The 72,089-nt window shown below is 38.3% G+C and overlaps 1 protein-coding gene and 1 non-coding gene across 2 annotated transcripts; one reads left to right on the top strand and one right to left on the bottom strand.

Annotated features, from left to right (window-relative positions):
* Positions 1-20,399: 20,399 nt before the first annotated feature.
* LOC133815118 (uncharacterized) lies at positions 20,400-31,067 on the bottom strand. Its single transcript, XM_062247997.1, has 3 exons — positions 30,918-31,067; positions 30,448-30,739; positions 20,400-21,037 (listed from the first exon to the last, which is right to left on the bottom strand). The coding sequence occupies exons 1-3, from the start codon at positions 31,065-31,067 to the stop codon at positions 20,400-20,402; spliced, it is 1,080 nt and encodes a 359-aa protein (XP_062103981.1).
* Positions 31,068-48,826: 17,759 nt separating this feature from the next.
* On the top strand, positions 48,827-48,932 carry LOC133820291 (small nucleolar RNA R71). Its single transcript, XR_009886711.1, has one exon. It is a non-coding gene; the product is annotated as a small nucleolar RNA R71 (small nucleolar RNA).
* The last annotated feature ends 23,157 nt before the right edge of the window (positions 48,933-72,089 follow it).

Raw genomic sequence — 72,089 nt, 5'->3', positions numbered from 1 at the left:
TTGATAATTTGTACTATTACATATACAATTGTCTACATACTAACGGCCAAAAAGACCAAAGAATGCATATACCGGAATCAATACAAAACAAAACGTAACAAAATTAAACAGAAGAGATAGTGTGACATTCATTCTACGACACCTCTTTCACCATCTGGCCTGGCTTCTGCAACTGGAGTGGGTTCTGTCGCCTTCTGTTCAGAAGCCTCAACAACATCACCTTCTTCTGCAGCTTCCCCGTTGGCATTATAAATCGACCCCAGCGCGTCGCCTTTCAACTTCAGCTTCTCCAGATGAAGCGCCGGATAGGTAATTTGCAGATCCCTGAGTTCATTCAGATACTCGTCAACATTGTACTTTCCTACTTTCACATCGACGCTTTTACAATACATCTCGAGTTTCGCCCATTTCTCCTCTGGGGTCTATTTCTTATTACGCAGTGCCAAATCAAGGTACTTCGCAGTATCCACCTCGGCCATCCTCACAAATTTCCGTTCAGTGATCTCACGATCTCGGATGCGCTATCTCGTGGCTTCCACTGCCGCCTCTTCTGCCCTCTGCAAAAGTAAAGATGTTATGTCATCAACACACGTGCCATATAGACCCACTATCTTGCCAATACATCAATGACTACAGAAATAACACATACCTCACCCATCTCCTTCAACTGCTTCTTGGTTTTGATGACCGCTTCTTCTTTTTCCTTCAGCTTCTTCTCTAATTAGAGTTTCACCTCCAGCTTCTGCTTCCTGGCATCTACTACGCTCATCTCCAGCACCTCTGACTTTCGTTGCAGTTCTTTCTTTTCTTTCTCCAAAACCTCTTTATCTGTCTGCAACGACACTATATCCTCATGAAGGTCGTTTATCATGCTGTCGAGCGTCCCCATACGGGCTTTGTGTTGAACGCATAATTGATTTCTCTCCATCCACTTATTGGTCATTGCCACCAGATCAGCTTTCAGTTTGTTTCGCTCCACCTCGAGTCCGACAATGCCCACTAACTTCTCCTCTGTGGTGGCCACCTTCTTTTTAGCCTCTGCCAACTCTATTTCTAACTTCTTTATGGCTTCCACAAGAAAATTTCGGTTCGCTTTGGCCATCATTCTCCCCGTTCGCTCCTCTTCCAACTTCACCGCCAGTTCTACCAGTTTGGAGCTGTTCTGCACAGCCGCTGCATACTCCCGCCTCGCAGCAGAAGCACATACGTAGCTCTGCCAAACATCAATTACACTCATCAAAAATCACATTACACACTTGTCACGTGATCTATTCTATAATAATAAAAGGTGCTAGTTTTTAGCCGACTTACCATCCAAATGTGGTCCGACACTTATTGCAGCAAGTCACCTTGCCCACTCAGTGATCCAATAGCTTCTGCAGGAAGATGGGGTCTGCTTATGCGTAGCATCTCTTCCATCACCTCCGTAGACGCAGAAGGACCATATTCGGACATGACCCCCGCTCCGTCATTTGCTTCTCCCCCTGCTAATGCAGCAATAGAAGCAACAGGGGCAACCGGCTCCCCACCTTCTGCTAACGATGACACCTTAACGCTGTCAAACGTTAATGTGATTGTTCCCACCCCATAAAGATATGGCTTGGAAGGGCGTACAAGTAAACTATCGTCTTCACCCAAGTCGCTTGGTAGGTACACTGGCGTCTACACGGCAGAAGACGTTAGTTGCTCTAGGAAAGCACTAGGAGACTCGAAAGTACTTGTACCCTTTGGAGATACGATGACAACCTCTCCTGGATGGGACTCAGAAGCCACAGGTGGTGATGCAGATACGGAAACATTAAGAGTATGCACACCCGCTACTTCAGCAGCCCCTGATTCCTGACGTACGGGGAGAGTCTCAGAAGTGACGGTCGTGCCTGACTCAACTGGCTGGGGAGGAGTGTTCACAGACTCAAAACCACCTCCGAAGGCGTCCTCCAGAAGCCGGTTCTTACGAGAAGATGAAGAAGGGTGTCTCCCCTCTGAGCCATGCTTACGACCAGCATCATAACCCCCAGCCAAAGCAGAAGCAAAGGGTAACGCCTCTGACGACTTCATACAGACGCCAAGGGACTTTGCCTCGACTGGTAGGCCACCTTCCGCACCATCTACGGTCGTTGCCTCAAGTGATTTGGCTGGTATGGGTGACACGACCGCAGCATGAGCCGCCCCTTCTGGACCTGCCTTCAAAGAGGACCCAACTACATCCAAAGAAGAAGACGACCCCGGTAAAGATCCAGTGGGGGCAGACCCTCGGGGTTTCTTGCACAACGATAGGGCCTGACCAGTTGGTAACTTCCATGGAGTAAGCTTGGGGATTGCAAGGGGAGAACCCTTATGTAACGCCTTGGATAGCCAAGACCGCTACACTGTGTATTTATAAAGGTGTGAGACTTGCTAATCAAGTCGTTTAATCAAAACGTGTCATTAGCTAAAGTGTTCTAGGGCTAAAAGACATTTTGGCCTCAAAAGATACATTTTATAAGTTATAAACAGTTTACGGAAGGGATCCCCAAAATCAACAATGTTTAAAAGTTGGTTTACAAAATTCAACGGTTAAGAGTAAACATTAGCCATACTAAGGAAAAATACAAGGTTTTGGTCCTCTCGTCCCTGTAATCTCCTCAACCGTGGTGGTTGGGCGGCCTGACATGTACATTCACCCTGCAGAGATCTCCAATCAAGGCTGATCGATCCTGCCCTTGCCTTTACCTGCACCACGCAGCACCCGTGAGCCAAGGCCTAGCAAGAAAACAACATAAACAATATTATCAAACAGACATTCCAATAAGCATGTTCAGATATTCAATCCACAGCATATAAGCACACTTCAAGGTACAAGTAACCTCACCTATACTCAGATTATTCAACAATCTCATTAATCACATTCATAGCCAAGTATAATAATCAATTAACTCAAATACTAGGGCCGACACCTTAGGTCGCACCCTCTGTTTAACCCACTGACTCTGGCCCGCTTAAACCGAGCTCAGTGCATAATAAGCTGTCCTCGGATACCAGTGTCCGAGCCGTGCCAATTGCACAAGTTAACCGTGGCACGCTTAGGCCGTTGGTTTACAATTTACATGGCATAATACCATTCTTTCAATCATATATATCAGGGAGCCCTTAGTCCCATTCAAATATTCGACCGGGTGTAGTTTTCTTACCTTTAGCTTCTAGATGAATCAGTTATGGGTGATACTCCTTGAGCGCGATCCGATCCCCGAGCCCTAGCTTAGCACCTAGTCACAACCATGATGAAAGATACCATTAACAATCTTAAATGAGTTTCCAAACCAAGTTCTAGTCCCCGGATCATTGAACTTCACCAAATATGGTAAAAGATTCAATCCCGAGCACCCTAGGTTAAATTCCCAAGCCTAAAATCTCAAAATCCCAAAATCCCTTAAGCGCCCCGGCATAGGCATGGCCCCCAAACAAAACCATCTAAGGCACAAAAACAGGTAAGGGCCGCATCATTGCTTGGATCATGCCGCGGCCTGCCCTCCTTCCTCAACATGCAACAGCCTCGAAGGGCCGCGACTCACCAAGAACCATGCCGCGGCCCGACCCTTCGAACCCAGAAAAATCCACCATTTTCAATCTCCAAACCTCACCTTAAGCCATCCCAAAGCCCCCAACTCAATACCAATTAATAATAACAACATTAGAATGATTTAAACAACACAACTCCACCAAAAATCCAGCCTAACACTCACCAAAATCCCAATTCCAATTTCTGAGATTTCAAACCCACAAAACTCCAAAACCAGCCATGAAAGCTCTCAAATTCAACTATCAAACTTTAAATTAAACCTTACCTCAGCTGCAGAATCACTTCTCCAAGAGTCCCCTGACCTATCTTCAAAGTTCCAAGCCTCAATTTCCACCTTAAATGCCAAAACCACAGATATTTAAGACTCAGCCATTTCTCTAAATTCCTAACCTCAGAAACGAAAATTCAAAGCTTACCTTGGCTCTATCTCAGACCTTAATCAGTTCCTGAGCTAATCCTCCAGATTATTCCCTTCAATTCTCAAAGATACAACTTAATTCCAGCAGTTCCCTCTCAAGTTCCAGTAGTTTTTCTTCCTTAAGAGAGAGAAGAGAGCAAAGCAGAGAATAAGTCGGTTCTAACTTTGTGTCTACTATTTTCTAAGTCCTCCAAGTATATCCTTAGGTTATTAGACTAATCCCAAAGCTCGGGGTGCCGGAAACATCCCCGAGGCCAAAACGGTAAAATCCCCCAATATTCCCGCCTAGACTCCCTAATCTCAAATATATCTCAATTTATTTATTTTCATCACCCGATAGTCTAACTTGCTACCCGATACCTAAAATACTCCTTGACTTGTCCAAAGTCAATTATAATGCCCCGTTGTGACTTTTCCCACTATCTAGCCCTAGGATCGCCTCGAGTCGCCAGCTGCAGAATTATCCACATAATAATGTGGTTCTCGCATATATCTCATACATATATCACATCATCATATAATTATCATCAATTATCATAAACACACTATTAATCATATAATTACACATTTAAGTCAATAACATTCATTCTAATCCCAATTATGCCCTCTTGGCACACTAATCAAGGCCCTTAAGCCTTATTAGCAAATTTGGGTCGTTACACCTTAGCAGCAGGGGCAGATCCCTTTGGGATCTGAAGCTTTGACAAAATACACTTCCCATCGTCCGAATCTTCGTCAGAGGATTCCTCGCGCGTCTTCCTCTTCCCTAAGGCATCTTTAGGCAGAGGTACTTGGTGAAGAGGCTGGATTTGGAGAGCATCAGAAGGCGTGGAGGATCGCCCATGAATACGGGAAGATTTGCGTGACAAAGCAGACTTATCAAGAGATGACTTTGTAGCAGTAGCTGAGCCAGAACCCTCTTTCTTTTTATTTTCAGGGATCCCTTGGCGCTTGGCGCATGCGGCGAAGGCCTCAGAGCACGCTCTTTCACACTCGGTCTTTGATAAAGACAGAGTCGAAGAAGCAGGGGGAGACTTCTTCAAAAAAGCTCCCAGCTGCTTTGCACAAGTAGCTGTAATTTTGCCTAGGGATATGTCACCCTTCTGTGATTTAACCCGCACGGCACCAGGATCGACTCGATCCATGAAGCAGAGCCGGGTCATAATTTGCATACAGTAGGGGTTCATCACGCCCCTAATACTAATGGCGTTCTCTTTGGTCTCATGTAGAAGCCCCTTCTCTGTCAGCAACCTCTGTCGTTCAGGACTCATGTTAACATGATGCCATGAAAAATCTGATACGAGGAAGTAAAGCAGAATCAGAATAATAGGCAATCATCCAGATATGATTAGCTCACACTAAAAGCAATAAGGAATAAAATAAGAACATAACTCACCTTTTATGAACACCCTGACCAAGGGAAAAATGTCTTGAGGCAAAAATTCAGGATACCACGCTCGACCAACGGCGAAGAAGTATTTATCCCAATTTCTATGGGAATTGTCAAAATCAGTAAAAATCGTCCGATCCTTTTTTGGAGAGAGATAGAAGGTTTTCCAGGGTTTACCCTCTATCGCCTTGTTCGTTGACTTGGTAAAGCATGCATAGATGTCATCTGACTGAATGTCGATGTTCCTAAGACTCCCTATCATCTGAGCACCGACTATGGATTGAATAGCATTTGGCAGAAATTGAGAAATGTGAGCTCCGAAGTTCGAAATTACTTGCACCAACAGAGCAAGAAGAGGGAAACGGAGCCATTCGATGTGTCTCAGACTCATGACAATTTCAGTGGGCTTGACTACATCCTTGAATCGCCATTCCCGACGTTCAACATCCGAAAGCATCCGCACCGTGACGTTGTCAGGAATATTGAACGATTTGCGTATGCACTCATACGCATTCTTGTATCCTTCACGATCCAAAGGTTTGGGAGATGAGCGTGAAGACATGATCGAGATGGTTGAGATGATCGTTGTAAGATTAGACGAATGGGTATCTTTAGGGTTTTTTTCCCTCAGAGCTTTTTTCTAGAAGGTTTAGAATAAAGTTTGAAAAATTTGAATGAGAATTATTTTGAAATAGAACTAGTTAAATGAGAATTAAAATTCCGAATTGAGTGTTTCACTCGGTAATTGTGTTTGCATTAAATTTTAAATGTAGCTTGTCAGGAGATCGAATGATCGTGTACCTATGAATCGCCTCGATCTGTGGAGCATGATGGCTTTAGGCGAAATTTTTGGCATTGAAGAGTCGACCCAAGATTCGAGTAATTTAGCATGCCTCGTCCGTTCGAAGCTTGGGCCAGGGGGCATCTGTTGGGCCCAAAATATTCAGCCCAAAATCCTTTCCTCATTTACCGAACATTCAAAACGGATCGTTTTAACCTGCAGAAAGTTCGAAGACAGAAGCCACGGGTCAGAGGCTGTCTGCGCCTCTGACCTCTGAATACATAATTTAAAATCAACATGTTTTGGAGGGAAATTCGGTTATCTTTCCTCCACCAATCAAGGGTTTGCTTGAGCTAACTAACCACTTACATTTTTTGTTCTATAAATACGAGATTCTTAGAAAAACAAAGGGATCGAACTTTTTACTGACTTAAGCATCGGAGCGTCTTTCTTGCAGGTAACCCCGACGAGTCAAAGACGAACTTCATCACCGGAATAGTGACAAAGCATCATCTACCGTTGGATTATACCACCAGATATAGAAAGATAAATTGTTGCTTCAACAACTATAAAGTGTGCCACCAGAACAAAACATCAAAAGGAAAGATAAGTAGGTGGAAACTAGTAAAAAATGTAGCAAACAAGCATTGAAATCACGACATCAACAACATTGAGATCACTGCATCAACTACCAAAAAGGATGGTACTCAAGGATAGAATAATTAACCTACAAAATAAACAAATAAAAGCGAATCAACTACTAAATAATAAGAGTAATAAGTTTTTACATTGGTAGATCCAATATAATTTTTAAGAAAATTATTATTGTGAAGTTAGAAAGAACTAAGAAAGAAACAAAAAAACTTATTTTTGTAGGTCACGAAGGTGTCACCAATTGATATGTGAAATAGGTTGTATAGTAATCTAAACCAATAATCAAAGCCAAATAACCAATAAGAAGTATAAATGTAGGTCAAATATGAAGTAACACAATTATGAAAAAAATATAAATAAATAATGTAATTGTGTATAGTTTATCAAATTTAAAAATATAAGAAATAAATTTTTATTTTTGAAAAACTAAATATAAATTAAATAAACAACTTATATATAACTATTAAATTGAAAAGTTGCTAAAAAATTAAAATGTACCCTTTTTTTCGTAACAGTTGTGCCTTTTAAATTAATAGAAAAAGTAATTTGAATTAAATAATAAAATAAAATAACTATCTAAGAAGTAATAATATTTATCATAACTAATTTAATATAAAAGATAATTATTTAAATGTTTAAATTAGTATTGTAAAAACTATCAAAAAATTGAAATAGTACTTAAACTAATTAAAACAAATTAAAAAACTACCAAATAATAAGAATCGATTGAAATCTACCATTATCAGAAAAGATCATAGGTAAAATACTAGTTTAAACGAAGAAATTAGGCTGGGTGCACACTTTTAGATAACTCTTTTAATTTGTATTAATTGCAATTGCCAAGAGTCAAATGCATGTCCTTGAGATAGCACAAGAAGCAACATAACCATCAAATCCAACTCATTTTATTATTAGTTAATAACTTCAAATAATATTTAATAACAAATAAATACAACAAATACATATAGTCAAATTAACAGCTAAAAATCTATACATTTTATTTTGTTAAGCCTAGTAGCATAACTTTGAAGCCTTGTGGTTTAAATTTTAAAGAATCGTGGTTTAAATTTTAAGTCTTGTGATTTAAATTTTAAGCCTTGTAGTTTAAATTTTAAGCCCTGTAGTTTAAATTTTAAGCCCTGTAATTTAAATTTTAAAGACTAGTGGTTTAAATTTTAAGGAATCATGATTTAGATTTTAAAAGATCATGATTTATATTTTATATGGTCGCGGTTTACATTTTAATCGGGTGGTTTAACTTTTAAGTCTTATGGTTTAAATTTTAAAGATTCGTGATTTAAATTTTAAATCTTGTGGTTTGAATTTTAAAGAGTCGTAGTTTAAATTTTAAAGAGTCATGGTTTAAATTTTAAGTCTTGTAGTTTAAATTTTAAAGATTAGTGATTTAAATTTTAAAGAGTTGTGGTTTATATTTTTAAAGGATCGCGGTTTATATTTTATACATTGTGGTTTTGATTTTAAGCCTAGTGGTTTAACATTTAAGCATTGTGGTTTAAATTTTAAGCCTTGTAATTTAAAATTTCATACATTGTGGTTTAAATTTTAAGTTTTGTGATTTAAACTTTAAGTCTTGTGGTTTAAATTTTAAAAAGTCGTGATTTAAATTTTAAAGAGTTGTGATTTAAATTTTAAAGACTAGTGGTTTAAAATTTAAATAATCATGGTTTAGATTTAAATAATCATGATTTATATACTATATGGTCATGGTTTAGATTTTAAGCCTAGTACTTTAACTTTTAAGTCTTGTAGTATAAATTTTAAAGAGCCGTAGTTTAAATTCAAGCCTCATGGTTTAAATTTTAAAGAGACGTGGTTTAAATTTTAAAGAGACGTGGTTTAAATTTTAAAGACTAGTGTTTTAAATTTTAAAGAGTCATGGTTTAGATTTTAAAGGATTATGATTTATATTTTATATGGTCATGATTTAGATTTTAAGCCTAGTGATTTAACTTTAAGCCTTATGGTACAATTTTTAAAAGTTGCGATTTAAATTTTAAGGCTTGTGATTTAAATTTTAAAGAGTGATGATTTATATTTTAAGCTTTGTGCTTTACATTTTGAAGAGTTGTGATTTAGATTTTAAGTCTTAATGTTAAACTTTTAAAGGTCATGGTTTAGATTTTATGTCTTGAGGTTTATATTTTAAATGATTGTTGTTTACATTTTAAGATTTGTATTTTCAATTTTAAAGAGTTGTGGTTTACATTTTAAGTCTTGATTTGTACATTTTAAAGAATAATTTTTCATGGACTGAATACAATCCTATAAATATAGTTGTGACATATACATATGACACACTACAATTAGGGTTGAGCATAAAATCTGAAAAACCGAAAAAACCGTGTACACCGACCTATCGAACACCGAAAAAACCAAAACCGTTTAAACTGAAAACTAAAAAAACCGCCGACGGTGCAAACCGCCACTGTTCGGTCGGCTTTGAAATTTTGGGTGAATCGACCAATAAAACCGAAACCGACCGAACATAATAAAATAATAATATAATATTATATAATTATTAATTATTAAAATTTTTAAAATTTATACTTTTAATTATGGACTTTTAATTATGTTTCAAACTTTAAAATTTGTAAATGTAATTATGTTCTATATATTTATGTTTTAAAAATGCACAAAAATGAATTCCAACAATCCAAATTTTTTAATTTTTTAACTAAAACTTTCAAAAAAAAAAAAACAATAATCAATTCGGTTTGGTCGGTTTAACCGACCAAACCGCGGTCCAAAACGGTCGGTTTTTGGATTGCACCAATCCGGACCGAAAACTGAATTCTGAATTTTTTGTTGTGAAAAAACCGCCCAAATCGACCGATGCTCACCCCTAACTACAATTAGAATGCATTTCCAATTTAACTATAATATGATACATATAATACACACTACAATAATACTTAAAACCATGTGTTCAAATAATGGTAATTTGGGAAATCTCATGATAATAATGGGTAAAGTTCAAATAAATATATTTAGTATCTAATTTTAGTTAACTACTCTTAAAAATGAGTAATTATCAACTTTTCCAAGTTTAAACACTGTTGAAAATATTTGTAATAATTAAAAAGAAATACAATAAAGAAATTTAATTAGAAAAAGTAAAATTTCAGCTTTGTAATTGTGGAAATCAAAGAAATTAACAACAATATAGAAACAATATCCCAAAATGATTTATAAGTGAATATGTATAAAGAAAGATGGGTGAATGCTTGTAATGCAATTGTAATTCAATTTTGGATGATAAGAATGGTATAATAAAAAACTAACTTAAATTTGGATTGAATCATACCGTTTCAAATGGAAATTTTTTTAGTTAATTATTAAAAAAAAACATAGGAGTCGTTGCCAATCAATACCAAAATCTATCATCACACAAAAAAAGAAGGAGAAAAGTGTTTTTTTATAAATTATCGGTGAGAATATTGTTAAAACTTATAAATCTCTTATAAGGAGTTACACACTCAAAGAAGTAAATATTTAAACAAAATAATATATGTGAAGTTGGAAAAAAATGTGTCGCAAACGATGAAATTTTATAAGGGAATTGAAAATACAATCATTATACAATACAGATCAAATCATAGAAACCAAGAAACACAAATTGCTCACTATTTCTGTTGAAACAATAAAATATGGCAGACAAGAGATTTAATGACTTTGGGGAACAAAAAATTGAGACCATAATTTCTATTACCATATAGATTCAAAATAAACAAATATATAAGATCATAAGTTCTAAAATCAATAGCCTTTACAATAACAAATAATAAATGGGATGAGAAGACAGGCAGAGAACAATAGATTATATCAAAGAATGGAAACGAATTAATATAAAAGAAAAAGAGTTGTGGTTTACATTTTAAGTCTTTATTTGTACATTTTAAAGAATAATTTTTCATGGATTGAATACAATCCTATAAATATAGTTGTCACACATACATATGACACACTACAATTAGAATGCATTTCAAATTTAACTATAATATGACACATATAATACACACTACAATAACACTTAAAACCATGTGTTCAAATAATGGTAATTTGAGAAGTCTCATGATAATAATAGGTAAAGTGCAAATGAATATATTTAGTGTCTAATTTTAATTAACTACTCCTAAAAGTGAGTAGTTATCAACTTTTCTCAGTTTAAACAGTGTTGAAAAGATTTGTAATAATAAAAAAGAAATATGTAAATCTTATGTTTTTGGCTAACCTATCTTTCCAATATTCATATTGATTTTATCTTGATTTATGCTTGAACATTAAAAACTAAAGTATAAGAATCAATACGCAAAATTACAAGCTTCGTCTGCACTGGAAACACATTACAACCGACTAGTGCTTGGGTTTCCTGAACCAGGATAATAACTCTCACTATATCAAAGATGTAACTTTACAATAACCAGTTCAAGATTAAACTTGCAAACTATACAATCTTTCTCAACATACATTGAAGCTTTTTACCCTAAATAACCAAATCCCTTGGTTATAAATGCAAGACCCCCTTGCTTCAATGTTGAACTCCCTTCAACAATATTTCAGATCTGAAAACCTTCAGATCTATTGTAACACCCTGGATAGCCAGGACCGTTACACTGTGTGTTTGTAAAGTGCCAGACTTGCTAATCAAGTCAATCAAATGAAAGCATGTCATCGAAACTATAAAGGAACTAGGGTTTAAAATGTTTTGGTCTCAAAAGCCACATTTTCATTAAGAAACATTATCTATTTACACGGGATCCCAAAAATATCAGTTTAAAGGCCATTTACAAAAGTTATAAGGTTCAGATACAATAACCAGCCATACTAAGGCAAAACGAGCAGTTAGGTAATCCCTGTCCTGACTCACTCCTCGACCATGGTGATCGAACAGCTGGCTATGTACATCCCACCTCAGAGCTCTCCATCTCAGGCTTGGTCCAGCTTGCCCTTGCCTTTACCTGCACCACGTAGCACCCGTGAGCCAAGGCCCAGCAAGAAAACACAACAACAACAGAGCATAAGCAGTTAGCAGACAAGTCAATATCTCACATTGCATTACATAATCTCAACCATATAACCAATCGGTACAAACGAGTATTCCACATACTAAGCATGTCAACACATATCAAATACAGTTCACAAATGATAACTAGGACTGGCGCCCTCAGGCTGCCCCCTCCGTTATCCCGTTGTCCTTGGCTACCAGTGGCCAATCCGCGCCCCGTGCGCTAATTACATGTACGGCACTCTTAGACCGCTTTTACATGTCCCATGGCGTAATACCAACGTTGACACGATACAATTCTAGGGAGCACTTAGTCCCATCACAATCATACAACCGGGTGCAGTTTTCTTACCTTTTAGTTCACTAGCTGTCGATGCCTCAAAGCCGCGAGCACGATCCTCTACCCCGAGCCTCTCCAAAGACCTAGTCACAACACAAATGAAACATCCTTTGTCACTAACCAATCCAAAACTACTTCCCGGAACCAATCCCACACTCTCGGAATCCCCCAAATCCCTAAAACAATGCACCGAAGACATCCCCCGAACCCCCGGAGCAAAGGCTCAAAATTGCAAAATCCCATACTCTGAAATTGGCCTAGCGCCGCGGCACCCAGCAAGTCAGAGAGCTTGCTCTTCCCAGAATCAGCCTCGCGCCGCAGCGCCCAAGAACAGGGCCGCGACGCTCCTTCGCGAACCCAGATTTCTGGGTTTTCCCCTGCGTTTTTCCCGAACCCAAATCACTCCAAATCATCCCAAACTCATACCTAAGCTCCAAAACCAATTCAAAACCCCAAATAGACCATTCAACAACCTCTAAACATCATAAACAACCCCAATCACACAAGCACACCCCAAGATCCTATCTTGAGTTTCAAATTCCTAAAACTTAAACCATGGCTTCCAAAACTATATATCATGCCTCTAGAGTCTTAAATCACACCAATTTCGAAAATTAAACATGATAAACTCTTACCTCAGTCAAGAACCCAGCTTGAATTCTCCTCAACTCTAGCTTCAAATCACCTTCCCTTTTGATTATCCCAACTCTGAATTCATGCAAAACCAGCCACTATCTTGTTTCAATTCATGCTTATTCTCTAAAAACCAGACTTGAAACTTAAACAAATCATAGACAAATCCTTACCTCTGAATAATCTTGGCTTATGCTCAACTTAGTTGCCTTGAACCATCAAAACTCTCCTCTTAGGTCTCCCAACTTTAGCTTTCCTCTTCTTCTCTTTTCTTCTAGATTTTCCTCCAATTTCAGCATAAATCAATTTCCAAAGTGTTATACGTGACTACCTTTTCCTTTCAGCTGAAGCTCATCTATCCTCAACCAATTGACCACTCTACCCTTCCTTTAATATCCCTTTCCTAACTAAACCTCAAAGGCCCTTTTGTCATTTCCTATCCATTACAATTCTACCATTTCTCCAACTAAACCTGTTACTCTCTATGGCTACTAACAGTTACACAAGTTACCAGATTACCAGTTACCATTGTCTCTCAAGAACTAATTTACAAAATCCCCAAAATACCCCTAGACTTCTCCCGAGCCGGGTATAAAATCCCGTTGTGACTTTGAGTTATCTAGCTCTCTAGGACCGTCTCGGCACGTGCATCACATTGATATCACCACACCCACGTGGTACAAATCACATAACATAATTATCACGTTTATGCCCTCAACGGGCTAAAATTATCACATATCATAATACACATAGTCATGCATCTCAAATACTCAAATAGTCATATAACATGCTTTAAATCATTATCATGCATCTTAATCATTAAATTCACACATACTTCCCATTATGCCCTCCAAGCACACTAATCAAGGCCCTTACGCCTTATTAGCAAATTTGGGTCGTTACATCTATGGCGCCAAGTCTCAGCTAAAATCCCTTCAGCTGTCACAGCTTGACTTCAGAGCTTGCATCGAAACCTTGAACCACCGTCAATGGAGTTTCTTGCAAGAACATGCAAAATATCAACAGAACAAAGAAGAAAAGAGTAATGCAAAAAACACAATATCCGACTATACGATCTGAGTGGTTCATCGTAACTGATTAACCAGGCCAGTATATATACTTACCTAAAATTAGGTATAAACCAAAAACAATCGACAACTATTCATCACTAACAAACCTGCTGTACACAAAAGCTGACGTGGACACTTACTAAAACAAACAAACTCCAGACACAACATAAGACCATTCCAAACACGATTGGACCTAATTTGTCATACTAAAAATATTGGTCCTTACAATCTCCCCCTTGACAAATTATGGTCAATGAAAAAAACTAACAGTGCAAATCAAAATATTAACCATGCAACCAACAAAATATAAAAGAGTCTGGACAAACAGTAAACAAAGTCTTAACCAACCAAAATAACAAAAACACTTACTCAAAAAGATAAGATAAGTATTCTCCCCCTTCATTGAGCATAATCCTTGACAACAATCAGTTGACAGTTGCACCAGATGGCTCCCCTTGGAGAGGTAAAGTTGAATTAGGAATCTGGGCAGTGGCATCTGGAAGCTCTTCTGGAGATGCTGTAGCTAATCTTGTGTCAGCTGGAGGCACTGTAGACGAAATTGGGGGCACCTGAGGTGAGACCTGAGCAGGACAAGTAAACTCCCCTGGACAGGAACTGAAGAAGTAGGAGCAACAGAAGACTCACCAAAAGAGTCATGATGAAATGCAGGTGGAGAGACATCGACCGAAGGTGTAAACGGAGTGCCATACTCAGTTTGGACAACCGTAGCTTTGACAATCTGAACAAGCTTGTACATAGATGCCTCAAAGGACAATTGCCTCTTCTGATCTTTCTTGTAGCGCTTAGTGAAATCCTTGAACTTTGTATACATCTGCACTTGCGAGTACCAGTGGAGGAAGCCACATCAACTATTCGATCATAGATTAGACTGGACAAATCAATGGACACCCCAGTTCCCACAGCATACACAAATTTCCCAATCTCAAGTGTAATAGAGGATAGGTGAGAATTGGGAAACCAATTATATAACACCACTCGATGAAGAACTCTACAGAATGGAGTCAACTGTGGTACAGAAATATCATGATTCCCCCAAATATAATCAGACTGGCCAGTTAGAACTCGACCCATGGTAGTTTAAACTGGACTGTATGTTTTATCATATGTAGGTTTAAGCACTTTTGGAACTTTGAGTACTCGACCCATAGTGGATGGTGCAAATTTAATATGACTTCCCCTCACAAAAGCAGTAAGACAATCTTCATTCTCCTCATCTATCACAGACTTATCTAGATTAGCATAGAACTCCCTAATTAAAATGGGATGGGGAGACACCAATTTTGACACTGTATGAACCCAACGCCTAGACTTTAAAAGTGCAACCAAATCAGGGAAATCTTCCAAAACTACAGAATATTCAAGCCACAATTCTCTCACAACAAACCACATTTGATAATGTGAAGCCTTAGTAGCATCTACAAAGTACTGAATAGAGGTAGGATCAACAGTAGACACAGACTCCTTAGGGCCAGAAACACGCTTTGATTTTTTAGGAGAAGGTTCAAACACAGGGTCCTTGGACTTACATTTTGGAGTAGAAGATTTTTTGGGAGGTGAGGAAACAGACACTTGTTCTTTTCCTTTTGACTGAGCAGGGACTTGCATTTTTCTTTTTGACGCAATTCCAGAACGTGTCTTGGGGTGTTTGGGTGATGACTGCTTTGACACATAAGGTGACTTAGGAGGGGATGGAGTGGGTGGGAGGCCAGAGCCAAACTTGGGCCAGGATCAGGTGACACAACTTGATCAGAGGGTGTGGCGACTGTAGATGCCCCAGATGCATCCAAAAAACGAGGGACAACCACCCCTAGAGGAGGAGAGGCAGTCGCATCATTGACAGCAATTTGCTATCTTTTTCATGATAACTTACACTTTTAGGTTTTCTGAGTTTTGACCACTGCGAAAAAAAACCTCACACAAGCTCAAAAGATGATATATATATATATATATAGAAAGGCCATTCGCATTCCCCTACCAGTTATTGATCGTGCATGAAAAAATGATATTTTTAAAAACAATGCACAAAAAAAAAACACCAAAGTCCATTAAAAAAAATAAAACCCAAAGTAATACAAGAAAGACCAAACACGACATTTGTAAAAAAAAAATGAAACAAGAATAAAGTCTAAAGTGCCAAATAAAAGAAATATTCACACTTGAATGGCAGTAGAGATCTATTAACAATGACAAGCTCAACATTTATGCAAGAGATAAAAAATGTTCTTATCTGGTCAAAATATATACACAATGCTTGCCACAACAAAATTAAGAAAAATTTATGATTTATACACCCTGAAAAGCACTACTTACGTAAGCACACAATTTTTTCAACAAGAGATTTGAGCCACAATTTTAATTTGCATCTGCGAAAAGAGCTCATGTGGACTAAGAAGTATCATGAATCATTAACTGGTCCACTTACTCAAACAATTTTGATTATTTTTTTATTATCTTTTGACAACATACACTCTGAGTTTTCCAAGTACCCAGCACTGGCTTTCACTCATTATCAGAGATGTAGCCGTCTCCTTTTTTATTTTTCTCAGCAAATACCAAGAGGAGGAGCGAACTCCTTAGGGCATATGATGGTACAAAGGAAGCTCTTCCCATTTCATCCAATAATGGTAGCCTTTTGAGCTGGAGAAAATAAAGGCTCAATTCTAAATCTTGGAAAAAACTGATGTGATTAAGTAAGCACTGACCAACAAAGGAGTAGTACTCACAAATGAAAGAAAAAAAACACAACAACAAAAAATAGCAAAGCATGAGAAAAGAATGTGACCAAATGTGACACCAAACCTCTTAGATGATGCAGAGACCAATGCTATTTCGTAAATGTGCATATGTTTGAGCATCAAGAGCTTTTGTAAACAGACCTGCTAACTGAGCATTAGTGGAAACATGAGAAATTGTTAACATTTTAGACTCAACCATGTTCCTAATGAAATGATAACGTATGTCAATGTGTTTGATCCTTGAATGTTGAACTAGGTTTTTTGAAATGTTAGTGGCGCTTGTGCTATCACAGAAGAGGGTCAATGACTTTTGGGGATAGCCATAATCAGTGAGCATTTTATTGAGTCAGATGAGCTAAGTATAGCAGCTGCCAGCCACAATGTACTCTGCCTCAGCAGTGGAAAGTGAAATAAAATGTTGTTTCTTGCTAAATCAAGAGACTAAATTATTCCCTATATAGAAACAACCCCCAGAAGTGCTTTTCCTATCATCTAGAGATCCTGCCCAATCAGAATCACTATACCCCACTAAGGACATAGTTGTATCACATGAATACCATAAGCAAATTCCACAGTCCCTACGAGATATTTAAAAATTCGTTTGACATCAGTAAGATGAGACTGTTTAGGGTGGGCTTGATGACGGGCACATAGACCAACACTAAAGGAAATGTCAGGACGACTAGCTGTGAGATACAACAAGCTTCCTATCATTCTACGGTACAGGGTTGGATCTACGGGGTCACCAGATTCATCTTTATTCAGTTTAGAGGTGGTGCCTATAGGAGTGTGTGCATGTTTGACTTGAGTGAAACCAAATTTTTCTAGCATGGACTTAGTATATTAGGACTGAGAAATAAACATTCCCTGTTCTGATTGCTTAATCTGAAGTCCTAGAAAATATGACAGATCTCTTATTAGACTCATCTCAAACTCACTTTGCATAAGTTCCACAAATCTAGTAACCTCACTCTCACAAGTTGACCCAAAAATTATGTCATCCACATATATTTGTGCAGCAAATATTCAATCAGTTAGATACCTGATAAAGAGAGTATTGTCAACACTACCATGGGTGAGTCCATTTGCCAGAGATAGGCAGTAAGTCTATCATACCATGCGCGGGGAGCTTGCTTTAATCCATACAGAGCCTTCTTCAATTGAAAAACATGGTTAGGGAACTAAGGGTCCTCAAAACCTTGAGGTTGTTTCACATAAACTTCCTCTTGGAGAATCCCATTCAAAAATACACTTTTTACATCCATTTGATGCAATTTTATTCTCAGATGGCATGCTGCTGCAAGAAGTAACCGGATAGATTCCAACCTTGCAACTGGAGCAAAGGTTTCTTCAAAGTCAACTCCTTCCATCTGATTGTAGCCTTGTGCTACTAAACTTGCCTTATTCCTTATTACAGTTCCAAACTCATCCGATTTATTCTTGAAAATCAATTTAGTTCCAACAACATTAGCTCCGTCAGGTAAGGGTACCAAGATCCACCATCATTTCTTTTGAATTGGAACATCTCGTCTAGCATAGAAGCAAGCCAGAACTCATCTAGAAGAGCACCCCTAACACTTTTTGGCTCAATCTGAGATAAGTAATAGGCGAAAACAATCAGATTTTGTATTTTTCTTATTGTGACCATGGTGGCATTTGGATTTCCAATAGCGATATCAGGTGGATGAGCCTTTTGAATCCAGGAAGGTGGTCCATTCTTATAAAGCTTTGCATGTTGAGTCTCCTTTGGCAGAACACTGGTGACTTCTTCATCACCATTGGAGCTGCTAGGACCTGCTTCTTGTTCCTCGGATGCAGCTGGTTCAATATTGAGTGATCCAGACAGAGTGTCAGGAAACACTTGGTTTTGTCTAGCTGTGACTGGACCAGACGTAGTTAATACTGGTGCTTCATCATCTGTCACTGGTTCTTCATAAGTTTCCAAGTCATCAAATCGAACATTGATGGACTCAACCACTGAACAAGTTCTTTTGTTGAACACACGATAGGCATGACTGTTAAGTGAATATCCAAGAAACACTCCTTCATCCCTCCTTGGATCAAATTTTCCTAAGTGTTCTCAATCATTGAGGACATAGCAAACACATCCAAAAATGTGCATATGAATGACGCTAGGAGGCCTTCCTTTCCAAAGTTCATAGGCCATCTGTGTCGTGCTAGTTCAAAGATGAACCCGATTGCAAATATAGCAGGCTGTATTAATTGCTTCAGCCCAAAAACGTTTAGAGATATCCTTAGCATGCATCATTACTTAAGCCATATCCTGTAGGGTCCTGTTCTTCCTTTCAACAACCCCATTTTGTTGAGGTGTTTTTGGAGCTGAGAACTCATGCTTTATCCCCAACTGATCGCAGAAATCTGAGAACATAGTGTTCTCAAACTCCTTTCCATGATCACTTCATATCTGATAGACTTTCCCAATCTTAGTTTCCTTTTCATTTTGGAGCCTGAGAACCAAGGCTGAGAAGAGTCCAAAGGTGTCTGACTTTTCTTTGAGGAAATCTACCCAAGTGTACCTTGAATAATCATCAATAAGGACCATGACAAATCGTTTACCACTTAGACTTTTATTCTGCATGGGTCCCATTAAATCTACATGCATCAACTCTAGCACACGGAAGGTGGGTAGCATGTTTACAGGAGGATGTAAGGCTTTTATCTGTTTTCCCGGTTGGAAAGGACCACATAGCCTATCTCTGGTGACTTTCATCTCAGGTATCCCTCGAACTGCTTGGAGTTTCACAATTCTCTTCAGGTCTCTAAAATTCAAGTGCCCCAGTCTATAGTGCCACAGGTCTGGCTTATCAAGAAAGGATATATTGCACAGAACTTGAATGCTTAGAGCATAGCAGTTGTCGCTGGTTCTATTACCTGTCCAGATTGAGCACCCATTAGTTGCAACAAGACATTGAGTTTTAGTAAAACTTACAGTGTATTCATTGTCGTAGAGTTGGCTGATGCTAATCAGGTTTGCCTTGAGACCTTTAACGTACAACACCTCAGTCAATGGAGCTACTCCATTTAGCACCAGGTCACCTTTTCCAAAGATCTGACTCTTGTTCCCATCACCAAAGGTCACAGCTCCCTCATTTCCTTCTTTATAGTTCACCAACACATTTTTGTTGTCGGTCATATGTCGTGAACATCCACTGTCAAAGTACCATTGATCTTTGTGGAAAGTTGAAAGAGAGGTGTGAGCAACCAATCCAACATTTGTGCCAAGATTAGTTTCTGGTTTCCACTCACTATATGACAACTTCCCATTAAATCGATTTGGTTGTTGAAAGCTATTTGGACGATCGATCATAGCTTTCAAATACGTCTGCAACTTGTAGCATCTGGGTCTAATATGTCCTCTTCTGTTGCCGAAGTGACAAATGGGAACAAACCTCTCCTTCTGAACCTGTCCATCCAGGACAGTCTTCCTTCCTTCAAATCTCAATTTGGTAATTCCATATGAGACACTGACCTGTTTAGAGGGATCTGGGAATCCAGGGCTGAGAGTATTGTGCAATGAGTTATCAGGAGTCTTGTCTTCATTGCTCTTGGATGAAGAGGGATCATTAATTCCCAAATTTCCCCCTTTCTTGTATAACATTTTGTAACCACTGGATGTTCTATCTCCATATGGTTTTTGAAGTTGCAAAGTTTGGTTAATTGCTGTAGTTCCTGGAGGGATAAACTCAAGAGCTTGTTTAGCTCTTATTAAATCTGCAGTTAGTTTGTAAATCTCACTGTCCTTCTCATCAAGCTATTTTGTGAGCTTTTTAACAGTGTCCTCCAACCCAGCCTTCTCAGATTGAAGTTGTTGTTTGGCACAAGTGAGACCTTTGATCAGTTTAGCCATATACTCCCATTGAGCGAACATCTCCTCATATGCATGCTGTCTCCCTTCATTGTCCACATCAGATGAGCTCGAGTTTCCATCATCCTCTGAGCACATTGATTGATGACTCTTTGCCATCAATGCCACAACTTGTTTCTCTTCATCAGACCCGTCACTTGAGCTGGAGCTCTTTTCTTCATCACTATCACTCCAGGTTGCTGCTAAGGCTTTCTTTTTCTTAAGAGTGTTGGCACACTCAACTTGAATGTGTCTGAAACCATCACACTCTCGGCACTGTATTCCCATGTTTTTCTTGTCACCAGACTGCTGGGTTTGCTTATTGTTTCCACCAAATTTTCTCCTGGGAACATTCTCTTTTTCTCCAGGAAAGTTTTTCTTGTAATTCCTTTTCAAGAATTTTGCATAATTCTTGGTCAGTAAAGCAAGAGTCTCATCAGTGAAGCCATCAGACGCATCTGAGATTGACTTCTTTTCCTCCTTATGCACAAACGCAAGACTGTTATCAGTTTTTTCTTTTTTGGAATCTTTCTGCTTCTGCCTTTCTTCCACCGTGTAAGAGTCATTTCATAGTTCTGCAATGATCCAATTAACTCATCAAGATCAAGTTCCTCTACATTTCTCATTTCTTCTATAGAGGTAACTTTTGACATCAACTTTCGAGGCACAACTCCAAGAACCTTGCAAACCAGTTTTGCATTTGAGTAAGTCTTGCCTAGTGCATAAGATTCTCCGACAAGGGTATTTTTGGCCTACTATGATCGAGGATTCTATGGAATTTGTTAAAAAATGTGATAAATGCCAAAGATTCTCCAAGATACCTCGAGCAGCCCCAAATGAGCTTAAACAGATGCAAATCCCATGGCCATTTGTAGTTTGAGGAATAGTCCTGATCGGATCTTTGCCCACAAGAAAAAGGAATGTCAAGTAAGCAGTAGTTGTTGTCGACTACTTTACGAAGTGGGCAGAAGCTGAACCGCTCGCAGAAATCATGGCCAAGAAAGTGCTAAATTTCTTTATTAAAAACATTGTATGTTGATATGGATTGCCAAAGAAGATTGTATCAGATAATTGCACATAATTCTGACAGCGACCTGTTTAGCGATTTATGCGAACGACATGCCATAACGAAGAGTTTTTCATCAGTTGCCCATCCACAAGCCAACAAATAGGTAGAGGCTGTAAACAAAGATCTGAAGGACACGCTGAATAAAAGGCTCAAAGAGGCAAAGGGAGTGTGGCTAGAAAAATTGCTCGAAGTACTCTGGTCGTATAGAACAATGCACCGAACAACAACATGCCATACACCATTTTCTTTATCATATGGGTATAAGGCCATGTTACTAGTTGAGTTAGTTCCATCCTCGTATAGAAGGACAACATACAACCAGGATATGAATAACCAATTATTAATGGAGTCTCTGGACTTGGTTAATGAAAGGCTCGAACAAGCCCAACTATGAGTTGCAGCCTACCAGCAAAAAGGTCGCTCAATATTTTAACTCTAAAGTACGTGAAAGAAAGTTTGACGTAGGAGACTTGGTACTTAGAAGGGTTTTTCTCAACACTCGCGATCTGACTGCTGGAGTGCTTGGACCAAACTAGGAGGTTTCATATCAAATTGAAGAAATTCTCCAACTAGGCACATACAAATTTGCTCGCTTAAACGGAGATCTCGTTCCTCGCTATCAGAATGGAGAACACCTATGCAAGTATTATTAGTGAACATTTCTTTTTAAAGATTTTGCTTGTATTAATTTTACTTTTTACAAGTTTTTGAACAAGGGCTGGCCAATTCGATGGGTAGTCGCTTACAAGTGTAAGATCAATTTTTGATCACTCGTATAGACACAAATTTTTGTCTATTTTTTTACGAGAAATAAAAAGAACTGTGCACAACCAGTTATTCTTGCCAATTATTGTATTTATTACAAGTATTTTCTCATTACGTGTGTTGTTTTGCTACATTGTCATTGATTGTTTATAAGTACGCGAGAACTAATGTTTGAATATGTATTGGTCAATGGCAAGTGACTGAGAACCTTGAACTCCTCGATCACTTAGGGGGTATAGAAGATACTAAGCGAGCAAACCATATCATAAACGTATGTTGTGGATACCAAAAATCCACCAAGAAAAAATACATGATCCCGCGTTGAAATGAGTAAGGGTTTGCAAACATGAAGGAATTGACCCAACGAGAAACACAAGCTAAGTTATAGAGTTCGGGCTAGCCTAGAGCCTAATGCCTTCATGCTCGAATGAGGATGGAACACATTGTGAAAAATGATCTCTGTGGAAGCCAAAAGAAAACGTAACACACCTCCGAGGTAGTCCTAAGAGACCACGGGTCAAATGATTGAACCTTTGACCCTCACGATCTTGGCTGCATCCTAGACATGCTTGTCTCGCACATATGCATTATGCTGCACCACGCCTCGTGAAGCCGCCCGTGCACCTTGCCTCACCCACCTCGATGGAGACCCCATGGTCTCGCGCCCAGGTGTCGCGCACCAATGGGCCTCGCCCAGGTGCCGTCTCGTCCGAGTGCTCCAGCCGCCTCGCACCTCACGCAGCCACAACTCCTGCCTCGACCAGATGCAGCGCACCTAGGCACCTCGCGAAGCCGCTTGTGCACATTGCTTCGCCCGCCTCGATGGAGACCCCATGGTCTCGCACCCAGGTATCGTGCAGCTATGGGCCTCGCCCAGGTGCCGTCTCGTGCAAGTGCTCCAGCCGCCTCACGCCTCACGCAGCCACGACCCCTGCCTGTACCTGGGCGCCTCGGGAATTCGCCCGTGCACCTTGCCTCGCCCGCCTCGATGGAGACCCCATGGTCTTGTGCCCAGATGTCACGCACCTATGGGCCTTGCCTAGGTACCGTGTCGCGCGAGTGCTCGAACCGCCTCGCGCCTCACGCAGCCATGACCCCCACCTCCCCCAGGTGCAACGCAGCTAGGTGCCTCGCGAAGCTGCCCGTGCACCTTGCCTTGTCCGCCTCGATGGAGACCCCATGGTCTCGCGCCCAGGTGTTGCGCACCTATGGGCCTCAGCCAAGTGCCGTCTCGTGCGAGTGCTCCAGCTACCTCGCGCCTTATGTATCCATGACCCCCGCCTTGCTCAGGTGCCATCTCGTGCATGCATCTCGCGGCCCCCAAGCAATCTCGCCTCAACGCTCTTGTGGCCCCTTGCGCATGCGTCCCGCGGCCTCCAAGCAACCTCGACTCGATGGTCTTGCGTCCCCTCACACCTGCGCCTTGCGCATGGGTACCGCGGGGAAATGGTCTCGCAAAGTGAGATCATTGATTCATGCATGGGCATCAAGTCTTATTGTATACGTAGCAGGCATCGTTGAAGAGGCCTTATCTCTCTCCCTGAGATAAGCGCCATTAACGGGGGACCTCCCTCCCTGTGGGTCTCCCGGGATGTGAAGCCAAGGACCTCCTTAACATGCGTTAAAGGAAGGATAGGGAAGGCCTCACAACGATCTGGTACAAAGTCATAAGAGGTACAGAGTGCATTTACAAACCAAAGAGGAGTTAGAGTACGGACACGATGTACACGTTATCAAGTAGTGGTCGTACGAGTGAGGTACCTGTTGTGGTCCTCACTAGCCAATCTCTGACATCCGTATCATACATGTAGTGGTGGTACAAATTAGTACGAAGAGTGAAGGCACTACTTGCACGCCTCTGAACCTATACTAGAGCTGACAACACAACCTCCTGCACCACTACGTCTTGTGCCACCATCCTGACAATGTACTTATGTATAATTTTGTCACCCGGGACCACCATGTACAGGAGCCATTAAAGCTCCACTATAAATAGACCTTCACCCTTCCAGCATAAGGGTGGGAAAATTCATTGTAAGCTGAGGCCATAAAGCAATATTAGACTGTTTGCTCCATTGTTGATCTACATGTATTTTTCCTTGAGTCTATTCTAAGTTCTTATCCAGCCATCTTCTTACTAATCTTTGGGTTTTCCGACCTAACATCGTTGACGAGTTTCTGCCGTCAACAGTTTGGGGCCGTCTGTGGGAAGGATAAGTGCCAAGCCACTGTTCTTCCATTAACTCCAGCATAAAGAGATGCCAAGACGCTCTAAGCGACTGAGAGAACCACGAGAGGTGAGGTCCACCTCGACAGAGATCAGATGAAGGCCTCCATGAGGGATCCCCCACCACCCGAAGATGTGGGTGCAATAAAGGAGCCACGGGTTCCTAAGGGTGAAAAAGAAGCCCCGCCCCAGGCCATCTCACCTGATGAGAACCGTCCGAGGTCAGCAGCTGCCCCCGCGAGAGATGCTGGCGAGTTCCCACCCCTAAGGCCACCGCAGGTGCTGAACTCTGGCCAGCAAGATCTGGGCCCATCGATGCGTAGGCCTAACAAGCATCCCCGAGTCCATTCCGTGAGCTCAAGTTCTAGATCTTGATTTTACGAAGAGGAGATACGCGGACTGCACCGGAAGAACTAGAGGCTAGAAACCACCTTAGAGAACATGCAAGAGGTGTTGAACGACCTGCTACAAGGAAAATCAAGCATTCCCCTTCCTAGACGAAAGGAAAAAGGCCCAAAAGGTGGAGAAACCACAGTTCCTATGGATGATGGGAGGACTCGGCTCTCCACCAGTAATACCCCTCAGACAAAGCACCGTGAACATCCTAGGAAGGCGAAGTAGCCTCAAATGCCAAAGCAGAAGAACAACGCTAACCCTCCTGATGAAGCCGAAGTCACCTCTAGGGAGGCGCCACCTGACCTAAGAGAAAAGATTAATAGAAGGAGGTTAGAAGTAAGGACAACACCTCCTATGGCCCCTCCAAAAGGTAGAGAAAAGAGAAAGGCCGACCCTACCAAGCTGAGGGACTCCTTGAATATGAGGTGACATGAGCTAGACACCGAGATGATGAGCCTTCGGAGCAAGATCGTCACGGTGTCTGGGGGGCACATTACCGATGAAGAGTTCGACTACGAGTCACCCTTCTCGTGGGAAATTCAGTTGGAACGACTCCCGACTAACTTTAAAGAACCTCAAATGACCCCTTATGAGGGAAATACGGACCCTACATACCATCTAGACATGTTCAATTACCTAATGAAGCTGAGAGGAATTAATAGCAGGGCCAGGTGCCACTGCTTCACTGTCACGTTAAAAGGACCTACTTACAAATGGTTCAAAAGACTCCGACCAGGGTCTATTAGGTCATGGCAACAATTTTCTTACGAGTTTCTCCAACAACATGATGTCGTACGCAATTATACCCTACCTGGGACTAGCCTTCGCTAATATAAAGCAAGGTGAAAGAGAGAGCTTGAAGAGCTACATCCATAGGTTCAACAAGGAGGCGGCTAAAGTAGGAAGCCTGACCAGGGGAGAACTCAAGATGGAGATCACGGCCGGAGTGCGCCCAGGCAGTAAGCTTTGGGATAACATTCTTAAAAGGGAGTTCACAGACTTAGACGATTTCTACGAGCAGGCACAAAAGTACATTTGTGTCGAAGACGGCCATGAGAACTTGAAGGCATCACTTGTCAAGCACTCAGCCCTTGAAGGTTCGAATGACGAAAAAATGAAAAGGGTATACGATGGCCCAAGAGGTGACTACCAGAGGAAGCACAAACACGGAGGTAACCCTAGGCAAACATCCCACGCCTTCTACACCGACCTGACGCATACTAGACGCATACTAGGGAGCATATCTTCATAGCAAACAAGAATCAGGTCCCCTTTAGGAGACCCCCACCAATGAAGAGAGATCGGTCAAAGAGAGACCCTGGAAAGTATTGTCAGTATCATAAAGACATTGGGCACACCACCTTGGAATGCACTCATTTAAAGGTGGAAATAGTGGAACTCATACGCAGGGGGCACTTGGGAAGATACGTCCAAAGAGAAAATGAAAGACCAGGTGATAGACCACCCTCACCACGAGCGCGAGATGTGGCCCTAAAAGTGCAAGGAGAGGTGAGAACAATCTTCAGAGGACCAAGATTCGGAGGAGAATCGAGAAAAGGGCGAGATAGGTACCCTAAGGAAGCCAGACAAAGCCCACCTTTATGCATGCTAAGCTTAGAACAATGACCCCCAAAAAAATTTAAAGAGGAAAATGATTCAGTAACCTTCAGCAAAGAAGACGCGCGGGGTGTGCATTTCCCTCACAATGACCCCATGGTATTGACTGTTCAACTTGCAAAGATAAGGGTACATCGGGTCCTGGTGGACAATGGAAGCTCCATAGACATCCTATATCGCCCGACATTAGAGAAGATGAGACTAGGTATCAGAAACCTAAAGCCCTGTAACACCTCTCTATATGGGTTTACAGGAGACTCGATACAACCGTTGGGTACAATCGAGTTAGCCCTCACCATGGGAGAGCCTCCCGGATAGACCACTGTGTTGACGAACTTTGTCGTAGTAAGTTGCCCCTCGGCCTTCAACGCGATATTAGGGAGACCCTCCCTAAGATAATTGAAGGCGATAACCTCTGTATACCACTTGGCCATAAAATTCCCAACTCCTGGGGGGTGGCAAGCGCTAAAGGGGACCAGAAAGAAGCAAGGGAATGTTATAACATGTCCCTTCGCACAACCATGAGATCGCCAAAACTTATGGCGATGGTAGTGCATGAGAGCGCAAACTCGAGAGAGTTCAACCCCAAAATCACCGAGGAGATCAGAATCGATGGTTAAAGCTCCACTTTTAATATGAACATTAAAAGGGTTTCCACAATGAGCCCCCCCAATAACTACGAATTAGAGGGGTAACTTAGATGCCCTGATATGTAGAAAAAACATTGCACTCTCCTTATTTTTAATGAATATGTTTCTTATTGACATGTCACACTCCTCATTTACATGAACACGTATCTAACTCTTGTGTACCTATCACCAATTGGAATTATCAAAATGCATGAGAAAAATGATCAACATGCCCGATGAGATAAATCTCGCCAACCGCTTGGGGGGCAGAGTACACAGCCAAAAAGGGTCCTAAAAGAGACCCTTATAAAAACAAAATACATAAGGAAGAAAACCTTGCCAGGCATCTCTCGAGTTCATAAGGATTAGCTACCCTTATGAACATCAAGAGGGTAAAAAGGTCCTACAGGAAGAGCCTCCTAATAAAGGCTGATACCTCCACGAGAGGAAAAGCCTCAGGAAGAACCTTCTAATAAAGGCTGATACCTCCACGAGAGGAAAAGCCTCAGGAAGAACCTTCTACTAAAGGCTGATACCTCCACGAGAGGAAAAGCCTCAGGAAGAACCTCCTAATAAAGGTTGATGCCTCCACGAGAGGAAATACCTCAGGAAGGGCATCCACCAATAAACCTAGAACGACCACCAAGCCGTCTAGCCAAAAAGGGTCCTAAAAGAGACCCTTGCAAAAATAGTACTATGCATAATGATGAGAAGGACACTTCTCGCAAGAAATAATAAGCACATCCAAAAGTATATAAAAGGATGACTAGAACCCAAATGGTCAACATATCCTTATAGATACAATCAAGGTGCACCAAAGAGATACCTATCGAACCCCTTTCGCGTGGGCTCCAAAGGACCTCGAGCATAATAAATACAAAAAATTAAAATTAAAAAGAAAGAGAAGAGTCTACAAGAACGCCTAAAGGCCGCCCTATAGACTGGGGGCAAGTGTGGATACCAAAAATCCACCAAGAAAAAATACATGATCCTGCGTTGAAATGAGTAAGGGTCTGCGAACATGAAGGAATTGACCCAACAAGCAACACAAGCTAAGCTATAGAGTTCGGGCTAGCCTAGAGCCTAATGCCTTAATGCTCGAATGAGGATGGGCCACATTGGGCAAAATGACCTCTGTGGAAGCCAAAAGAAAATGTACACACCCCCGAGGTAGTCCCAAGAGACCACGGGTCAAATGATGGAACCTTTGACCCTCATGATCTTCGCTGCATCCTAGACATGCCCATCTCGCACATATGCACCATGCTGCACCACGCCTCATGGAGCCGCCCATTCACATTGCCTTGCCCGCCTCGATGGAGACCCTATGGTCTCGCACCCAAGTCTCGCGCACCTATGGGCCTGGCCCAGGTGTCATCTCGCTTGAGTGCTCCAGCCACCTCATGCAGTCATGACCCCCACCTCACCTAGGTGCAGTGCACCTGGGCGCCTTGCAAAGCCGCCCGGGCACATTGCTTCGACCACCTCGATAGAGACCCCATGGTCTCACGCCCAGGTGTCGCACATCTATGGGCCTCACCTCGCCCAGGTGTCGTCTCGCGCAAGTGCTCCAGCCGCCTCGCGCCTCACGCAGCCACGATCCCCACCTCGCCCAGGTTCAGCGCATCTAGGCATCTCACGAAGCCGCTCGTGCACCTTGCCTCGCCCGCCTCGATGGAGACCCCATGGTCTTGCGCCCAGGTGTCGCGCACCTATGGGGCTCGCCTAGGTGTCGTTTCAAGTGCTTCAGCCGCCTCGCGCCTCACGCAGCCACGACCCATGCCTCACCTCGCCCAGGTGCCATCTCGCACATGTGTCTCACGGCCCCCAAGCAACCTCGCGTCGACGGTCTCGCAGCCCCTTGCGCATGCATCCTGCGGCCCCCAAGCAACCTCGACTCGATGGTCTCGCATCCCCTCGCACTTGCGCCTCGCGCATGGGTACCACAGGGCATTGTTCTCGCGAAGTTAGATCATCGACTCATGCATGGGAATCTTATCGCATACGTAGCAGGCATCATTGAAAAGGTCTTATCTTTCTCCCTGAGATAAGTGCCATTAATGGGGCACCTCTCTCCCTGTGGGTCTCCTGGGATGTGAAGCCAAGGACCTCCTTAACACATGTTAAAGGAAGGATTGGGAAGGCCTCACAACGATCTGGTACGAAGTCAGAAGAGGTACAAAGTTCGTTTACAAACGAAAGAGGAGTTAAAGTACGGACACGATGTACACGCCAGACAAGTAGTGGTCGTACAAGTTAGGTACCTGTTGTGGTCCTCACCAGCCAATCGCTGACATCCGTATCATACATGTAGTGGTGTTAAAAATTAGTACGAAGAGTGGAGGCACTACTTGCATGCCTCTGACCCTATACCAGAGCCGACAACACAACTTCTTGCACCACTACATCTGATGTCACCCTCCTGACAATGTACTTATGTATAATTTTGTCCCCCGGGACCACCATGTATCAGGAGCCATTAGAGCTACGCTATAAATAAACCTTTACCCTTCCAACATAAGGGTGGGAAAATTCATTGTAAGCTGAGGCCATCAAGCAATATTAGACTGTTTGCTCCATTGTTGATCTACATGTATTTTTCCTTGAGTCTATTCTAAGTCCTTTTCTAGCCATCTTCTTACTAATCTTTAGGTTTTCCGACCTAACATCATTGATGAGTTTCTGCCGTCAACATAAGTAAACACACGATCAAAATAAGGGAAAGCATACTACGACACTTAGAGTATTTTTAAAAAAAATTGGCAGATTTGTGAAATAATAAAGTGTTATGCTAGGTTCGGTCATACGAGTAGATGTTATAATAACAATTGTAATATCAAAACGAAATATCTTTACATTGCAAGCAATTGCTGCTCGGATGTAATTAGAAATATTAAAATTAAATAAAACTGCCTTAGGCAGCAAAGTGTCTTAACACTGCGAACAATCTGTCCGGGTGTTCTAGTAACATATAAAAAAATTATGTTTATTGTGTAGCTGCATGGGAGTCCTCCTGAGGTTGCTGGTCGACGGTTGTTCTAGATTCTTCTTCTTTGGCTCCGTCAACGCCTGTCCCCAAGGAAAATTCAGGAGACTCTGGGGCATTCTTCTCCTCCTCTAAGCGAGCAGCGCATTGGGCAAGTTCAGCTTGTTTTACCTGCTCGGGAAGGTAATCAAAGTTCGCACCTTGATTGTTCTTCTAGAACATGTAAAAGCAGTTGAAGGTGGCTCCTTGGAACCTCTCCAAATTACTGGCATTCTGCTCTTCGAGCAGTTTAACCCGATCCTCTAGTCTGTTGGCCTTCTTCATGCTTGACAGATCTTCTTGAAACTTGAATGCCTCCTTATAGTTGGTCTCAGAGGCTTTCTTGAATTTTTCCTTAGCAACAACAACCTTAGCTAGATCTTCGTTGCTCTTCTTAAACTCCTCACTCAAAACAGTAGCTTTGTCCTCAACTCCTTTAACTTTGTCTTCAGGTGCTTTGATTTTGTCCTCAGCTATTTTGATTTTGTCTTCGACTGCTTTAACTTTGGCCTCCAATGCCTTGGAATTGGTTTCCCATGCTTTGATCTCCTAAGCATGTTTCGAGCCAATCTCCTCGACACGACGCCAACCGTTATTCATGATAAGAAGATCCTATGAACAGTAAAGAAATGAAGTTTTCAAAGCCAATAAAAGGAAATGTTGTTTGATTAAAATAAAATAAAGAAAAGAAACTTACGCTGATTACTTCGTTGAACCCACGAGCAAGGACCTGATCGGGTCTTAGTGAAGGGAGAGAAGCAAAGGCCTCATGGCTGCAGCAATACTTGGCTATCCACTGGACTTTATCAGTTGTGGAGCAGAAGGCATTGTTCAACAATTCTGTCATCGAAGATCCTCCCACCTGTTCGGTGGACTCAGTGCAAGGAGGAGGAGGGAGGAGGAGGAGTGGTTGTCTTGGAAGGAGTAGGAGCTGGAGGGTCTTCTGGTCGAGCCTTTTTTCTCAGAGGTTCCCCACTGGCATTTCTAGCACTTTTCCTGCTCGATTTTTTGGAGCTCGTAAGTTTGCCCCCGGAGGCATAAATGTCGAACGCGACATTGCTCTGCATGACAACAAGAAAAACAAGAACGAGCAGACATGTCAAATAATAGTTCTGCATAATAAGGAAGCCAATCAAAAGAAATTCTAAGTACTATACCCGAACTATAATTACTGGTCGCTACATTATCTAAGGAATTGCAGCTACAATCACTATCTGCCTCGAAGAAGTCCAAGCTAAAACTACTGGTCGGAAATTTAAAGTTATCGTCCCTGTCGAATAGATGATAAGGGTTGGGAAATGTATCTAAGAGTGAAAATTTTGTACCATTCTCGTTGGATTATTCAAATGTAGGACCAGCATATTCATGCAATTTTTGTTCCCCCCCCCCCCCCCCCCCCCCCATGTTGGGGAGGGATATTAGCTGGTCGGGCATTGAGGTCGGGCTCTTGAATGGTCACTCCCGTTGGGTGACGCCTTGGGGGTTGTGACACATCTTGTTACTGATCGAGGTTTTCTTGTTCCTTAGTATCATCTCCGGTGGCACTCCCCGCGGTCGATTCCCTCACCTTTGGTGAGGCTCTAAAAGGCCGACTAGCCTCAAATTATGTTCCATGACCAGCTCCTTGACGATTTTATCTATATGCATCATGCTAGCTAGGGCTGCAGCCCTTATCTCCATTTTTGGAGTGGGTTCTTGTCGATACCATGGACCAAGACACAGTATAAACTGACTAAGGATAGAAAAAATAAAAATCGACTAGAAGAATGTCGAATAGAGACTAAAGAGTTTACCTCCTCGTGTGAAGGCCATGTTATCTGCGACTAGGTCGGTTGTGAGGAAGTACTCTTGGAAGTACTTCCCCACATTGGATTCATAGGTTATATCACTCAGGAATGTGCGACCAGATTCCTGGTGATAAAAATGGAAGAACCCCGTGTTACTTTGGTTGGGGTTGGATTTGAGATCGAACAAGTAATTGATCTTGTGAGGGGTGGGCACAGTCCACTTTTTATGGTTGTACAAGATATAGAGTGTCGAAAGTACTCTATATCCATCGGGGGTTATTTGAAATAGGGCGACCTCAAAATAATTGGCTACCTCTTGGAAGAAGTCATGCAAGGGCAGAATATTCCCTGCTTCTATGTGTTGGCTCGACCAGGCGCTAAAGGTGCCCCCGGGCACGTTTTCCCTCTGGTCGGGTGTAGGCTTGTATAGAGTAATCTCAGGAAGTCCGTACTTCTTGGGATACTTTGCCACCATCCTGGTCGATATGATGATTGGAAGGACTATGTATCAGGGTACCTATGCTCGTGGGTCTTCATGTGGATGGAATTTTGGTTGGATCTCTGGTGGTGCCACCCTCAAGGGTTGAGGGTCATTTGAAGGACCCTCAGTATTAGCTGCTGGCTGCCTGATAGGTGAGTCCGTGATTTTTCCTTTTTTATGGGCAGTATGTTTGCACGACCCATGTTTGGTTGTTTTTTTGGAGAATTTTGAGGAAGGTTTGTTGTAGGAATTAGGGGTGGTGCCAAAGGCTCTGGAAAGGGTAGAGAAGGTTGTTCCTGATCCTCAAACAGCAGAGCAAGGTGATCGTTGTCTATTGGTTTCTCACCTCCCAAGGGATCATGCATGAATATTTGAGAATGATAACGGGGAAGTGAGAATCTACAACCAATAGAGAAAAAAGAACAAAAAGAAAAATAAGGATAATGCCACTCGTGGATAAAAGTTAAGCTCTTATACGAGTAGCAACATCCTAAGAAAAACACAACAAACATACGAGCAGGTTGGAAAATGGATCAAAAAGTAAATGTGAAAAGTTTTTTCTAAAAAAAATTTCAACTTCGAAAATGGGCGGGACAAGTGAAAGAAAAAGTGCCAAGGGGACAAGTGAAAGTGGTCTTATCTTGATCCTCCATTGCATTCTGAATTTGAAAATAGCCAGAATAGCCATCAAGAAAGAAATAGAATGGATGACCATCTACACATTCATGGATTTGATCTATGAATGGGAGTAGAAAATGAACTTTGTGGGATGTGACATTTAATTTTCGATAATCAATGCACATGTGCCACCCTGTCACAATTTTTGTGGGGACAATGACCCTTTTTTTGTTTTGGACCATAGTGACACTAGATTTCTTTGGCATGACTTGAGTTGGACTAACCCATTTGCTATCAGCTATTGAGTAAATAATACCAGCATCTAGCAATTTCAAAACTTCATTTTTTACAACTTCTTTCATTGTGGGGTTCAGTCTCCTTTCCGGGTCTCTGCGAAGGATAGCCTCGTCCTCCAAATTGATTCGATAGAAGCAAATTAAAGGGCTAATGCCTTTGATATCAGCAAGAATCCAACCTATCGCAGATTTATGCATTTGCAGTAGCTCGAGTAACTGCAATTCTTGAGAATTTTGAAGGTTGGACGAGATGATAAATGGAAAGGTTTAACTATCTCCCAAGAACACATGTTTGAAACCCTCAAGAAGTTGGGTCAATTGAACAATTGGAACCTCTTCAGCTGAAGTTTTTGGCTGAGCCCTCTCTTGAGGTAGCTCTTCAAAGCGAGGTTGCCAAAACTTAGTCCCTTTATTGCGTGAGTCTATGTGATTTGATATTGCAAGAGTAGACTCAATAGAACTGGGACTTTCATTGTTAGACAAAAGGAGGAGTTCATCAACATTATCGAAGTTGTTGCACAATTGAACCTCCTTGGGAATTAAAGTGTCAATCATGAATGTTTGATAACATTCATCATCTTCTCGGGGTTGTTTCTCGATGCGGAAGATATTGACTTCAAGAGTCATATTTCCAAACGATATCTGTTGGGAATTGTGCTTTAAAAGCAATTGTAGTAGACAATGATTTTAATGAAATAAATAAATGAATTGAATTATTGTATGTATGTAGCTTATGTACTAAATTATTTATAATAATATTAAGTAAAAATAAGAAAATTCTCAAGTTAATCTATGTTGTCCCAATCTCATATTGGTATGAGAGGATCGAGATTGAGATAATGAACTTAAATAGTTTGCAGTAAAATAAAGTTATGGAATCTTTAGATTAATTACTGCTAGTACGGTCCACTAGTATTATGAATACATGTGACCTAGATCCGGGTTACTAGTATAGTAGGACACTTTAGTGGAGGTACTTTTCATGCTGAGAGTATGTAGAACTAGACCAAATGTGATTTATTAATACTTGTTTAAATATCATTCCGTAGTATTATAAAACACATCAACTGATGATCATATACAAAATGATTTTAATCCTGAAGTAACTATGAACTCCTTTATTTGTTACTTGATCCTTTGATTCATGCGTTACAGTTTGTAGTAATGATCATGCTAAGAACAATTGCTTTGGGGACTCAATGATCTATACTTTCTTATAGATTGAATGATGATTCCCTTTTGGGTTGGCTTTTAGAACTGAAAAGGTTATTGACGTCAAATTCACAATCAGATTATGAATTAACCTTCATGGTAAAATGGTAATTTGATTCCCATTTAATTATGAATCATCAATAGAGAATTAATTTGTATGTAATGATTGTTAGGAATGAGTTTCCTAATACGCAGCGGAATAGTGATAGGTTGGCCCAGTGTACAACAAAAATTTTGTAACATATTTAAACTACTTTTAAATATGTGGATCCATTAATAGAAATACATTAATCATAAACAAGAAAAGAATAAAGAACATACCTCTTGATGCCTATCAAGCGTCCTTGCTATCTTTTTGTAAAATAAACGATCTTCCTATCCAAGTTGCTCCCAGGTACTCACATCAAGATCTCCCACAACGTTCTCTACACCTCAAGAAGTGTGTGGGCACTTAGAGAATAAAGGATGATATATTTCTAATTCAACTTGATGTACTCAACACATGAGATCAAGTGAATAGGCCTGAGATTGGTTCTGTATCTTTTTCAGGGAGAGATGGAAAGTATCGTTCTTTTCTTAGAGCGAATAAATTCAGTATCTCGTTTTTTTTCTTCTTCTGATAAGTCTAACTTAAATAGAAAATATTTAAATTTAAAAATATATATATGTAACCAATTACAATTTATCTTTTAATTAATTAATTATCTTATTAATGAAAATATCAAAACTAACTTTTTGAATTTTTCTTTAATTAATTAATTAAATAAATAAAAGGGAAAAATCCATCCCTGATTTCTATAGCGGCACGCCACACACAGTCCAGGGACTGTGTGTGTCGTGCAGTACCCTATAAAATAAGGATATTTATTTTCTCAACTATTATTTAATTATTTATTCAAACTACCTTATTAGATAAAATCCAACAACATGATAATTAATTCAAATTTGAATCTGTTGACTGTGATTTTAGCAAACGACGTAAGAACGTCAAATACGACAAGCTTTTAAGAGAATTATAAACGACAACAGACAGTTTTTATCAATGAAAGTAAATAACACGAGATTTTATAGTGGTTCAGCCCCGATAATCGGTAATAGCCTAATCCACTTAGAGATTTTATTACTGTATTCACACTCAAGATCAGATGAACCAGTGTCAACTGAGTTTCTTCAGTGCAAATATTCCAGAATACAAAAAAGGGTTCTCTCAGGAAAATCACACTTTCTCTCTCTAGAACACAGATTAACTCTCAATTTGCCAAAAATAAGTCCTTTTATGATCCTCCCAACCCTCTATTTATAGACCTGAGATTCTCAACTGATATCCCCTTTAGATAGGGATATTTTATTATTCACCTTATATTTATATTACAAAATAAATGTTTGAAATACAACTGATCCTAAATTCGAGTGAGGAATGAGAGATTCCCAGATGCTTAGACCAATTCTCACTGAAGTCGTTTCGGGAAGTTTGACGTAGTCTCACATGCATGTTGATTACTCCTTCAAGCTTTTCGTGGGTCAAAGGTGGTATGTGCATGGCTCTCCTCGGACCAAAGGTCATGTAAGTTTAGCTCTCCTCGGACCAAGGTGGTCCGAGGCCACTTCCTTTGCTCCTTACCTCGGGCAAGTCCGAGGTATACTCCTTCATTGTGTCCGATCGGACACAATGGTTTTCTCCTTGGCTTAAGGTGGTTCGAACCACCCTCTTTGGCATCTCACCTTGGTCAAGCCCGAGCCCATTTCCTTCAATCAAGGTCCGATCGGACCTTGTACTCTCCTCCTCGGACCAAGGTGGTCCGAGCCATCTCTTCATGCCATCTCCTCGGACCAAAATGGTCCAAAGGCTCCTCTCCCATGGGCATGTCCGATCGGACATGCTGCCCTTCTCCTCGGACCAAGGTGGTCCGAGCCTCTCTCTTTCAACCAAGGTCCGATCGGACCTTGTACTCTTCTCCTCGGACCAAGGTGGTTCGAGCCTACTTTCCTCCTCCTCCTCACCTCGTTCAAGCCCAAGCCTACCTCTTCCATGGCACACCCGATCGGCCATTATGTGGCTTTCCCCTTGACTAAAACTTAAGCCTTAGTCATTCTCTTTGGACACGTTCGAGCCAAAATATCAAGAGGTCCCCTAAGCTTAGGTCCGATCGGACCTATTGCTTTTATCCCTTGAACCAAAATCCAAATCTCTCCTTCAATCTTCTTGGACTTGGCTTCAAATCAATTATTAGGGTCTTCAAACTGGGGTCTGAGCCAAGCAACCCCCAGACCAAATATTCTCTTCGGTCGGGTGTATTTGGCTTGACTATCTGTCCAATTTCTTAACTGATATATTGGGCCATTGCTAAGCCAGATCACCTCACTAACTCATGCCATGTGCCAATTTTACTGCCACGTCATTCTTTTCAAATTTTTGGGATAATAGAATCTATTATATATTTTTAAAAATGATCACATATAATTAATTATTTGAATAAATATTAATCTTTTAAATTCAAATCCAATTTGAACTTATCAGATTATTATCTCCCACTCAAATAAAGATATTTAATTAATTCTACTAATTAATTAAAACCAATTTTAATTAAATAACAATTTCAAAATTTTGATATTTATTTTATTATAATTTCAAAAATTATACAATAATTAATTTTGATAATTACAACTATTTTATAATTAATTAATTAATCACTATTATCACATAATTGCATATTTGGCCCGAAGAACAAATTTCTTCTTAAATATGTTTTTTTACCGTTTTACTTTTTATATCAACTCTTGCCTTGAATAGTGTTGATAGAGCCATTGTGGGGACCTATGGACCTATAATTCCAAGCTCCAATAAATTTGTGATTATTAATTAAACTCTTTAATTAAATAATCTTAATTTATTAATCTCATGATTACTCCACTATAAATATGAGAGTGCACTATTGTAATTATAGACATTTCATTTATTGAGTACTTTATAACAATAAAGTGTCCATTGATATAATCATTATATACAAATTAGACCTCTATTAATGGTTCATAATTAACCGGAAATAGAATTCCCGTTTTACCCTTTAAATTATATATTGTTTCCTTAAGTACCATTGACTTTACTAGTGAAGGTTAATTCATAACTAAATTATGAATTTGAGCTCAATAATCTTTTAGTCCAAAAAGTCAACCCTTAAGAGAATCATTATTCAATCTCTTACGAGAAGGTATAGATTCCTTATCTGTATACCATGTCCCCAACCATTTACATTAATGAGTTCCCAAAACAAAAGTTTATAGCCTGATCATTCTGACAAACCCTGATGAGTGAATCAAAGAACTCATATAACATAAACATGAGTTCATAGTAACTTCATGATTAAGATCTATTTGTATATGATCATCAATTGATATATTTAATTAATACTTCGAACAGTATTTGACTAAGTATTAATAAACATATCTGGTCCAGTTCTATATATCCTCTAATATATAAAGCATCTTCACTAAAGTATCCTACTACACTAGTAATCCGGATCTAGATCACTTGTATTCATAATACTAGTAGACTGTACTTGCAGTAATTAATCTAAAGATTCCATAACTTTATTTTACTGCGAACTATTCAAGTTCATTTATCTCAAACACAATCCTCCCGTACCAATATGTGGTTGAGATCACATATATGAACTTAAGAATTTTTCTGATATTTACTTAATATTATCACAGAATAATATAGTTCATAAAATATGCATAAAAAATTTAGTTTATTTATTTATTTCTTAAAAACAATGTCTATTACATATGCTTTCAGGGCACAATTCCTAATAATGATTATATCAATGGATACTTTGTAATTACAATAAAGTACTCAGTAAATATATGTCTTTAATTCTCAAGAGTTTAGTCTCATATTTATAGTAAAATAATCATGAGATGAATAAATATGATTATTGACTCAAAGAGTTTTGGTTAATAATCTTTAATTTATTGGAGCTTGGAATTATTGGTCCATAGGTCCCCGGGGCGACTCTATCAACACTAATCAAGGGAAGAGTTGATACAAGGGTTAAAGTGTAAATGAGCTATTTGAGAGAATATTTATTCTTCGGGATAAATGTGCAATTATGTGATAATTGAAGTTGCACAATTTATTATTGCATTTGTGCAATTTTGAAATTGTGTAGAAATAAAAGAAATTTATTTTAATTAATTATTTTATTTAAGTGTGAATAAATAAATATGGATAGTCAAAATTATTTTTGATTATTATATCCATTTAATTAATAATAAGATGATGATGGAAATTCAAATTTTGAATTTTGAAATTTAAGTTGTTATCTTTTTCCTTAAAAAGATGATACCTTATTTGAATATCTAATTATTAATTAATTAAAAATAAAAGCACATGAAAAATCAAAATCTCATTTTTCAGAGATAGGCCACACGCATAGGGCTTGGACTACTCTATGCGTGTGGCACATCAGATGTTATCTGATATTGGTTTTTCATTTTTATTTTTTAATTTATTAATTAAACATTTTAAAAAGGGATTTTAAATGGAATGTTAGTTTTTTGTCTATCACCATTATTATTATAAAAAGTGATTGATTTTTCTTTATTACTATTATTATGGTAATAATGTCTATATATTCTATTTGATAGAAAATAGAAAGAACAAGTTTTTGACAGTTTTTTTTTTTTTTTTTGTACAAGAAGAAAAACTATCTTCTTTTTCACAAGAAAGAAAAACCTATTTTCTCTAGCCTAGAATCAAAAGTCTCATGTGTTGAGAATACTTTTGTGTAATGACCCAACTAATTCTAAGACTTTGGACCATTAAAACTACTATTCATAGACACTATTCTTAAGAAAACATACATATGAAACATTCATAACTTTATTAAAAAAACTATAAAGTAAATGTTGAAATACTTAAATGCGGGGTATGGGATCCCATTGTTTGAAAATAAAACATAACTTAATTATTAAATAAATTTGTTACAAAAAAAAGTGCGAAGAATACATAGAAAATCATAATTTAAAAAGACTAAAAACAACTTCGTCCTCAAATCACTCACGCAGTCCATCGACTCCATTCTTCCTCAATACACAATCCCAAGTTGCCAAGAATCTTTCTACCACCATAACTATTTTTCTGCACATATAAAATAAAGGAAGAGCCTAATTCCCAGCAAGGAAAATCTACTAAAAACATAAACATAAACATATAACATATAAACATATGACTATAATAACGCATACCACAAAAGACTACACTATTAATGGCCATTATGACATGTGATAAACCATCTATGTCCCCTGTCTAATATTTGAGGTAGGTTAGATCACATGGTAGTATATGATAACCCATCTAGATCCCCTTTCTAATATTTGAGGTAGGGTAAATCACATGGTAGTATATGATAACCCATCTGGATCCCCTGTCTAATATTTGAGGTAGGGTAAATCATAACTCTAAACATGAAAATGATAAGCATAGGGCTTGCTAACTAAGCAACTATGAGCCCTAGATACATAAAAAATGCATAACATAACATAACATAACATAAAATTATCATAACATATTATACATAAACATAACACATAAACATATAGAAACTATCCTATTTTCCTTACCAATACCTGGATGTGAGAACAAGGACGGAATTTCAGAACACTCCTAAAACCAACACGAAAGAGGTGAGTATTTCTAAAAGAAAAGAGATGAAAAGGAATGAACTAAAGCACCGAGAAGATACTTACCGACAAGAAACCTCAAGTACTTAGATGCCTAACCAAGAATGGAAAACAACGAGTTAGGATTTGAGTAGAGAAAAGCTATAAGAACTAATGAAACATACAGAAATGATCTAGGAATAGGAATACCATTGAATGCACTATAACCAAACTACACCTCGATATCGAAAAGCACACTATTAACTTTACTTCCCAAGTGTTTAATAAGCTTAAGATGATAAAGATTATAACCCCAACCCAAGTGTTTAACACTCTAAAGTAAACGTAGCTACTTGAAGGCTCTGAACTCAGCTTGAAGAATGAAAGAAATGGATGGGTACTAGGTCCTATTTATAGAGTTCAAGAATGAAAAGATCTTCTTTTAGCTTGAATAAAATAATGACTATTTAATTGAAAAACATTTGAATATTCGTTTAGCGGAGGCTTAAGACTCGGTAAAAATGATTCAGAAGCTTGCTAAGAGGTTATGGGTTAAATTGAGCTCGGTTTCAAAATTATTCAAAAATCTTGCCCTAGAGCCGATATATCGCCCATGGTAGGCGATATATCGCATGTGCTTATATTCCCAAGGCTTGTCGAAACGTTCGTGCGAAGTTACGTGTTTTTCGTATTCCCCGAGTGGCGATATATCGCCCCTAGAGCTGCGATATATCGACATACGTTGAAATATTATACACATAATTGACTTTTTCAGCTTAATTTGAATTGGGTAAACAACTTTGACTGAGTTCTAATACGATTTTAAAGCTGCTGGCAGGTTCTGGGGTTCTCAAATATTTCTCTTATAAAACTATTCATAAAAAATGCTTAATTTCTCAATAAACATGCACACGACAAGTGTCATGATCTTATTAGTTCTATCTAAACTTTATAGTATAATAAATATCATCTTCATGATCAACTATATTAATCAAACCTTAGGTTATAATCAATATTCTTAAACTATAGGTTAAACTTATAAAATCTATAAGTGTTGCTACGAGTGTTCAACTAAGTCCCGGATTGAACCAAAATCCACAGTAATAAACATACTATAACTAGTACTAGCTATTACTACTACTACTACTACTACTACTACTACTACTACTACTACTACTACTACTATCTAACTAGCTAAGTAAAGTTCTGGGACTCTAAAATTCTCCCATACTAAAAAGAATTTCGCCCCCGAAATTTACTTACCAAACAATTTCGGATACCGGGCTTGCATGTCTTCCTCCAACTCCCACGTTGCCTCCCATTTAGAACTATTACTCCATAGGACTTTGACTATCGGAATACTCTTGGACCGTAACTGCTTCATCCCTCTATCTAGGATGCTAACTGGTCGTTCCTCGTAACTCAAGTCTTTCTGGAGTGCTATTGTATCGTACTTGAGTACGTGAGATGGGTCTAACACATATTTACGCAGCATTGAGATGTGGAACACATTATGACTATCTGCTATAGCTGGCGGTAAGGCTAATCTATATGCAACTGCTCCCACTTTTTCCAATATCTCAAAAGGACCTATAAAACGGGGACTAAGCTTGCCTTTCTTCCCAAATCGCTTCACACCTTTCGTAGGAGATATCTTCAGGAAGACTTGATCTCCGACCTTGAATTCCACATCACGTCGCTTGGCATTCGCATAACTTTTCTGACGACTTTGAGCAGTAAGCATACACTTTCTAATTAGTGCTACTGCTTCTTGAGCTTTTATAACAGCTTCGGGACCAAGGAGCTGCCTTTCTCCTACTTTGTCCCAATGTAATGGTGATCGGCACCTTCTTCCATAAAGTAACTCATAAGGTGCCATCCCGATCGTTGACTGGTAGCTATTGTTGTAGGAGAACTCTATCAGCGGCAAATACTTATTCCATGATCCTCCAAATTCAAGTACACAAGCGCGCAACATATCTTCTAAAATCTGTATGGTGCACTCGGACTAACCATCTGTCTGAGGATGAAAAGCTGTACTAAGACTTAACTTGGTACTCATGGCTTGCTGTAAGCTTCCCCAAAATCTCGATGTGAACATCGATCCTCTATCTGATACTATTGTCTTGGGGATTCCATGCAACCGTACTATCTCTTAGACATAGATGTCTGCGTATTGATCCGCTGTGTATGAAGTCTTAACAGGCAGGAAATGAGCTAACTTGGTTAGTCTATCTATGACTACCCAAGCTGAATCATGCTGCTTACTTGTTCATAACAAACCTGTCACGAAGTCCATAGCTATATCGTCCCATTTCCATTCTGGTATGCTAAGTGGTTGTAATAAGCCTGCAGGCCGCTGATGTTCTGCTTTCACTTACTGGCATATTAAGCATTTAGACACAAATTTTTCTATGTCCTTATTCATCCCTGGCCACCAATATATTGCCTTGATGTCGTGAGTCACATTGGTCGACCCTGGGTGAACTGAGTATGGGGTACTGTGTGTTTCTTCTAGAATTGTCATCTTAATCCTTTGATCATTTGGCACGCATACCCGATCCTTATATCTCAATAATCCTTGACCTGATATTGAGAAATCTGTGGCCTTACCTTCTCTAACTGCATCCATATGTGCCACTAATGTGTCATCATGCCCTTGCCCAATCCGTATATCTTCTAACAGATTTGACTGGATAGACAAATTAGCCAGCTTACCGATGACTACTTCTATTCCAGCATTGATCAGCTCCTGCTGTAGTGGCTTTTCTATTTTGGCTAGTGCTGCTATACTTCCATAACTCTTCCTACTTAGCGCATCAACAACTACATTTTCCATTCCCGGGTGGTATAGGATTTCACAGTCATAATCCTTTACTAGCTCTAACTACCTGCGCTTCCTAATGTTGAGCTCTTTCTGAGTGAAGAAGTACTTTAAGATTTTTGTGTCCGTATAAATCTCACACCGTTCTTCGTAAAGATAATGGCGCTAGATTTTCAATGCAAAGACCACCACTAACTCCATAGCGTGAGTTGGATAGCGTTGCTCGTACTCCTTCAGCTGCCTTGAGGCATAGGCTATCACCTTATCATTCTGCATCAGCACACAACCCAACCCTTGATTCGACGCATCATAGTAGACTACAAACTTATCGTTGGGTGTCAGTACGCAAAGTACTGGTGCTGAGCACATCTTAACTTTGAGCAACTGGAAGCTTTCTTCACACTTATCAATCAAGTTTAATCTTTGCTGTTTTCGGGTCAAGTTAGTGAGCAGAGTGGTTATATTAGAAAATCCCTCTATAAACCTCCGATAATAACCTGCTAATCCTAGAAAGCTTCTTACTTCTAACGTGTTCTTTGGTCTGGGCCAATCCTTCATAGCCTCTACCTTGGAGGGGTCTACTGCAATTCTATCCTTGGATACAATGTGTCCGAGGAATGCTACTTGTGAAAGCAAAAATTCGCACTTCTTGAACTTGGCGTAAAGTTGATACTCCTTTAGTCATAATAAGATCAACCTTAAGTGTTCCTCGTGCTCGACTTCGTCCTTTGAGTACACCAAGATGTCGTCGATGAGTACTACGACGAATTTATCCAAGTAATCCTTAAAGACCCTATTCATTAAATCCATAAACACAGCTGGAGTGTTGGTAAGACCAAAAGACATAACTAAGAACTCGTAATGCCCATAACGAGTTCTAAAAGCTGTCTTAGGAATGTCCTCTTCCCGTACCCTGAGCTGGAGATACCCGGATCGTAGATCAATCTTTGAGAATATGGTCATGCCTCGAAATTGATCAAACAAATCGTCAATCCGGGGTAGTGGTTACTTTTTCTGAATCGTCACCTTATTCAACTCGCGGTAATCTATGCACATCCGCATGCTTCCGTCCTTTTTCTTCACAAATAGAACCGATGCTCCCCATGGCGAATGGCTCGGTCTAATGAAACCCAAGTTTAGGAGTTCTTGTAGCTGCGTATTTAACTCCTTGAGTTTGGTAGGTGCCATCCGGTATGGTGCCTTGGAGATAGGCTCGGTGCCCGGTACTAATTCGATCGTTAAGTCAATTTCCCGAGTCGGCGGCAACCCTGGTAAATCATCGGGAAATACTTATAGGAATTCTCTTATAATGCGGACGTCTTCAACTTTTAGTGGTGTTTCCTTTACCACATCAGTGACGCTGGCTAAGTATGCTTGACATCCTTTTTATATCATCCTTTGAGCTTTGAGAGATGATATTACCGATGTGCGTAGTCCTGAAACTTGTCCCATGAAGCATAGTCTCTGGCCGTCAGGAGTCTCGAACGTCACTTTCTTGCATTTGCAGTCGATGGTTGTGCCATGCCTTGCTAACCAGTCCATGCCTAGTATCACGTCGAAGTCTTTGATCTTCAATTCTATTAGGTCTTCGTCTAGTTCTACATCCTCAATCCTGATCAGTATGCCTCGTACTATCCGTGATGATAGAACTACTTTACCCAAGGACAACTATGTCACAAACCTAGTTCTACAAGGTTTGTCTAATTTCGCTATCATTCCTAATGAGATATATGAGTATGTCGTTCCCAAATTAAGCGATAGTAGAACATATACTATTGAGGATAGGAATCTGACCTGTAACTGCTTGTTACTAGCATGGGCTCCTCCCTGGGTCAAGGCAAAGACTTTGTTCTGGAACCATCGTATTATCCCTCTTCTCCTTTGGCTTGAGCTGGGGACAGTCTCTCTTCTGGTGTCCTTCCTGACCACAGGAGTAGCATTCCTTGGTATTTGCATGACACTCCTCAAGATGTTTCTTTTGGCATTTGGAGCACTGCGGGTATTCTATATAACCTGGCCTATCACTTGCTTGCGTTCTTTTGTCACCATTGGCCTGCTTACTATCCGGATGCTTTATCTTCTGCCTATTATTGTTGCTATGTTGAGGATGCGACTGAGTCTATTGTCGTTGTAGTAGCTCTTCCACTTGTTGTCGTAGCCAGACAATTTCTGCAGTGATGTCCACTGGCGGCGGTGGCGCACTTTGAGTAGCAGCAGTAGTGGTAGCATGCGCTCCTCTTCTCCGAACTGGAGGGGCTTCATTGCTTTCAGGAGCAGCGTTGGAGGCATCGGTATTTGTGCGTGCAGACCTTCTGAGCAACATTTTCAACAAAGTTCTAATAGTCAAGAAAACATATTAGAACTTGTCATAACAGGCTCTAAGGAAAAAACTTAATCTAAACAAACATAACTCAGACCTATTAATTATGATTTCTTATGAAAAAAAATATATAAGCCTTCTTTATTATTAGAGTGGGTTTCTATACTTAGAAAAATAGGCCATCTTTATCATTTTCTAAGTCTGTTTCTAATTATCCTATATGAGTAAATTCTCAGGCTCGAAAATCATCTTTGTTCCAAAGTTAATCATATTGAGGGGGGCCTGGGATCAATAAAATCGTTCCCACTACTATGTCCCCCTAACTCTCAATATAGAGAACCCGGTTCATTGATTTGTATTCACCCTCATCGAACTTAGTCATTATTTATTATGATTGTAAAAGAAAATCAAACTCATTCATGTTAACAAAATAACAATGATATTAATTTGGAAAAAAAAAGTTTTCACTATTTACAATCACAATGCAAATAAATAAATAAAATAAACAAGGAAAGTAATCTATTCTAAAAATCGGGATCTTCTACATCTGATCCTTCATCTAACATATCGTCATCATTCTTTTCATAGTCATCATTGTCTTGTGCCTCAAAATGCCCTCGAGGAAGATTCGTAAAAATTCTATGTTTTTGCTCATTTGTAAATTGAAATTCTGTTTTTGAAGTGAACCTAAGTATGAGAAAATAATATCTCATAGCTACCGGCAATTCATCTTCATCATCTATCGTCTCCCAAATTTCTTCTAAGGCTACAATCACAGTAGGATAATCTCTAAAAAGTGTAATTACTAAAACGTATTGCTCCATTGATCTCATCATGATCTGCTTAGATTCTTGGAGGTGACCTATCTCCCTGTGGAACAAAAGTAGTCTTCGAGTGATTCTTTCTAGTACTCCTATGGTGTTTCTCGGTTCTCTAATTCTTTTTAAGGCCTTAATGGCTCGGATATCCTCATGAGTTAATGCTCCTTTAATTCTTAACTGAAAACATAAAGGATAAAATCGTTAGCTATACATATAAACATAATAACTACAATCATAAACACTTACTTGGCGGTTAGATTCAGAGCTTGGGCGTATGTATTGAGGAGAACTTCATGCGAACGAACCGTTGCTCTAATACCAATTGTAATGAGTCAAAGCTTTGTAACACCCCACGTCAATATGTCTGCTTCCTGGAATGACAACTGGCCCTACAAACCAACACGAGTCTTTCCAGCGAGCTTTCTCCTCACTCACACGCTTCCTGGGAAAACTTCCCAGGAGGTCACCCATCATCAGATTGGCTCCAGGTCAGGCACGCTTAACTTTGGAGTTCTCAAGTGATGGGCCACCAAAAATAAGATGCATCTTGTTGGCATAGGTAGTACACATCAATCCATTTAAGTCATCTTCAACTGTGTAGTCCCATACCTACACAGTCTTAGAATCATCACACTTGACCTTCCCCAAGCGGTGTGGGATTGCACAGCTTTACCCAGTCTTTCCCCTTACGGATTAGGGGATTCTGACTGTCACATTTTGATTCACAAAATTTATCCTTGTTCTCTATGTGCCCACCCACATCTTGAGGTGTAGAGAACGTCTTGGAAGATCTAGGTGTGAGTACTCAAGCATGGATAGGAAGATCAAAATACATACGAAAAGATTCAAGGATTCTTGATAGGCTACAAGTAGTAAATCATTTCATATTATTTTTATATATTTATATTATATATATTGATTAACATATTGCATATTAAAGTATTCTCATATAAAGATTGTTTATATGAAATTATTTTGTTCTATACCATTACCGCAATTTCCGCTGTGCACTAGGAACGGTTCCTTACAATATCTTCATTAGGCCATTTCGACAATTGATTAAAGCATTTGCAGTAGCAAAGAATTGTCTTCCGAGGATAATATGAATTTTGACTCTATGTTTACCACAGATTGGGTATCAAGAATAAGAAAGTCCATGGGGCAATAGAATTTTTTTAATTTGAACTAAAACATCCTCAACAATACCCCTAGGCTTTTTGGTGGAGCGATCAGCAAGCTATCGCACAACAGATGTTGGCTTCATTTCTCCAAGACAGAGTTGCTAGTACACAGAGTAAGGCATGAGATTTACACTCGCGTCAAGATCAAGTAAGGCTTAACTGACTTCATGAGTCCCAATTTGGCAAGAAATGGTAGGACAACCAGGATCTTTGTATTTCAGTGGTGTCTTTTGTTCAATCATCACACTTACTTGCTTAGTCAAGAAAGCAGTCTTCTTGACATGTTTCTTCCTTTTTGCAGTGCATGGATCCTTTATGATTTTGGCATAAGACGACACTTATTTTATAATGTGAAGAAAAGAAAGATTAATCTTCACTTGTGTCAAGTGCTCAAGGATTTCAACTCGGTTATCAAGAATTTTCCCAATAGGTTTCAACGCCTGAGGAAATGGAACTTTTGCAGAAGCATTGGGTGGTGCACTCACAGGAATATTATTTGGAGTGCTTGAAGTAGTTTTGGGAGAGGTGGTTTTTATGGATGGGTCTTGCAAAATTTTACCATTTCTAGTTGTAATGGCATTTACTTCCTTAACATTTGTATCATTGGAATTTGAGGATTGGGCCATGTGTTGGCCTTGCACATTGAATTTAGGTTGGGAAGGAAGTTCGCCTTTTTTTGGAATGGCCAAGGATTCAGTCAATTTTGAGAATCGAAATTTCATTTCTTTGATTTCTTCCATCATTTGGCGATTTTTGTTTGTTTGTTCCTCTATGAATGCATGAAGGGTATTCTTGAGAGAATTTCATTGTGGATAAGCATTATATTGAGGTGCAGAATACGCCTTTGATGGTTGAACTTGTTGCTCATTTCTCTGTTTGCCTCAAGATGATTGAGCTTGGTTAGAATTTCTCCAATTGAAATTTGGGTGGTTTCTTCAACCAAGGTTGTATGTATGGGAGAATGGCTTGTTATACGTCCCTAATGCATTGCATAGCTCCTCATAAACCCCCCTCATTTCATTAAAAGCTAAGCACTCCTTAGCTAAATGCTCCGTCCATCCACAAACAAAGCAAGGTTCTTGTGGTTTCGTTTGAGCAATCATGTGCGATTTTTGGCCATATTTCGTCATTAAGACCTCAAACTGCTTTTTTAAAGCTTCAAGTTGGGCCTTAACACTATCATCTTCTCGAAGTTGATAGATCCCATATGGTTTATGTTGGTTGGTGCTATCAGTAGCACTTGGACAAGTCCAGGTGTGAGATTTTTTTTGCGGTTTCTTTGAGATATTCAAGAGCATCATCTGGCTCTTTTTTGAGGAATTCACCATTGCATAGAATTTCTACAAACTGGTGCTCACGACTTGTGAGACCTTCATAGAAGTAACTGACCAAACGCCAGTTCTCATAGTCATGGTGCAAGCACTAATTCAACAGATCCTTGAATCATTCCCAGAATTGATAGAATGTTTCATTGTCCTTTTGGGAAAATATAGAAATTTTCTTTTACACTGTTGGTCTTATGGCTAGGGAAGTGTTTCAGAAATAAAGATTTGATCATTTCCTCCCATGTTTCAATAGACCTAGGTCTCAAAGAGTATGACCAGCTTTTGGCTTTGTCCTTCAAGGAGAAAGGGAAGAACTTTAGTCGCACAAAATTGACATTTTCAACTCGGTTATAGAATGTGGCTACTTCCTCCTCAAATTCTATAATATGCAGTATGGGCTTTCGTTTTCCATTCCATAAAATGTGGGCAAGAGTTGAATCATGCCAGGTTTAATGTCTAACGCGGGCATATTAGGAGAGAATATAATGGATGAAGGCGTGGAAGTGCAAGTAGGATGGAGGTTGTCATTGAGAGTTCTTGGTTGGATTTCATCATTATGAGCAATTGCGAATGGATTATTATCAACTAAGGTTTGTGGAGAAGCAGGAATGGTGGAAGGAGTTCCGGAAGGAATGATGGATGTATTGGAAGAAGTTTCACTAGAAGTTTCGTGATGATTCATCCACTCCTAGAAATGAGAATTTATTTTATGTTTTTATTTTTTGATTTAATTTTTTTTTTGTTAAACTTGTTCCCATGTAGATTTAGAGGTTTTCGGGTGATCTTTAACGCCTTACTAGAACTCCCCGAGGTTACTGAGTAAGTATGGTAGATCACAAGTTAATCCTTTTCGACCAAATAACATTTAAGCAGAGTAAAATTGCTTATTTTGATAGAACAAGCTTGATTTTCTTATAGTCTTAAGTTAAAAAATGTAATAGTGCAAATGCATATGCTCGAAATGTTCCCAGGCTGATTGTGAAGGTTGCCGAGGTACCACTTTAGACCCACACTTGCCTAGACAGAACTCCCTGAGGTTCCCAGGTAAGTGTGAGGGGTAATGCTATCACAAACTTTATTTAACAACCAATCATTCTAGAGAGAACAATATTAGTTTTTACCATTTGTAATATCACACAATTGTTCCCAATACTAAGCGTTTTATGATTGAAATTTTATGCTTTTATTTTTAGAGGAAATAATTCTAAAGATTAAAAAAAGACTAGGAGAAAGAACAAGAGAAGGCCAAGATGAAAATCTAAACTAACAAAACTTATAGCAACAAAATAGTCAACACCAAAATAAAGAATAGACAATTGAAGTGAAGATAAAATAACAAGCTTAACTTTTTTTTTTTACAAATATTTATTAAACTAAAAAATAAAATAAAAATACTTAAGAAAGAGAAATGAAATTAGAGTTAACAAAAAAAAATTATATATATTTATATAATTTTCTTATGTAACCAAAAAAAGAAAAAAAAAATATTTTGTTTTTTTTCCTTACGTTGTTCTCTTCTTTTTTTTATGTATATATATATGTATATTTATATATAAAAGTTTTTTTTTTGTTTTAGCGGATGAGAAAAAAAATTATATAACTAAATTTTTTTTGTGTTTTTTTAAACAATATTCAAATTAACCAAAAATTACCAAATAGAAATAGCAAAAAAAAAATAAAAAATAAAACACACACAATAGGAAGAACACTCTGCTAACACAATATTCATACCAACAAAAATACAGATAAAGTTACTAACATCTTAGTAAAAATTCCACTAAAACTCTTGAAAAACTACCTCCCAGCAACGGCGCCGAAATTTGTTTAACGCCCAAATTATGACAACCACTAAGCAATAGTTGTAGTAAAAGTCGGGCGATCAATCCACAAGGAGGTAACCTAAAACTAAAAGATTAGTAGAAGAATAACACAAAAGTTAGTAATATGAAATAAATAGAAATGAAAATGAAAATAGATTTGAGATTTTTTTGTTGTCTTTTTGATGAAATGATAAAATGAGACAAGTAAAATAAAAATAAGATGTAATCAAGAGTTGAAAAGTAGAAAGACTTCAAGAATCAACCATATGCTTTTTTATTTACTTAGTTACTTGGTTTACAAAGCTACACAAGTAAATAGTTCACATCCCAACATTTACTTGGAAAATCTAACATCAAAGTCCATATTCTTTTCTAACAAAAGTCCATTTGAGTTATAAGTTCTTTAATTTAGGAGCACAATGTTAATTTTATGAAAAATCTAAAAATGACAAAATACCCAAGGACAATAATGCAATAGAAGATTAGACATAAAATTATGTATCAATATTACTTTTACCAATTAGAAACACATACAAAGAGCATGACTAATCCTATATATTATTAGCACAAGTAAATAAAGATAACAAACTAAAAATGGGGTTGAAAGAACATAAACAACTCAAATGCATTATATTAAGAACATAGTAAATCAATGTAGCAAAATAACATCACTAGCATATGGAATCATCCCTAACCTTCCTAGAAAGATTAGGCCATTATGCTCATTATTCTCAAAATATTCTAAGAAGAAAGTATGAGAAGAAAGTGGGTAGAAATTTTGCTACAGTTTCTTTACTCTCAAAAATTACAAACCAAATGTAAAAGAAGAGTCTCTATTTATAGAAGAAGAAAATGACAAAAGAAATTAAATGTAACGTCCCAAATTTCCTAATATGGCTTAGGGCCTTGATTAGGGGGTCAGGATGGCAAATTATGGAATTATATGATATTTATGTGCATCATTATGTGAGCAATATTATAATATGACTTGATATGTATGTTTTGATGTATTAAATATGCATGTGGGCCCATTTCTGTTTAAAAGGGAAATTTTCATAATTCGGCTCGTTATGTGTATATTTGGCATATATGTGGTATGTGTGTGGTACTTCATTATTATGTGAATATGTTAGGGTTACTCGGCACAAGACAATCCTAGGGAGCAAGCTAGTGGGAAAGTACAACGGGACCCATACTTGTCTCGGAGTGCGTCAAGGGTTATATTGGGTATTTAGAACATTACCGAGATATTGGGTAATGAGAATGATTATTTGATGATATATTGGGAGTTAGTGAGATCATTAGGATTTGCTTGAGGTTACTTAAGCTCGAAGTAACCTATCAGAAATATAAAAGAACATTCAAAACGTTTTCTCTCCCTCTCTCTCTCTCTCTCTCCCGTTCCCTTTTTGACACCGTTCACATTTTCAAAGGAAACTTGAGTTTTAGAACTCGAATTCAGGCAAGGATCCATGCATAGTGGTTCTAGGGAATATTAGAAGCTTATTAGCCAGAGGATTTAATTGGGAAACAACTCAATCAGAGGTAATCCAACTTTTAAGTTTTCGAGATTTTAAGCCTTGATTGGATTTTTATGTATTGAGGAGTTTTTTGATTTGATTGGGACTTGTGTTTTCATGGTTTTTGGAAATTAGGATGTTTGGGAACTTTTTTTTTGGGATTTGGGTATGTTTGGATATGTTTTTGGAGGATTTTAAATGTGAAAAAACGTAGGAAATGGCTAAGTTCGAGGTTGGGTCACGACCTTGTTCTAGCAAGTCGCGACCTAGGTGAACCCAGAACCAAGAGGAGTTTGCCTTGGGGGCATTCCGTGACTCAAGAAGGCCAAGTCGCAGCCCACATCATGAAGCCCAAGCAGAGGACTCTCTGTCAGGGAGGCAAGTCGCGACCCTAGGGGCCAAGTTGTGACCTGCCCATGCAGTGTTGCCTAGGTTTGGTTTTTAGTCGTGGGAACTTAACTCTAAAGGCTTTGGATCGATCCTACTAAATGGTTTGGTAGGATTCGACCTCTCAGAGGCTAGCATTTGGTCCAGAAGTATTTATTTACTTGTTTTGATTGGATTCTATATGATGGTTGTGACTAGGTTGTTGCTAGGGGCTTAGAAACAAGATCGTGCTTAAGTGTCATTTATTGGTAACTTGTGCTTGGACCAAAGGTAAAAAAACTGCACTCAGTATGTGATGCATGTGATACATGTGGTTATGGCATGACATGAATGTTTAATATGGAATTGATCAGAGCTTGAGTCTCTGTAATTGTGCATGATTATGATTATGATTATGATTATGCATGTGATTATTGATTAAGCATGTTGAATGCCTTATATCTGGATATTTGACATATGTTATATGCTTGTGTGCATTGCCTCATTGAGAAAGCACTGACTTATTATTTAAGAAACGACAATGGTATTTAGTACTGGTTGTGAAGCTCTGACTTATCAGTCATGATTGGCAATAGTACTGAGCACTGGTCGCATGGAATTGACTTATGAGTCAAGAGGTATTAGTGTATTCAACGTAGGCCGAAATGATTAGATCTAATCAACATGAGCATTAAATGCTTGACTAACCTATTGGTCGAAGAAAACTAAAGCACTTGGCTAGTCTATGGCTAGTTACTCAGAGCCAGGGCTACAAGGCCCAGTTGACTTGTTGGTCACATGGCTTAGGGCACATTACCCCAGAATGACTTCATAGTCATCTATTCAGGGCACAGGTCCCCAAGTTGACTCCATGGTCATCTATTAGGGCACATGACTTTAGGTTGACTCTATGGCCATCTATTAGGGCACAGGACCCAAGATGACTCTATGGTCATCTTTTAGGGCAAGGGACCCCAGAGATACTTAATAAGCCATCTATTCAAGGCGTAGGACCCCAGATTGGCTTAATAAGTCATCTATTCAGGGCGCAAGATCCCAGATTGACTTAGTAAGTCATTTATTCAGGGCGCAAGATCCCAGATTAACTTGATAGTCATCTACTCAGGGCGCAGGACCCCATAATCATTTATTTGTACTTGAAGGCATGCATGAATAGGGTTATTAATGCTAGACATGCTTATTATGATTTGATGACATATTATTAACTTCTTATGAGCATGTGTTTTAGTTTTCTTGCTGAGCCTCGACTCACAGGTGCTATGTGGTGCAGGTAAAGGTAAAAGAAAGCTAGACCATCCTTGATTTTGAGAGCTTAGGTGACGATGTGTACATATGTGGCTGCTCGACCACCACGACCGAGGGTTTAAAGAGGAACTAGGGTTAAACCCTATTTTGCCGCTTAGGTCGGCTGGTTGTAAATCTTTTATTGTAATTAACCTTTAAAATGTTTTATGGGATCCCAATGTATACAGTAAACGTTTTTGTGAAACGTTGTATCTTTGATAAAAAAATTTAACCCTAAACTGTTAATCACACTTAGTTACACGATTATGACAAAATGACTCATTTAGCGAGTTTAGCACTGTTTAAAATACACAAAGTAACGGTCCCTAGGTAGTAAGGCATTACATTAAACTACACACGGGGTTTACAAAATAAATCTGAAACATTAATAATAAAATATGATTTTGAAAAATCAAATCTTATTATTAATATTAGCCTAGCTATTTTAGTGAATGGTCATTATTCCCATTTTTCTAAATCAACACAAAATGTGAGCTTTAAAGTTCAAAATGGAAGGGTCCATGGCCCAAAGTGCAGACAAAAAGGGCTAGAAGGAGGCTGGTGGCAGATGGAGTTTTGACCTAGTCGCGATCAATGGGAGAGAGACACATGTACCGCTGTTAGCAGGGGAAAGGAAGGGGGCAGTCGTGCTGGGTCAGGTGGATCGGGTGCGGGTCGAATGGGGTAGGCAGGTGCGGGTCGTGCACGGGTCAGACTAGGGAGTTTGGACGCGTGGCACGAGCTGGAGGTCGCCACGTGGCACGCTGGAAAGAGGCAGGGGCTGGGTCCTTTGGGCCTTTTCTGGCTGGGCTTTGGGACCATAAGAATGCAACTTTTCCTCATTTTCTTCAATTTTACTTCTTTCTTTCTTTTTTCTTTGTTTCCAAGTGTCGAAAATACCAATTAAATCCTACAAAATAAAACAAATTAAATTAAAATTAAATCTTATTAATTCTATGAAAATATTAATTAAAACTTAATTTATTTTGACTATTAAAATCAATAAATTGACATTTTTGAGCACTAATCACATTGGTTCTTGGAGAGTTGAACACCATGACGAGATGGGAGGTTTCCCTTCTTGGAGTTCTGCATCACAACTTCGCAAGCATTTTATCTATATAAGAAGCTTGAGATAGTGCCAACAACTTCTTCTTGCGGTCATGAATTAATCGCATCCCAAGAACGTAGCTTGCCTCTCCCAAATCTTTCATTTGGAATTGGTTGGCTAGCCAAACTTTCACGTCAGATAATTTATTCACATCATTCCCAATGATTAATATATCATCTATGTATAAAACTAGAAAGACCACTTTGTCCTTGTCTATTTGCTTGTATACACAAGGCTTATTGATATTTTGATGAAAACCATAAGATTTAATAGCTTGGTCAAATCTTATGTTCTATGATCTAGAAGCTTGCTTAAGTCCATAAATGGACCTTTGCAGTTTGCAAACCTTTTGCTCTTTGCCTTGTTCTATGAAACTCTCTGGTTGTACCATAAAGATACTTTCATCAGGTGCCCATTCAGAAAAGCTGTTTTGACGTCCATTTGTCAAATCTCATAGTCAAAATGATTGGTAATGGATAAGAGGATCCGGATGGATTTTAGCATGGCCACAGGAGAAAATGATTCTTCATAATCCACACCTTTTTTCTACGTGTAGCCCTTGGCTACAAGCCTCGCTTTGAAAGTCTCTACTTTCCCATCAACTCCTCTCTTTCTCTTGTATATCCATTTGCACCCAATGGGTTTTACATCTTGAGGTGGATATACAAGTTCCATCTCGAGTACACCAATTCCATCTCGAGTTTCATAGCTTCAAGCCATTGTTTCATATCAGGATCATTCATCACTTGACCGAAAGTCAACAGGTCGTCAACATTGCAACTTGTGCTTCTCCGAATCTAGTGTAACGAACATTTTATCTTACAACTCTCCCACTACGACGGACTACTGTAGTATTCTGGTTTGGAATTGTGGTCTGTTCTGTTCCAACTTCTAAAGTCAGTTGTGGTGTGATCTTATCACCAAGTAACTCCTCGAGTACAACATTACTTCGAGATTTAAAGTCCTTCATATAGTCTTCTTCCAAAAAAGTAGCATTTGTCTGTAGGATTATAGAAGTAACCTCCTCTAGTGCCTCTGGGGTATCCAACAAATAAACATACTTCAGATCTCGGTTCTAACTTCCTTGTCTTAGCTTTTAGCACATGCGTTGTACATCCCCATATACGCACATGCCTCAGACTAGGTTTGCAACGTGTCCATAATTCTGAGGGTGTCTTAGCTATAGACTTAGATGGAACTAGGTTTAAGATGTATGTAGCTGTTTGTAAAGCATATCCCCAAAATGATAAGGGCAACGATGAGTAACTGAATATTGATCTCATCATGTCTAGCAAAGTTATATTCCTCCTTTCCACAACACCGTCTTGTTGCAGAGTACCTAGTACAGTCAGTTGTGAAACAATTCCATGCTCTATCAAGAAATCTTCAAATTCCTTGTCAAGGTATTCCATGTCTCGATCTGATCGTAGCATTTTATGGGTTTTTCCTAACTGATTTTCAACTTCGGCTCAGAATTCTTTGAACTTTTCAAAGGTTTCTAATTTCCTTTACATCAGGTATACGTAACCGTATCTTGAGTAGTCATCAATGAAAGTTACATAATGCTCATAACCACCTCGATCTTGTACATTCATTGGACAAGGTGGGACCAGTAGCGTATAGATTAGCCCTACTGCCAGTTCTTGTAGACAACCACAATGTGTTTCACACCTCGTACTGCGTAGATATTTGTCAGGCCCCTCCCACGTTCTCAGATACGATACGTTAGCGCTCCAGAAAGACCTAAGTTATGAGGAACGACCGGTTCGCATCCTGGAGAAGGGGGTGAAGGAATTACGGTGGAAGAGTATTCCAATAGTCAAGGTCTTATGGAGTAATAACACAGAACGGGAGGCAACGTGGGAATTGGAGGAAGACATTCTAGCACGGTATCCGGAATTGTATGGTAAGTAAAATTTCAAGGATGAAATTTCTTTAAGGGGGAAAGGTTGTAATAACCAAGGTTATTATTTTATGATAAGCTCCTTAAATATGATCTTAGGTTAGATTTAGTTATGACTTGAGTTGTGGAATAAAGATGTAACGCCCTAGATAACCAAGATCGTTACAATGTGTATTTAAAATATTGTAGGACTTGCTAATTAAGTCGTTTGAATAATAGTGTGTTCCTAAAGTCAACTATCAGGTTAGGATTAAAAGATTTTGATCATAAACGGTTAATTTTCATTAAAATAGACGTTTGGTACATGGGATCCCAAAAACAGGTTTTAAGAGACAATTTACAACTCTCAAAATGTTTTATACAACCAAAAGCCACTCTAATGGCAAAACACAAATTTTAAGGCTCTGTTTCTATACTTTCCCTTGGCCGTGGCGGACGAGCGGCTGACAATGTACACCTCGCCCCTAGAGCTCTCCAACTCATGGTTGGTCCAGTTTCCCTTTGCCTTTACCTGCACCACGTAGCACCCGTGAGCCAAGGCCCAACAAGAAAACTATAAACAACAAACACATATACAGTAGAAGCATCCAATCACTCTCAATACAGTCATTCAAAAATTCAACATGGTATAAGCATCAAGCTAATAACAGTAAACATGTATTTCCAATAATATATTTTAACCAGTAATACAAGTATTTAGGGTCGACGCCCTTAGGCCGAGCCCTCTGTTTACTCAGCTGACCCTGGCTCACAGTGGCTGAGCCGCATCCAGTGTGCTAACCGTCAACCCCAGCTCCCTTAGGCCATACTTTCACACTTCGCATAATAGTAGTACAGTTACACAACACATAAATCTAGATACATGGAATCTTAGTCCCAACACAACCATACAAGGGTGCAATTTTCTTACCTCGAATTCCAAGCGAGGAAAATAGAACGGTCTCGAGCACGATCCTCAATTTTGAGCCTTAGCAACAATCCCTAGTCACATTAACAATGGGTAACTATAAATTTCTAATCCAATCAAATACTTAGGGAACAAATATCAATCACCGAGACCATGAATTCTACTGAACTTGGTAGTAAAATTCATCCCGAGCACCTAGGTTTGAATCCCCGAGCCTCCCCGAGCTTTAAACTTCATTTCCCTTAATTCCCTAATTAGGGCCGCAACTTGCCATTGAGGGCTGAAATCCGCCCCTCAAATAGAGACCCAATCCCCCCTGAAGGGGGACACGGGCCGCGACCTACACTCCCCAAGTCACGGTGCACCTGGCAAATAGAGGCTCCTAACCTCAAAAACCCATGCGGGCCGTGGCACCTGAAGAACAGGGTCGCGACCCAAGGTCCCAAAACCAGAAAACTCCATTTTTTCCAGCGTCTCCTTTGAGTCCAAGCCTCAAAATTCCACCTATACCTTCAGCCAAAATCAAAACTAAACCCATAATTCTTATCCCTATAACTTAAACATCATAGCCAACCTTATAAGCAATTCCCACTCTTCCTCACACCCAAAATCAGTTTAAGAAACACTCTCATACAGGCTCTAAGCTCATCATCATCTCAACAAAATTTCTTAATCATAGTTTAGGTTTTACCAGAATTGATAACTTGAATCTCCCAACTAGACTTTGTCCACTACTAGCTTTAACTCCTTAGGTTCTTCTCAGTCCAAACTCAGTCCAATTCTCAACTTGTTCCCTTAGCTTCTCCTTCAAAATTCAGAAATTTCCCCTTAGACTTCTTGAGAGAAAAACGTGAGATAGAGGGTGTGATTGGAAATAGAGAGTTCTTAGCAATTGGGGTGGTTCCTGGCTAAGTCTAGAATCTTCCACTTGAGTTAATCCTTAACTCAAAATGACTAAACTACCCCCTTTGGGTCACTTAGTCCTTTAATTTGTTCTAGGGATAAAATGGTCATTTCGCTCTCGATTCCCGCTAATTCCTCAAGTGTTCCTACTATTAATCAATTAACCCCGTCAAGTCCACATAGTTAATAAATACTTATTCAATATTCAATAATTCCCAAAATAGTCTCTAAATTCCCAAAAATACCCCCAGGCTCCCCCGAGCTGGGTATTTAAACCTCGATGTGACTACTTCACTAATCCACTCACTAGGACTGTCTCGAGCCATATGCTACAAATATATCCACATAATAATGTGGTCTCAACCATATATCATGTAAAATCACATTTATGCCCTCAACGGGCCAAAATTACAAATATGCCATTCTAAGCTATAAAGGGCCCACAAGCATATATAATACTAAAAAGGGAATATACTCATTTGGTACCCTGTGTTTTTGCAAAGTATAATTTTGGTACTCTCTGTTTTTAATAATGCTCATATGGTAGCCTGTATTTTAAAATTGTACATATTTGGTACCCTAAACTCATATTTGATAGATAAAATTTTGTCAATATGATCAAACTGTCATCAGTTATATGTAATTATGTAATTAAATTTAAATTTGTAACTTACATAATTGACAGCAGTTTGATTAAATTGACAAAATTTTATCTATCAAATCTGAGTTTAGGGTACCAAATATGTACTATTTTAAAATACAGGGTACCATATGAGCATTATTAAAAACAGAGGGTACCAAAATGATACTTTGCAAAAACATAGGATACCAAATGAGTATATTCCCTACTAAAAAACATGCATATAATATATTCATATAATTATGCATGCCACATAGTCACACATTTAACCAATTAAACACATATAAACTAGTTATGCCCTCCCAACATGCTAATTAAGGCACTAAGCCCTATTAGCAATTTTGGGTCATTACAAAAGATTGCTTTAAGCTTAAATTATTTAAGTTATGATTTTATGACTTAGAAATAATTATAGTTTGGGTAATTATAATTATTTTGGCATATGATTAAATTAGTGTATAGTTTTATTAAGTATTAAATGCACATGTTATTTGATGTATTAAGAAGTGAACATGTGACATTAAACTAAGTCTAAGTATTAGAATTAAAATGAAAACAAAAATAGCTCAGTCTTAGGTTTGGCACAAAAATAGGAAGAATTTGACTCTTTTTAAATTTTAAAGACAGGCAAGATTAGATCTATTTGAATTAAGTGACTATGTGTTAAGAAGATTTAGATAAATGGGGATTTAAAAGATTTAATTTAATTAGTCAAATAACTAAGTAGAGATAGTAGTGTGATGGTTGAACTAAGAATTTGATAAGTAAATGAAGTTTTCGTAACTTTAGGGTGCTGTAACTTCATACATAGCTTTTACCCAGTTATATTCTGATTTTGAAAAAAATAGTATTTCTACAAAGTTGTAGATAATTTAATTAGCTATCCAACGATATAAAAATGGCCTAAATCGGGCTCCTACAACTCCCGTTACGTTAATTTTACTATAGGAGGGTCCAGAGTTACGAGATATAGGATAGTAGTTTGGACTTTGACTAAAGTTTGAACCAAATAGAGGCTATGTGGTATACTTGGAGAAGATGTAGCAACAAGAAGGGAGTAAGACTAGGTTGGCCAAAACCATATAGTGGAGGGAAGGTTTGACTTTTAAAATTTAAGTTGAATAGTGTGGAGAAAATCAAGGAAGGGAGTTGGGGTTTGAAGCCAATAAATAGAGACTTACCCTTCACCATTTTTTTTCACACTCAAAAGCTCTCAAAAACCTCTCATATCGAAATCCATAGTCCCAAAAGCTCTCTCCATTTTTCCATAAACACTCTACATAGCCATAGCCGAAACACTAGTCCTTATAGTGCTCGGGATCTTTTTCTTCTATTTTCTTTATTTTGCCTTAAACACTATTGCCTTTCTAAACCCTATTATACCCAAAATATTGAACCCCATCAAGTCAATATATAGCCAAAAATCTACCCAAGTATCCAAACTCTTGGTGTTGTTGTTGGAGATAGACATTAGAGAGAAGACTTGGGATTTAATCATTTCGGTTCTAGGTTGAAGGTATGACTTTATGAGGTTTAGAAAATTCTTGAAAGTATAGTTTTATTATAAGGATCTAATATAAATATCTTATGTTGTATTTAAGGTTGATTGAGAATTTTTCTCTCCACACTCAAGGTAAGGAAAATAAGTTTGACTTTATGTGTTATGATTATGTTTATATGCTATGTGTATGTATGTATGTATGTATGTATGTATGTATGTATGTATGTATGTATGTATGTATGTATGTATGTATGTATGTATGTTGTTTTTATATTTTTAGTCGCTTTGGAAATATAGTTGCTTAGATAGCAAATAAGCAAATCCAGATTTTTATCATTATCGTAGACTATAGTTGTGTTTAAACCTACCTCTAAATAGTAGCAAGTGGACCTAGATTGTTTCTATCACATACTACGGTAACGAGTTAATGGCCATTAATTTGTAGTCTTATGATTTATGATTTATGTTTTATGTTTTTACGTCTTATGTTTTATGTTCTGCTGTAATAGTTTTTTCATAATGGGCATTAGGCTCATTCTCTTTTGTTTAGATTGTGTAGGTCATTGAACAAGGAAGGCGGAATGGATCCTAGGTGGCTTTGGCATGTGTATCGGGTGAGTACTAAAGGAATGGACCGATGGAATCGATCGAGGATGACGTTGACCTTTGAGTCTTTTTATAATGTATTTATGATTTCCGCATTTAGTATTTGAACATTTAAAAATAAAGGTTTAATTTTTCTTTATGATTTTATGTATAAACAATGCGATCCCGTATTTTGGATGTTCTATAATAAAGCTTTATTATTTTATGTATATATATCCAATAGATTGTAGTTATTTTCTTAGTAGTTTTTAAAGGCCCGAGGTCTTTAAGTTAGCCGGGTCCTTACAAGTTCTGACCTTTAACTCACTTAGAGGACCATCCTTAACTAGTCTTTGAATCCTATCTAAGTTGATATGACCTAGTCTTAGGTGCCAAAGACACATATCATTTTTAGGTACTCTTTGTCATTTTAGCTTTGGTTGTTCATATTTGAACATTTCAGTATTGAGTAGTGAAGACATTTCAGATCTTACACGGATAGACATTCCTCTAGATTTCCGTGACAAACATGCGAACTATTTCTTGAAATAAAAAAAATTATTATTAAAAGAAATAGAATAGCATCGCCCTAAACATTTTAAAAAAAAAATTCAATTCATTTTGAAATCAGGAATTAAATAGATGTCTTCTAGAAACAAAAATTTATTTTCAGTAAAATAAATTTTCGCTTCTCCTACTTTTCTGGCTAAAACAAAAGCGCATGTCCTCACTCTCAGTGTGACCTCCCCTTATTGGAGATCTCTCCAAGAGCTAAGCATTTGAAAATCAGAACAAGCATGATTAATGGCTCCTGAATCAACTATCCAGGTATAACAATTGTTTTCCACTAAACAAGCCTCAGTGTCAAGCAAATTAGATTTGCTTTCTTTTTTGTTCTTTAACTCCTCGAGGTTCCTTTTGCAGTACCTCTTACTCTACCCATATGTATGGCAGCGGGAACAATTCCCATTGTAGTTAGAGTGAGAAACTTCTTTGCCCTTACCTTTGTTAATGCTAGGCTTCTGAGTTGTGTGCTCAGTCATTGGCAATAGATTCTTATTACTTTTCCACCTTTTAATATCACCAGTTAATTTGTCATTAGAAAAAAATAGTCATATGTGAGTTTCCTCCGGTCATTGTATTGCTGTAATTAAACAAAAGAAAAATAATAAATACAACCACACACTCATACACCATAAATCATATTATTCATACAATGAAATAAAAATAAACATGATGTACGCTTACAAAAACCTATTCATAAAAGTACAATGATGAGATAGCCAACATAAGTGTCGTCGATAGAATAGATCAAATACTTGCTAGTTAAAATGAGATGCTCTCAATTGTTATTATACCAAGATATCTGATATCTTTATAATAAAAAATTATAGCTATTTTGGTAAAAAAATATATCCAGCTAGGGTAGAAATATTTTTCGTGAGTGTAACTTACTATTTCAGGTTTCTCGACTTAACCCATGAGTGTCGTCGATAGGATAGGTCAAGCATGGAATACATCTTAAAACCCTATCACAAAGAGGTCTACCTATTAAAATCCTAACCAAAACACCTTCAGATAGGGATGACGAAAGCATAGCCATCTCGAGGTCCTGACTAAAACAAACATTTTTTAACCAATAGTAGAGACCTTCTCCCACTTACTAATTTAGAAATAAAAGGTTTTCTATTAAAAGATCTCATATTGTGATTATCACCAAAGTTTAACTATAAAATCTAAATCACTTATGTAAATCCAAAATTTAACTCTTAAAATTCTAAGATGACTAAATTTAAAATAATTACTAACAGTTACTAATTAATTCTAAACTATGTTTTTCGTAGGTATTAAAATTATTAATAATCCTAAAACATATTATGGTAATCTAAACATGCTATTAATGTGACATTATCCAATTTAACTACTTAAATTTAATTCACAGTATTTGTATCCATTTATGGTAGAAAAAGAACTATATTACTTTTCTATTCTAGAAGACACATTAATTATAAAATTAACATTCATACATAGTACGCCATTTTAATGATGCAATGAGTGAGCATTCCTATTCTACATGGCATATGAAGTGATCATATCAACATATTACCAATCATACAATATAATTAAACATTAGAGTATTGATCGGGTTCTCTTTGTTAAATGAAATTACAAAAATACACCAAGGCATTCCTTGGGCTTCAAAGCTTCTTATAATCAACATGGGCTTTGTCCTTTGTTGTGGGCCTTCCAGGATTGTACACTCAAACCCCTAGGTTCTAAATGAGATGACCTAATTTCCAAAATTAGGATTTTATCAAAAGTTTGTAAACTTTTGTTATTAAAATAATATTTTCATAAATTATTAATTACTAACTAATGGAAAGTGGTTACCATTTATTAAATAATAATTTCATAAATTATTAATTAAAAACTAATATTTTCCAAAACTATTATCAAATTTTGGGAAAAATAATTCATAAGTATTTTTATTTATTATTCTAATTACAATTATTGAGATTATAATTACAAAATTTATATTTAATTAATAATTAATTAATTCTATAAACTAAATTTTGACTCCAATTAAGGTATTCAAAAAAAATTCTTTTCTCTAAATGAAAATTAATTATTAATTTTATTAGTAGTTTCTTAAAACAATATTTGATTTCAATAAATCAAATACTTTTTTAAAAAATGAATACTATAATATTGTTTCACAAACAATGTATTTGACTAAATTAATAGTCAAATCTTCCCAATAATAAATTAAGAAAAGTGAACAATTCTGTTGACTTATGGAATTGGCCAACGGTCGTATGTACGATATACAACAACTTTTGAATGAAATAAATATAATATACGACAAAGTACAAATATCTTAAACCAACACACATAAATTTATAGTGGTTCAACCCTTTTTTGATGAACAGTCTTTAGTATTGGATCACTCGATAGACAATTATACAGATGAACTGAAGAGTTCACTCGTCACCAATTTTCCCAAAGTCTCTCCCCATAAAATATCCGTCTAAAAATATTCTCAAGATCCCCTAAATTAAGCCTTGGGTCCTTTATTTATAGTACTCAGGGGCTGTTACATGATCAGCAAGACTGGGGATCGTGGTTTGGCGCATGATCATTGTAAGTGGAGATACGTGGTTTGGCGCACGATCATTAGATCATGGGTCTTCTCGTTGTTTCTCCAGATCGTGGTTGACGATGGACGATTGAAACCTTCGGGAAAACGTTAAGTCTTGGTTGGTCTATGAAACTTAGGTGCTAGGCCCGATGACCCTTTAGAGCTTAGGTGCTAGGCCTGATGACCCTCTAGGTGCTAGGCCTGATGAATCGAGTATGAAATTTATGTGTATTTGGGAGTTTAGGCCGACCACCCTATGAAGAATAGAGTGGGTCGACCACCCATGTGCCTCTTGAGCATGTCAGGCCGACCACCCCTAGGGGGCTAGGGCCAGGTCGACCACACCTATGGGGTTTAGGCCTAGTCGACTTCCTTATAAGTCCTGGACCTATCCTTTTTTGTTCATTGCTCTTTTTTCAATACTTTATCGTTTTTCCATGACATGTGATGCCACGTGCCACTTTCTCATTCGTCACGTCATCTCTTGGATTTTGAGGGATAACATTTGTCCCCCAAGTTTATTGTACTGTGTTCAACATTACGGTAAACTTGATCTGGCCTGAGAAACATATCGTAGCAATACCCTAACAACAAAGTCCCTCGGGACATTACATAGTACTTTTATCAACTATTGATAATTTTCTCATCACGTATTTTTTTTTAAAGGATTATTGTGATTCCTAAAAATAATTATATTTTTGAAGGAAAATTAGTTTCCTATTAATCTAGTATATTTTTCAAGGAATTTGAAGTCCTACAAATATAATATATTTTTCAAGGATATTAATTCCTAACATCACAAAATATTTTTCAAGAAATTTGAATTCCTAAAAATATAATATATTTTTTAAGGAGTTTTGAAGTCCTAAAAATATTATATATTTTTGAAGGATATTAATTCCTAAAGATACAAAATATTTTTCAAGGAATTTGAATTTTTAACAATACCAGATATTTTTCAAGGATTTTGAATTCCTAAAAATATGGTTAACTTGAGAGGCTATAAGTAGGGCCTCACTCATCGGACCTCTGACCCATGCGCCTCCTTCATTAAATTCTAAGCTGTGGAATTCTCCAATTCTTCATAAACTCTATGTATCTTTTATTTGGTAAATATTCTTCCTCAATCCTTACATCTTTGATGAATCTGTCTTAATTTCCTTACTTTGCTCTAATTTGATTCAAAACAACTGACTTGGTTGAACCAAAAACTTGATTTCAATACAAAATTGGCTTGATCATTGCCTCTTTTTGCATGATGCTTAGAGGTCAGTAGGCCGAACACCTTCAGATTCACTAGCCTGGGCGATTTTTAGGCTTGTAAAACCTTAGGCCGACCACCCTTAAGTTTCCATGGCCTGGGCGATTTCCAAGCTTATAAAAATTAGGGTTGGCCGATTTTCAGGGCTTCACATCTAGGCATAGGCGATTTCTAGGGTTTCAGATCCAGGCATAGGCGATTTCCAGGTTTGTAAATTCCATCAGGGGCTGACCACCCCTAGAGTTTCCTTGCCTTGTGCGATTTCCAGGCCTACACATCTCATCATCGGTTGAGCACCCTTAGGGCTCCCTTAGCCTGGGCGATTTCCAGGCTTGTGAAGTTCATCATGGGCCGACCACCCCTAGGGCTTCCATCATGGGCTGACCACCCCTAGGGCTTCCTTAGCCTGGGCAATTTCCACGCTTATAGATTCTATGATTGGGAGATTTTTAGGGTTACAAGATCCAACTCTAGACTGCATTCCCATGTCCTGGGCGATTTCCAAGGGTCCCAAGTGTAACGACCCAGATTTTTAAGACTCGATAATGCGGAAATATAAATGTTTTCATTTAACAAAATGTCTCAAAAACCCGTATAAAAAAAACTTTTTAAGAATTCGTATGGCCATACTTAACATTTAGTTACAAACATATTTTATAAAGAGTAGAGTGAGCCTAGTTTAAGAAAATTACACAACATTTCCAAAAATAAAATGGCTTCCCAAAAGGTCGGTCCACATGTACATTTGCAAGGAAGACTCCAGCACTCACTGCTCCGCCTTACCCTTGCTCTTACCTACAACATGAAACAACTAGGTAAGCGAAAACGCTTACTAAGATCAACTTTCAAACAAAAGCATGTAGAGAATTAGGGTTCCGGAGCCATCCGGACCCTACGCAATCAATTTCAAGAACGCTAAAGCGTCCTGGAAAACTTATGGTCATGCCTGATAACCAATGATAAATTAATTCTTAACTAGATAAAATCCTGCACTCAGAAAATCCAGAGCAAGCAGATATATTATATCACAATATAATTTGAGACCAATGCTCGACAATTTCCACCAATTCAGGCGTAACGCGCCCTCCAACATAATTGCGAATCTGTAAAAGAGAACTGAGTCTCCACACTAAGATCTAGCCAATAAATATCCTCATCAAGGGTAACTATCATGTTACCTAGGGCATCGCTACTTATCCAAGAGTGTAATCCAATTTACACGGTTTTACGGAGACTTCTATGTTAATCAGTGGTGCTGGTGAGCAGTTGCCCCTAGGGTGTTCAGCCTCACTCAATCTTGGCAACCCCTAGTTATCTCTAGGCACTCTCACTGAATGGCCAATATTCACGGCTGCTATCCAGGAATAACTTATCAGAGCACTTGCTCGGGTTCAAACCATTCAATGATTAAGTAAACATGAGGGCCCCTAGGTCCCATTTATTTTGGCGCCCCTAGGTTTAACCAACTTATCCTCATCTCATGGCCACTCGTCACGGTAATGAACTGGACATAAATAAAATCAAGCAGTGTGACGGGGATCAACAGTCTAGGATATGAAGGATATCTACCGTTCATATTTTCTAAATCAGGACTCACTAGACTAACGTCTCTAAGAAACTTTCTATGACAGTATATATATGGGCATGTATCCCTATACTAACATACAAGACAATAATTGTTTCATGTTGCAGCCATACAATATAAGTTGACTTACTTTGAGTCCTTAGCGCTCAGCAGGTTTTCACCCTCCAACGTTCAGTCCAGTTACGCTTAGCCAATACTGTAGTTATCCATACAGTATACTCGGATTAATTATGGCACACATAATTCATTATTATTATTTTGGGCAGTTTGGTCATTTTAATAAAAATCATTTGTAAGGATTTATGATCCTTATTTGGTTTTAAACCTATTAAGGAAATTCATACAAAATATTTGAGACTAAACCCTAAGTCTCGGGGAGACCTATCCTAAGGTCTCGATACCTAGGCTCGGGTATCATAATGGTATTTTCCCATAATTCGCTAAAAATCTTATTCTTTCAAGGTATCGCTATTAACCCGCACTTTCGACTAGTCGGTTAAAATATGAAAGATTTTAGCCGATATTATATCCAGAAAATACTAATAAATTCCTTAATTATTTTTAAAGAAAATAAACTCTTAATTTTTCCCTTTTATTTTTCTTAAGGTTTTAATCTAAAAAAAAACCATTTTAAGAAAATTGCCTAATTTGTCTTAATTAGGAAAACCGTTAAAAATTTCCCATCTTGACTAATTAATTTTCCAAAATCAATTAATCAATTTTACTTACTAGAAAAATAATTCATTTATTTATTTTCTCAAAATATAGGGTTTTAAACCCTCTTTTAATTTATTAACTATTAATAAATTAAATCTCTTATTTTTAAAAAGAATAAAAACTCTTTAATAAAAATAATTCATTTAAACTCAAAGGGGTAATTTTAGTGAAAATATGTTTTCAAGACTTACCAATTTATATCTTGAAATAAGCAAAATTTTACTTTTTACCTTATGTTCCAAAATCTTATTTTTACACTAAGTGTGAAAAACCTATTTTTCACATTTTTAACTACATACTTCGTTAGTTCATAACATGAAATTTACTTACCCAATTGTTACCAAAATTTCCCAATTCCATTTTTGTTATGCCATTTAGGTCTTTGTAAAATCTTAGGTTAAAATGAGCATTTTTGATTGGTGAAATCATTTTCCAACAATGAGGTAAAAATGACCTTATTTCAAGTCTTTATTTTTTTCCAAACTTTGACAGTTAATAACTTTCAAACCGTTCAATATTTTCTTACCAAATTTTACAGTGAAATACTAGGTTATTCCAAAAATATGTCCACAAAATTTTAGAAAAAACTGGGTTCATTTTCCCTATACAGTGGCTGTCCAAACTTGGTTCCGAAAATAAGAATACGAAAAAACAGTTTTTTACCTAAACTTTGAAATAGCATAACTTACTCATTTCTAAACATTTTTTAGTGTTTCAAAAGCTCAATTTTATTAACTCAATGTCAACAACATCACAGTACAATTTAATTTTAAAAAATCAATATACAGTGGCTGTTTGACCCCTTGGAAGTCACAGCTCAAAATATGTTTTGTTTTAGGTATCCTACAAAAACCCATGTTTTGTTTTAGGTATCCTACAAAAACCCTTGGGGGTTTTGGTTCCCATTTTCAAAAATCAATACACAAGCATCATAAAAATTATTAAATAACTACCATAACCTTATTACATCACCAATAAGAAACTTTAAGCATTAAATATACAAAATAATGCTTAAAACTAAAAACCCTACAACAAAAATCATCAAAAGTAAACTTTTTACCTTTTTGGTGTTCTTGCTTAAGGTTTGGACCTTCCTATTATCTTTGGCTCCTTCAAAACCTTTCAAAAACCCTAACCAACTTCCCCCAACAACATAGTTAATTAGCTATTTGAAACTATATGCTTAAAACTTTACAAAAGTCTAGATTAATGAAACTTTACCTTAGGGAAAACCCTTCCTAGACCAAGACTTAGCTTCCAAGTTTCCTTGGTGTTCTTGGGGTTGAAAATGGAGAGAACACTTTGAGAGGTCTTCAAAAATCATATGAGTGAATGAGAGAGAGTGGTGTGGTCGGTTGGGGAGGGTTGGAAGAGTTTATCACACTCTAAAATTTCTAAAAAAATACTCAAGTGCTTTACTCCCACATGCCCACTTGACATTATCCCAAACCTTTAAATAAATGGGATTTAAACTCAATTAGTTAATAAATGGGATTTCAAAACATCACATGGCCGGCCACCCATTGTTATATATGTGATCATTTCATTTTTTTTATAAAGGTTAATAATTATTTCCTAAGAAGAAAAGTCCAAATTGACTTTCTATACCTTTTTCACTCTTTTTAAGTTTTAAAAACAAAACTTAACACTAAATAATTAAATTAAATGTCTCTTACATTTAATTTAATTAATCACACAGTAAAATTTAACCTAAGATCTATTCGTGGAATAAAATTCCCCATTTTGGTAAAATTAGGCATTTAACACAAAATGCCCTAAAATTTCTATTTTCTTTTAGGTTTATTATTTTTTACCAAACTTTAACTTTTATAAATGTATTTTATGCCAAAAATATATTTGCCATAATTTTTCATTTTATTTTCTGAGATTTTTACCCAATCAGGGTTTTTGTGTCGGTCCAGGACCAAAAGTCTTATCTTGACTTTTAAAATCACAAAATTCATATTTTGGTTAGCAATAACTCATGGAATAATTCCAAACAAAATATAATATTATTTAAAATAATATTCTTAACTCGGGGGAAAAATCTCGACCCGAGTCATTTAAAGATACCCGAAAATGCAGGACGTTACACCAAGCCTGGGTGGTCGGCCCAAATTTTAGCATAGGCCGACCACCATACTCCTTGAGAGATTTCTAGGGATCCAAGATCTAGGGTGGTCGGCCCAACCATAAGCCGACCACCAGGGACCGTAATTTTTTTTCTTCGGTTTCTTCAGTTTTGTTCCTTAGGAATGGATATGCCCCCAGGTATTGGCTTCATTATGTTGATGTACAAACTTTACTCTTTATTTTTCCTTTGTTGCAGATGTCCAGCTCCTCTTCGTCAGATAAGTCTGTAAGCAAGCATACTCCACACAAGTTCTTGGAAAGGGTGAAAAGGATTTTCCCTTGCTCCGCTTTATATTTATTCAGTGAGGAAGATTTCTTGAAAAGGTACAACCCATTTGCGAGAGTAACACAGACAACTCAGCTACCCTCCACAGATAATCCTCAAATTTCAAGGCACATCACTCAAGGCTCTTCGCCTGGCTCTTCTAAGATCTTTTATCTACAATTTTCTTTTTGTCTGGTTAGCTTTTGTGTTGATGTTATCTAACACTTGTATATTTTTTTCAGACGTTGATGTTGGTCTCCAATGTCCGTGATAGGTCTATAAGGTATACCTCTACGCTTTCCAACCTTCGTTCTGAGCTTGAAGCTATCCGCCATGGGGTGCTGGACCTTAGGCGTGTTCTTGGCTCTAGGGATGTAGACATTCCTTTGAAAGATAAAGAGATCAACACTCTCTGCAGTACCGTGGAGCTCACAAAGCAGGAATTGACCAAGTTGACTCTCAGGGTAACCCAGATGGAGGGAAAACTTGCTGATCATCTCAAACAAATTGAAGTTGAGAAAGAGAAACTAATTGCAGACATGAACCAACTACGGGAGGATGCTCTTGTTGAGAAAGAGCAAGAGGTCAAGATTGCTTGGGACAAGGCTCGAGAGGAGTATTTAGAGACAAATTTCTCTTGCTTCTACTTGTTCTGGAAGTCCAACAAAGATTTAAACTTGGATTTCCTTCCCGAGAAGACGCGAACGAAGGAGCTTAGGAAGTGTTTGGCTCGTGAGGTTCCCGTGGCTCAGGATGGTCTTTTAGATGATACTCATTGCCCTAGTTAGTCTTCTTTTGGTCTTTTACTATGTCTTTCCTTTCGTGCCATTGGTGGGGCACCTTGTACTTGACAATTTTTACATATGACATTTTATGCCTTTATGCTTTTTTTTATTATGAGTACTCAGTGTATTGATTGGATTTTTTTTTATTTCCAATGCTTACTAAGTATATAAACTCATAGCCCTCATTGGTTCAGGTATCAGTATACTCTGAACACATGAATTTCATGCACTATACTAACCTTACTCCTTTACGTTTTTCATGCTAACAACCATAGTAATGTGAGTAGTACGATACTTTACCAAGTACCATGAACAAAACGGTCAGGTCAACCACCCCATGGGTGATAGGCTGACCACCCTATAGGGTTGATGGACTGGTCGACCACTCTATAAGTGGCATGGCTAGGAGTCTCCCTACTGATACCCTTTTGTTTTTATTTTTTTGCACTTTCAGAACATATGTTGAACAAATGTCCTAGAAAAACTTGAGCTAGCTTAGTACTTAACATAACATCCTCATTGCTTGTGTATATCCCGATCGGTATGTACTATATGCCCCCCAAGTGATCATGGGTTTAAAAGCCTTGGTCACTTGCTACTTGACCATGCCTTGCTTTGAGCGTTTAGACACATAGTACTATCCTTTTCACCCAATGATGCAAGCAGCAAATGCTTATCCCTCATTGGTAGTCGGGTGATGGTTTCATACTCAGTAGTAAAGGTACCTATACACAGATGCAAATTGTGTAGCAAGTGTTGATCACAATCTATGTAATCTCTCATTTAATCGTTATAATGATTGTAGACAGAAGTGTCTAAGTTGGACCAATCAGTTCTTAATGGACTAATCGAGCCTCTAATGAGTCTTAGATCAAATTATCAATCGGTCCCTCAAGG

This window comes from Humulus lupulus, chromosome 2 (assembly GCF_963169125.1).
Source record: "Humulus lupulus chromosome 2, drHumLupu1.1, whole genome shotgun sequence".
NCBI classification, from domain to species: domain Eukaryota; kingdom Viridiplantae; phylum Streptophyta; class Magnoliopsida; order Rosales; family Cannabaceae; genus Humulus; species Humulus lupulus.
The sequence above is the reverse complement of the archived record's forward strand: the minus strand, read 5'-3'. Positions and strand labels throughout refer to the sequence as shown.

Excerpts from the sequence above, each read along its gene's own strand:
- LOC133815118 (XM_062247997.1), bottom strand. The coding sequence starts at position 31,067 with ATGACAGAATTGTTGAACAATGCCTTCTGCTCCACAACTGATAAAGTC. Across the intron at positions 30,740-30,917 it reads GGTTCAACGAAGTAATCAGC|GCATTGGAGGCCAAAGTTAA; the intron begins GTAAGTTTCTTT and ends ACCAATTCCAAG. Across the intron at positions 21,038-30,447 it reads GCTCGAAGAGCAGAATGCCA|AAAGGCAGAAGCAGAAAGAT; the intron begins GTAATTTGGAGA and ends ACACGGTGGAAG.